This window comes from Rhamphochromis longiceps, linkage group LG11 (assembly GCF_057381845.1).
Source record: "Rhamphochromis longiceps isolate RC_006_pf linkage group LG11, R_longiceps_female_GT1.1, whole genome shotgun sequence".
In the NCBI taxonomy this organism is placed as follows: Eukaryota; Metazoa; Chordata; class Actinopteri; order Cichliformes; family Cichlidae; genus Rhamphochromis; species Rhamphochromis longiceps.
In genome coordinates this window covers 38,664,663-38,734,264 of record NC_140567.1, presented here as the reverse complement: position 1 = coordinate 38,734,264, position 69,602 = coordinate 38,664,663, and the positions used below count along the sequence as shown (strand labels likewise).

The following is a 69,602-nucleotide window of genomic DNA, read 5'->3' as shown; positions in this document are numbered from 1 at the left end:
AGGATTAAAGACGCAAGAAGTTTCCCTCCAGTCAGGCCAGGTTGCTCAGATCTGGTTGAATGAGAGTGCAGGGTTTAAAAACGTGACGGCTGAAAAGCCAGTGGCCGTCCTCTTTGGCCACCCCTGCGCCGTCCAGCGCTACTGCAGCTGCGGGCTGCTGTACACCATTCTGCCGCCAGCCCCAGGCAGGACGCTGAAGTACTTAGTTCCTCCATTTCTGGCCCAGGATGCCGCGGGAGAGACGATGGTACTTTTGGCACAGAACGATTCCACCAGCGTCACGCCCTACGCCTCAAGCTCACCGACGTATGATGTAGCCGGCACAGCCATCCTCTACCGGCCGGGATTACTTCTCCCTCTGATCCCAACAGCAAACTTTGCCTGCTGCTTTGTGGTCACAGCATTATCCACGATCTCCAAGAACTACGCCGTGATCGTGGTCAGCAGTAACGTCACCGACGGGGTTCGTGTTGGAAATAACCACATATCAAGTGCAGACTGGACGAAACTGGAGGGGACTAATTACAGCTCGATACAAGTTCCTCTGAGTTTGGGTGAAACTGTCATCTGGCACACTTCCTCCAAAATGGCCGTCTACTTTAGCGGGAACAATGGAAGCACTTTGTTTGGGAACCAGGCACCTGTCGTCAGTTCAAGCCCAGGTGAGGAACTGCTGCTGATTTCCACAGTTAGTGATAATATCCACTGTGTGCAGGACACGTCATATGTACCCGTGCATCTAAAAAAACAAAGATCATGAAAAAAGTTTGGTTTGTAATTTAATGCAGACTTTTTATTGTGATGCTTACGTCATTAAAATCAGACGAGATCAGTCGCAGGACTCTCAGTACAGAAACGTCCAGCCTCTGAAGCGTGCTCACCTGAGCGCTCAGCTTGTCCTGCTGAGGTCTCACTGAAGCACAGCTGCTTACAGGCCTTCAGCTTGGATTGGTGTGTCAGATGTTTGGCCTCTCCCACTGATTTGCTGTGGGGTGTCAGGTCAGGTGAGCTGTGGGCGGGTGCTAAGTCCTTAAAGTTCGTCAGCAGATGGCACACGGCCCCGAATCATCACCGACCGCAGACTCAAGCATCTAAGTGTCTGCTCGTCAAGAGTCCGGGAGCCTGATGCTGCCTTTCATTTCCAAGAGAACTTGGACAGAGCAACAGTCCCGTTCTTTCCCTCTTTAGTCCAGATAAGATGTCTCTGATGCTGTCGTGGGTTCAGGAGTGCTTTGATAGTAGGAGCGTGAGGTGGCTCCTGATGCTTGGACACCAGCCTCGGTGCACTCCACAGGAAGATCTCCCACGTTTTGTAGAGCTGCAGGCGTCATTCCCGTTTACCTTCCATTAATATGCTGCACTGTCAGTACAGCCAGCCTGACTCCACCCTCCCCGTGGAGCCTGTCGGCGATCTTCGTCTGGACAGGAGTGTTCCTCACGGTTGTGAGGCCTGAACTAGAAGGATAAATGGTGAAAATGGCCTGCATTTGTAAAGCGCTTTACTAGTCCCTAAGGACCCCAAAGCACTTTACACAATCATCCACACAGTCACACACTGGTGATGGCAGCTACATTGTAGCCACAGCCGCCCTGGGGCGCACTGACAGAGGCGAGGCTGCCGGACACTGGCGCCACCGGGCCCTCTGACCACCACCAGTAGGCAACGGGTGAAGTGTCTTGCTCAAGGACACAACGACCAAGACTGTCCGAGCCGGGCTCGAACCGGCAACCTTCCAAACTGCCAACTCTTGAGCCACGATCGCCGCTGCAGCTCACACATGTGAGCCATGATCAGCAAAATAAAGCAGAAATAAATAAAGAATCCAGAAATGTTTACCTTTGAAGCTAAACTTTGATTTATATAAGTGGGAAAAATGGGACTCAAGAATGGAAACACAAACGTCAGACGCACAGAGCAGTGATGGAGCTGCGATAACAACAACAACTGAAATACAAACTAGAACAGATTTAAAGAAAGAACCCGATGAGAGCAAACAGGAGCCCAGGGAAAAAGCAAGCGTCGACTCTTTAGCTGCTTCCTTCCAATAAATGTGAACGACTGCACCCTAAACTTTACGCCTCGGACGTTTGCTTTAATGTTTAGTCTTGTGAAACCTCTGATTTCAGCCTTTTCTTCTTCTTCTTCCCGAACAGATTTCAGGGGCTGCGCCGTGACCCCCGAGGTTCTGGACTTGGAAGAACAACCCAGCGACTGGCGTGAATCTTTTAAAACCTGCGCTGATCGCAAACTAGAGCTGCTCTGCCTGTCAAGCGCCGACCTCCAGAAACAGATCTATGGCAAACTTTACCAGAACAGGTCTTTAACTAACAACACTGTACAAGAGGTGTGGATCGGCATGCGGCGCAGCTCGCTGAACGGGGAGTGGTTCTGGGTGAACGGGGACAGCGTCAACAGCACCACCTGGGGTGACGGCGAGCCCGGTGGGGTGGAGGAAGGCCAGTGCACCATCATGAGTCTGGGAAACGGCACGGGCTTTGAGTGGAGCGACGACGACTGCTGCATGGATGCTCATTATATCTGCTACAAGGAGCCGGAGCTCTTCCCCATATAGGACAGGAGCTCTGCAGCTCTGCACTGTCGTTAGTTTCACTACACATCCTGTTCACGTATAAGCATGCTGTAGCTGCCAGTCACATTTTATGGCTCTGTAGAAGAAAAACATGTACTCTAGTTTAGTCTGAGGGTCTCACGCTCTGCTTGGTGAGACACCTGAACAGCAACCAGCAGCATCTTAGTCCTGAAAACCGAAGCAAATGTGTAACTAAGCATTTAAGAAAGTTTCACTTTGCAGAGGATGTTCCTGCTGATCTGACTGGGAAATGTTACGATCGTTGGGAACCAGTATGCAGCATCACTGGTTTCCTGTTTGATTGTAATCTGAGGAGAGTGAGCTGTTATTTGTCACTATTTAAAGTGTTTGAGCTTCGTGTGTTTGTAATAATCGGCTCTGCAGAAGCTTCAGCAGAGTGATGCTAACTCGTATTTACTGTTTGCTCTTAGATTACGGTTTCTGGGATAAACGATCAGCTGCTGATAGAATACTTTTCTATAATAACTGAAGATGTAAATTCAAGTGTGATTTTATTCTTTAAGGAGTCTTAAACCGAGCTGAATGTAAGTTTACAGGTAACCTCGTCATCCTGATGCTTTATATTATTTACCGGTTTGAAGTCAGCAGAGTTTGCATGTTGAACTGTTGAATCTGCAGTCTGATTGGTCAGAATCATCTATGCACCAGTTTTATTGTAAAAATGATTATTCCAGTCAATCATGGACTCAGTGACACATCAATAAATCTGTTTTGCTGTGACAAACTGGACGCTGGTGTCTTTTATTTGTTCCCAGTACAGAAACGTCCAAAACGATTCACATCTTTACACCTTTAAACTCTAAATGTTCTTTATTGTCAGGCTAACAATTTAAAGACTTCAGTAACTTTACTGTTAAATGGATTTAATGTCCAACAACAACATTAATGAGCAAATTTCAACAAATATTAAGTTTGCAGATGATGTGCATCTTTATTCATCAGTTGTTTCAGACTTTATTTCCTCAAGTTTCCTGTAAAAACCTGAAATCATTTGGTAATTAAAGGCAAGGCAAGTTTATTTGTATAGCACAATTCAACAACAAGGTGATTCAAAGTGCTTTACAGAGACATTAGAAACAAGAACAAATAAAAAGCATGATTTAAAATTGATTAAAACAAGCAAATTAACTAACTAATTAACAAACAAACAAACAAACAAACAACAGTATATAAAATCAAAACAGATAAAATCAGTAGTTAAAATGTAAGTTTTGAAATTTAAGCTTAAAGTGTGGATTTGGTGCTTTATTCAAATGCAGCTGAGAACAGGTGAGTCTTCAACCTGGATTTAAATAAACTGAGTGTTTCAGCTGATCTGAGGCTTTCTGGGAGTTTGTTCCAGATATAAGGAGCATAAAAGCTGAATGCAGCTTCTCCGTGTCTGGTTCTGACTCTGGGAACTGATAAAAGACCGGATCCAGATGACCTGAGGGATCTGGAAGGTTCATACTGGGTCAGGAGGTCATTGATGTATTTTGGTCCTAAACCATTCAGAGCTTTATAGGCCAGCATCAGAACTTTAAAGTCTATCCTCTGACGGACAGGCAGCCAGTGTAAGGACCTCAGAGCTGGACTGATGTGGTCCACTTTTTTGGTCTTAGTGAGGACTCGAGCAGCAGAGTTCTGAATGAGCTGTAGTTGTCTGACTGATTTTTTAGGTAGACCTGTAAAGATGCTGTTACAGTAATCAAGCCTACTAAAGATGAATGCATGGACTAGTTTTTCCAGGTCCTGTTGAGACATCAGATCTTTGATCCTTGATATATTCTTGAGGTGATAGTAAGCTGACTTTGTTATTGTCTTAATGTGTTTTTCTAAGTTTAGGTCTGCATCCATCACTACACCCAAATTTCTCGCCTGGTTTGTGGTTTTTAGATGTATAGATTGAAGTTCTCTGGTGACCTGTAATCGTTTTTCTTTGGCGCCAAAGACTATTACCTCAGTTTTGTTTTTGTTTAGCTGGAGAAAATTGTGGCACAACCAGTCATTGATTTCCTCAATGCATTTACCAAGAGCCTGTACAGGGCCTCGGTCTCCTGGTGACATTGTGATATATATTTGTGTGTCATCTGCATAGCTGTGGTAGTTTATTTTGTTCTTTATAATCTGTGCCAGTGGGAGCATGTAGATGTTAAACAGAGGGGGTCCCAAGATGGAACCTTGGGGAACTCCACATGTGATACTTGTCTGCTCAGATGTGAAGTTACCTATTGATACAAAGTATTTCCTGTTTTCTACGTATGTTTTGAACCAGTTTAGTACAGTTCCTGAAAGACCTGTCCAGTTCTCCAGTCGTTTGAGTAATATGTTGTGGTCAACTGTATCAAATGCTGCACTGAGATCCAGTAAAACTAGGACTGACATTTTTCCACTGTCTGTATTCAGACATATGTCATTAAACACTTTGGTCAGAGCGGTTTCAGTGCTGTGGTTCTGTCTAAAACCTGACTGGAAGGCATCGTAGCAATTATTCTGTTTTAAGAAGTAACTGAGCTGTTGAGAAACTGCTTTTTCAATGATCTTACTTAAAAACGGGAGATTTGAGATCGGCCTGTAGTTGTTCATTTGTGTCTTGTCAAGATTGTCCTTTTTCAGTATAGGTTTGATTACAGCAGTTTTTAGTGGTTCTGGAAACACACCTGATAATAAAGAAAAGTTGACGATCTGTAACAGGTCTGACTCTAAAGTCTTTGAGACCTTTTTGAAAAAACTTGTTGGCAGGACATCTAAACAGCAGGAGGAGGAGTTCAGTTGACCTAAGATGTCCTCCAGGTCTTTGCTGTTAATAGGTTGAAACTGTTTCATGGTGTTTAAACAGTTTTTTGGTGGACACAGTACATAAGATAAGATAAGATAAGATAAGATAAGATAAGATAAGATAAGATAACTCTTTATTGTCATTGCACAGTCATACATAGTACAGTAGTACAATGAAATTGGAAAAACTGTCCTACGTCGGCACTACATATAACACAACACGACACGATATGACACATCACAACGTAACAAACAACACAACACAGTATATTAACTTAGTATAAAAAAGAAGAATAAGTGTATTTGTATTGCACACTGTTATTATTGCACATTAATTATTATTGCACCTTGTTATAAATATAAATATTATTGTTATTGTTTTAAACATTGTTACCTCCCCCTAAAAAGTCCAGGGAGGTATCCAGTCAGGTCAGCTATTTGCATTGATCAGGGCTGTTGCCCTGTTGTAAAAGCTGTCCTTGAGTCTATTTGTTCGGGACCTCAGCAGCCTGAACCTCCTGCCAGACGGCAGCAGCTTAAACACCCGGTGTCCTGGGTGTGTGCAGTCCCGTAGGATGCTGCGTGCCCTCTTGAGACAGCGAGTGCTGTACAGGTCCTTCAGGGAGGGAAGAGGATGTCCAATGATTTTTTGGGCCATGTTGATGACCCTCTGGAGTGCCTTTCTGTGTGCTGTGGTGCAGCTGGAGAACCACACACCGATGCAATATGTCAGCACACTTTCAATGGAGCAGCGGTAGAAGACGGTCAGCAGCTCCTTCTTCAGGTCCATTTTTCTGAGGATTCTCAGAAAGTGGAGACGCTGTTGGGCCTTCTTTAAGACCGCAGAGGTGTTAGAGCTCCATTGGAGGTCTGTGTCTATGTGCACACCCAGAAACTTGAAACTGGAGACCCTTTCCACGCACTCCCCGTTGATGCTGACAGGCTGCAGCTCGGACTTCCTCCTTCTGAAGTCAACTACCAGTTCTTTTGTTTTGGTGGTATTGAGGTCCAGGTTGTTGTCTGCACACCAATCTGACAGCCTCTGAACTTCAGCTCTGTATGCAGTCTCATCTCCCCCTGAGATGAGCCCCACCACATATCCTGGATCTGCTGTTGATGTACCAATTGCTTGTCTAATTTTTTGGATTTTTTCAGTGAAGAATTTGGCAAAGTCATTGCAGGCCATGGTCGAATGAAGTTCAGCTGCCACTGACACAGGAGGGTTTGTTAGCCTGTCAACTGTAGAAAATAAGACCCGAGCATTATGGCTGTTTTTAGTGATGATGTCAGAGAAGTAGGACCTCCTTGCACTCCTCAGCTGTAAATTATAATTGTGAAGTTTCTCTTTATAAATGTCATAATGAACCTGGAGGTTTGTTTTTCTCCATCTGCGCTCAGCTTTCCTACACTCTCTTTTTTCATTTTTCACCAGTGTGGAGTTTCTCCATGGAGACTTTTTCCTTCCAGAGATAACCTTCACCTTAATGGGAGCAATAGTGTCCATTACATTTAACATGTTAGCATTGAAGCTATTGACGAGCTCATTGACTGACCCTCTGGGCAGGTCAGGTGTTAATGGGAAGACCTGGTTAAAAATTGCACTACTGTGTTCAGTTATACACCGTTTTGTGATCACTGTTGTTGATATATTTGTGTGGGCTGAGATTTTACTTTCAAAGAAAACACAGTAATGATCAGACAGGCCCACATCAGACACAGTAACCTTTGAAATGCTCAGGCCTTTGGAGATCAGTAGGTCGAGAGTGTGTCCTCTATTATGTGTGGCCTCTGTTACATGCTGAGTCAGCCCAAAGTTGCCCAGAGTGTTACTCAGGTCTTTAGTCCCTTTGTCCTGAGGGTTGTCCACATGGATGTTAAAATCCCCAACAATAATTACACAGTCAAAATCAACACAGATCACAGACAGCAGTTCACTGAGGTCATTAAAAAAGTCTGTGCAGTATTTGGGAGGCCTGTAAACATTAAGAAACACAACTTTGGATGGGGCCTTCAGCTGTAAAGCCACATATTCAAAAGACTGAAAACTTCCAGGAGATAGCTGCTTACATTGAAATGATTCATTAAATAAGACAGCAACCCCTCCTCCTCTCCTGCTCGCCCTGACCTCACTGATAAAACTGTAGTTAGGAGGGGTCGTCTCGATGAGAACAGCTCCACTGTTACTTTGGTCCAACCAAGTTTCAGTTAAAAACATAAAATCAAGGCTGTGCTCAGTGAGTAAATCATTAATTAAAAATGTTTTCCCAGCTAAAGATCTAATGTTTAATAAAGCCAACTTAAGTGTTTTAGAGGTATTACTTGTCCCCTCGTGTTTGGGAGCAGTCTGTGGCACACAAGGTATGTTTACTATGTTTAAAGATCTTTTAGAGTGCAGCTCTCTGTGTTTTGACCAGGCCACATGTCTCCTGTCACCTAAAAGTACAGAAATTTTAAAACCTTCTAGTAAACAGGGTCCCAGCCTCTCCTGGGAAAAGTCACCACTGCCATAATCCTCACAGCCCGGACCCTCCACACATCACACATCAGACTGCGGAGACAGGGCATGAAGAGGAACTAAGGGGGGCGGGGCTGGGCAATGTGACTTCGATTGCTCTGTTGAGGGTGGGGCTCGATGGCGAACCTTTGGCCGCTCTGGTGGGGGGTTTATGGGGGACAAAAACGGATTGGGACGGGGGGTAGATCTGAGCCCAGCATTGACCCGCTCCATCATCTCCTCAGTGAATTTCAGGTGTGGGGAGGAGGGAGAAAGGGAGGGGGAGGAGGGTGATGGCCTGTCAGGGGTTTGGGGGACTGGGGAAGATCCTGGTCCTGGTCGTTGGTGTTGTTGAGAGAGTTGGAGGCAAATAGGGACCCCTCTTCTTGCCTTAGATGTCTCTCCTTTCTGAGGCTCTTCCTCAGATGCCATGGATGTCTCTCCTTTCTGAGGCTCTTCCTCAGATGCCATGGATGTCTCTCCTTTCTGAGGCTCTTCCCGGGTGGGGGCAGATGGAGCTCCTCCTCAAGGTTTCTGCTGGGCTTTGTCTGTTCTTGGAGTACTGTTTGTTCCTCTTTATGAGATAACTCCTCGTTTATCTCAGCCTTGGCACCAAGCACGGATGGATGACGTATGGAATAAAACAAGTTGGAGGTGAACAGTTTCACCCCTGACTTGTTAAAATTAAATCCATTTGCTTTAAACAGATGCCTGCGTTCCCAAAAAATATTAAAGTTGTCGATAAAGTGCACTGAGTGGTCAGCACATGCTGATATAAGCCATTTATTCAGTGTAAACAACCTGCTGAATCTCTCGTCTCCTCCTCTGACCGGCGGTACAGGTCCACTGATGAATACAGCTGCATTCAGAGAGTTTACAGTATTTAATAATCCAGTAAAGTCCCGTTTCAGAACCTCCGACTGTTGTTTGGACACATCGTTTGACCCTGTATGCAGAACAATGTTTGTCACAGTTGGATATTCATCTGCAATTTGAAGAATTCTCTCCTTCAGGTTGTTGACCATATCGTTAGGAAAGCAGAGGACTTTAGTGTTCTTACCGCACATCCTTTGTACATCCTTTACGGCAGAGTCACCCACAATCAGAGTTTCAGGCCTAGCCTTTAGCTTTCCTGTGGCCTTTTACTTTTCAACAGATTTTCAGACCTTATTTCGCTGCTTTTAGATGGATGGTTGTCCGATATAGATCCAGGGTCCTTTGATAGTGGAGCAAATCTGTTCTGCAGTTTCACATTCAGTTGTTTTGAAGGTTTGTTGTTAACCTTCCTATTCACGGTTGTCCAGTCCTGTTTCCTCCCGTATACAGGGGTAGAAGAGCTTCTCTGTCTCGTAGGAAGTGAAGGCCAGTCGGTTTCAGAGATTTCAGCTCGCTGTGCCCTGCCTGTGATACGTCCTCCCCCTTCCAGGAGACATGATTTATGTCTTGGTTTTGCACCAAGACAGTCTAAGGGGGGATTATCACTTGAGGATTTATAATAATGCACAGAGTCTACTTTCTTGGTCATGTTATCTGTGCTCCTTAGCTGTGTACTAGCTTGCTCATCGCCATTGTTTTGAATCAAAGGCAAGGTTGTTTCATTTCCACACAGTCCATTTACCTCCACGTTTACTTCTAAGCGATGAATTTTTGTCTCCAGTACTGCAATCTTCTGCAGGAGGCTGTGGTAGTCATCTGTGGAGAGGGAAGGCATCTTGTTGCTAGTTAGCCTAGCGGTTAGCACCTTTCCAGGCTATTGAGGCTGCTCGGTGCCCAGACGCTGTAATCAGGCTTCAGCTGTGTCTAGGCCACAGACACACGGAGCGCTGAGGACAAGGTAACCATAAAATGTTGCTGTTTCTGTTAAGAACACTCTAGTCCTAATGATCTACAAGTGTCCAGAAGTTATCGCAGGTAAGCTCACACGGAAAAAAGGGAAAAAATCAGCATAAAAATCAATAAAAATCAATATAAGAAGCAAAGCATTCAAGAGCAAAGAGATGAAGCGTCCACGTCCAAAGCAAAAACAAAGCAAACAATTCTCATTCTACTTAATTCTAGTGGGTTTTATTGCTTAAATAAAGAAACTTTCAGTAAATGCACATCAAATGTGGCTAATGATGAGCAAATAAATCTCTCAGCCGCCACTTTTTTAGGCACACCCATTTTTGCTCCATGGCACAGATCTGTAAGGCGCTTATGATCCGTGATGATGTGAAGCTGAGGACTCCTCAGCGTCATGTTCACCCAATCAGCTCGAAGCAGGAATCATACACAGATCTTTTTACGTTTATGACCTCAGCAGCGAGGCATGCATTTGTCTCATCAGCATGAAGACATGTTTATGTTTACTGTTTGATCAGCTTCTAGATCATACTGTTCTAACTCAATGATTACATATATTTTTACCATGATTATATGACTGGCATCAGTCATTTCCTCCAGCAGCTGAGCCCCTGCAGAGCTCCGCCCTGCACCATCCACACCCCCATCCCCACCAGCAGGAGGACTTTTGCCCCCAGAGACACTGACAGGAGGAGCAGGAGAGGAGGTGAAGCCCCGGCCAGAGAGAGAGGCGGCTGGGGGGGCAGGACATACAGGGTGGCCTGCTCTTTACCCAGTGGGTTGGAGGCGCTGCAGGTGTACTGTTGGCCTGGCTCCACGTCTCTCAGCTGGCTGACGGTGTGGTAGTGGCCGGTGGAGCCCTGAGCCAGCGGCCTGAGCAGAGAGCCCTCCAGCAGGTCGTCCGGGCCGAGCCACTGGACGTCCGGCAGCGGGGAGCCCTGGACCCGACACAGCGCTCTGTACCCGGACTCCTCAGTGCCCTCCACCGACAGGCCCAGGATCTTTGGAGGAGCTGGAGGAGGAGGAAGAGGAGTCAGATGCTGTGGAAGCCTTCATGCATCTTAATCCTACTAGATTAAAGGTTCTAGCTGCGAGCTAACTGTTGTAATAGAAAATCCACCCTTAAAATCAGCTGACTGTGTTTCACAAAGCTTCAGTACACCAAGCTGAAGAACAAGTGCTGGACTGTTTCTGGGTCAGCTGTGGGCAGAGTGATTTGGGCGGTACCTTCCACTCTCAGTCTGGTCCCCATCTTGTCCTCGAAGCTGATGTGTTCTCGTCCTTGAACCTCCACTCGGCAGTAGTAGCGTCCATTATCCTGCAGGATGGTGTTACTGATGCGCAGCGACAGGTCGTGCTCCCGCGGGTTTCCCTCCAGCCGATAGCGCTGGTCCTGCTTCGGCCCCGGCTCACAGGTGGGGGCTCCGGACCGGCTGGTGCAGCGGTACAGGACGGTGGCTCCCTGCCCGTGGCCCAGACGCCACACGACCTGCAGGGAGGAATGCTGGGAGTGCTGCGGATGGCCGAAGGTGCACGGCAGCACCACCGGGTAGCCCTCGATGCCTCGTACCTCCGGCTGAACCTTCACAAACCAGCCGTCTTCTGCAGAGCTGAGGGCTGATGGGAAAAAACAGTAGTTCAAGTAAAAATCTGTTATAAGTAGCAGAATGTTGCTGTTGTTGCTGGACAACCACAGAAGAAGCTTAAACTTCATTGTTTGCTGATGTCACCTGAGAGGCTAAGTGCAGCTGTTATGCAGCCACCTACCACTAGCTGGTGCTGTAGCTGCAGCAGGGTATCAGTGCTCAGTGAGCTGTTGGAGTCCCTGAACTCTGTAATGCTGTTAGCAAAATGACCAACAGCACAATGATTCATGGCGACTGGCTATGAGTGTGCAGAGTCGTGACCACGCCCACTCACCGTCTGGAAACAAGGATACAAAAGCTCCCTGCAGCTTTTCCTTAAACCTGAACCACTGAATCATTGTGCTTTACCTCCTTTGTCACAATAATCTAACATCATTATTTTACTTAAGACCTGAAAACAAAAACCGTCAGATGACTCACAGACCTGTAATCAGACCTCTTAGAACCGGAGCAGTCGCCCCCTGGTGGTCATTACAAATACAAGTTTGGGTTTGTGAAGCACTGATGTGATTCAGAGACACAACAGACGCACAAATGGCAAATAAAGCACACTTATTATACATTTGGCTCATTTTTAAGCTTCTCATCACTTTTCTAAAGTTCTGCCGTTTCTCTGAAAGAATCTGTGAGGATGCTTCTGTCTGTATTAAAGCACAGAAATGACATCACATCCTGGCACATTAAGACAACGTGCGTAAATCAGCTCACCTCGTGTGACGGACAGCAGCAGGGTCAGAGTGCTGCAGAGCAGCCGGGCGTCCATGATCCGACCAGATAAGACAAAGAAACAGGACGGCTGTGTGAGTGTGCGTGTGTGTGTCTGTGTGTGTGAGTGCGTGTGTGTGTGTGTGTGTGTGTGTGTGTGTGTGTGTGTGTGTGTGTGTGTGTGAGTCAGTCCCTCCCAGGACGTCGCTCATGATTTTCCGTTTCTCTATTTATACCCCGTCAAGCTTCCATGTGATCTGAACTTTGCTGTGTTTGCACGACTGAAACCGTGAAGAGGAACTCAGGTCTGAGCTGCAGAAATAAAATCAGCTCAACACGTTTGGATGAAAGTATTCACACCGTGTACTCGTGAACAAGTACAATAGTGTAGAAATACTCCAAGAAATACACGAGTAACATACTGAACGTGCGCATGTCATCCCTGCACTCTGCAGTCTCACAATGTTGTATTATTTTATGTTTCTTTCCTTTCTTAGTGAAATTTTAGATTATTTTAACTACTGTTTTATTTTTAATATTTTATGTACTGAACTGGATCCTGTGTTCTGTCCTCAGGATTCTACATCCTGATTGTAAGTAAAGATAAAACGGTTAATAGTAAAATATTACAGTTTGTATTTTAGATCAAATCGATAAAGAGAACGTGCTGAAAAGCTGACGAGTGGACGGGTGAGGTCAACAGTCAGCAGGTTAGAAGCATTGTTTGTTTGAAATTAAAGTCCTCAAATGTTGACTGATTACATTTCTGCCACCTGGGGGCAGTGTGCTCCCCCTGCATGCGGGGCCTCCCTGCTGCTGTGGAGTCGGGGAGGTCTGCCTTCCCCCACCGCAGGGAAAAGGGTAACACCACCTGGGTCTGGGTGCAGTTCCCCCCTCCAGGGGCAAGGGTACCTAGACCCGGTTTGTAGAGTACGCTTGGGGAGTGTGATCGTGTGTACAGCGTCTCTTTATGTCTGTCATGGTCCTGGGTCGGTGACCCAGCGCTTTTAGTTTGTTATCATTTTCTAGATGATGATTGTTTAAGTTCTGTGTTATTTTCGATCTGCCTCTAAGTCTGCGTCTGTACCTGTCTGTCTATGGTGTCTCCCCATCTGTTTGTGAATCTGTCTGTTTAGTTCAATGTCTTGTCTGGTTCCATGTGTCTGAGTTTCCTGTTTTATTGTGAAGGTCCGTGTCGTATGTGAGTGTGATCAGTTTACGTTTCCCCTGTCCCGTCAGCCCAGATTCCTCCCAGCTGTGTTGCCCTCCTGTCTCTCATCCCCTGATTACTGGTGTGTGCATTTAAGCCCTGTGTGTTCTCCTGCCTGTTGCCGGTTCGTCTGTATTACTCAGTGTCAGTCTGTGTATCCACCGTGTCTTCTCCCTGCTGTTCATCGTCATCCTCCTCTGCTCGTTTTCATTCAGGTTTGTGCTCTGTAGTTTAGTTGTTTCCCAGTTTAGTTTAGTTCGAGCCCCGTTTGCTGTTTGTCCACATTCTTTTGTGTTCAATAAATCACCTTCACTCCTCTACGACTGCCTGCGCTTGGATCCTCATTTATTCCACACGGCTCGCCTCGGCAGCCGTGACAGTACGAACCGGCCACTATGGACCCAGCAGCAGTCAACCCGCCCGAGGAGCTCTGGGAGGACATTATTTACTCGGTGGACAGATTAATTAACTTATGGCTCGAGCATGAGGGGAGAGAATTCCGCCAAGGCATAGCTGTTTGGCTACAGCGCTTAGTTTCTGGTCTCCCCTGGTTGCTCAGCTCACTTCACCCGCTCACACAGAATTTCGTTCTGAACGAGCTTCATCTTCTCCCCCCTGCTACCACCCACTCTGCAACTCATGCTTCACTCCCCGACCCGACGGAGAGTGTCCTGCCCGGCCCGTCGGTCCAGCCTTCAAATGGGAAACGGCACTCACGCCGTCGACGCCCCTCGCCACAGTCGGACCCCAGGATATCAGAGCGGCCGACTGTGGTGAGTAAAAAGGATAACGGCTCCAATCTGAACTGTAAGACTTTTTCTTCTGGGGTTGTTCGAGGTGTGTCAGTGGGAGCTAATTCACAAAGCTTACCTACCTACCTGATAACCGATCTCTCCCAGGTTGGCATTTTTAAGACTTCAGTGAAAGCAAAGGGCTGTTGTTCTTCTGAACCTGTTAAACCCATGTCAGCTAACCCAGGGTCTGCTAAAACTGTGGCATATATCCCAGAGACAATTAACACCAGCTCTGATAATACCAGGACTGTTTATTCTTTTGAACTGCAACCGGATGCTCAGTTAGCCGCCCGGCCTCAAGCTCAGTTAGCCGCCCGGCCTCAAGCTCAGTTAGCCGCCCGGCCTCAAGCTCAGTTAGCCGCCCGGCCTCAAGCTCAGTTAGCCGCCCGGCCTCAAGCTCAGTCTCCAATTCCACCACCGCCGTCATCCCAACCATTGTTTCAGTCACCCTCAGTTCAGCCTCCTGTTCAGCAGCCACTAGCCCTGCACCCTGTGTCACTTGCTCCTCCGGTACAACAAGCCCAGTCAAATCAATCTAAAAGGAACTGGGTTTCATCCGTTTGTTCTAAGCAGAGCGTCAAACCTAATGATAATGTCAACATTCCTCAAAGGCTGGCCAGTTCTGAGACTGAGATGCACTCCAGGGCCTCCCCAGAGGCTGGGTTTCAGCCCCCATCAGACTCTGGACCCCTGGAGTTTAAGAAGCCAGCTGAGGACTGCACCCGGCTGTCGCTGCCTGAGCAGGGTCAATGCTCTGCGCAGCTGCAGGCCGCTATGTGTTTGCCAGAGGCCCGTGCGCCTGCTGGTTCTGTTCTGTCCCTGCCAGAGGCCCGTGCGCCTGCTGGTTCTGTTCTGTCCCTGCCAGAGGCCCGTGCGCCTGCTGGTTCTGTTGCGTGTGTGCCAGGGGCTCCAGTGCCCACTGGTTCTGTGACTGTTTTTGCTGGGGGGCCCGAGGAGCCCGTCCAGCCATCAGCTGCAGTCTCATCACCGCCTGCAGTCTCATCACCGCCTGCAGTCTCATCACCGCCGCCTGGTCCGGCTCCAGCATCCTCGTCTTCATCCGCCTCGCCTGGTCCGGCCTCAGCATCCTCGTCTTCATCCGCCTCGCCTGGTCCGGCCTCAGCATCCTCGTCTTCATCCGCCTCGCCTGGTCCGGCCTCAGCTTCCGCCTCGCCTGGTCCGGCCTCAGCTTCCGCCTCGCCTGGGGCTGCAGGGGCCACGCAGCCTTCAGGTCCCCTACTACCACCTCCACATCGTCGGTCATCTGCCAGGCCGCTTGTTGGGCATCTCCGCCACCGTGGACGCCCTCCTGGACGCCGCCACTGCCTTCCGCACGGCCGGCCTCCGGACTTGTTTCCACGCCGCCGTTGCCGCCCGCACGGTCGGTCCCCGGACTTGTTTCCACGCCGCCGTTGCCGTCCGCACGGTCGGCCCCCGGACTTGTTTCCACGCCGCCGTTGCCGTCCGCACGGTCGGCCCCCAGAACTTGTTTCCACGCCACTGCCTACTGCGCGGCCGGCATCCGGACCTGCCCCGTTGCCATTCGCATGGTCGGCCTCCTGAACTTGACCATCTGGGCCTTTTTGGACTCTGTCCCTCCGTCCTGGGCCCCCTCCGCCCGCCCTGGTCGGGTTGTTTTCTGTTTTGTTTTGGTCCGTTTTTTCGTTTCTGCTGGGCTGTCTGGTGCCAGCCCTTGAGGGGGGGGTACTGTCATGGTCCTGGGTCGGTGACCCAGCACTTTTAGTTTGTTATCATTTTCTAGATGATGATTGTTTAAGTTCTGTGTTATTTTCGATCTGCCTCTAAGTCTGCGTCTGTATCTGTCTGTCTATGGTGTCTCCCCATCTGTTTGTGAATCTGTCTGTTTAGTTCAATGTCTTGTCTGGTTCCATGTATCTGAGTTTCCTGTCTTATTGTGAAGGTCTGTGTCGTATGTGAGTGTGATCAGTTTACGTTTCCCCTGTCCCGTCAGCCCAGATTCCTCCCAGCTGTGTTGCCCTCCTGTCTCTCATCCCCTGATTACTGGTGTGTGCATTTAAGCCCTGTGTGTTCTCCTGCCTGTTGCCGGTTCGTCTGTATTACTCAGTGTCAGTCTGTGTATCCACCGTGTCTTCTCCCTGCTGTTCATCGTCATCCTCCTCTGCTCGTTTTCATTCAGGTTTGTGCTCTGTAGTTTAGTTGTTTCCCAGTTTAGTTTAGTTCGAGCCCCGTTTGCTGTTTGTCCACATTCTTTTGTGTTCAATAAATCACCTTCACTCCTCTACGACTGCCTGCGCTTGGATCCTCATTTATTCCACACGGCTCGCCTCGGCAGCCGTGACAATGTCTGTCTCCACGTTGGTTGAGTGTGGAGTAAGTGCATATGAGAGCATGAGGGTGGGAATGGATGTTTGTGTCTGTGTGTGCCTGTATGTCTGTGTCTATATGTCAGGTTGGGTGTCAGGCGCCACCTCTCTGGGGACATCTCAGGCCCTCCAAGGTTTGGAGGCCTATCTCCCCCCACCACCACTTCCCCTGCCAGTGGCGGACTCCCTCAGACATCGGTGCGTTGGAGGTTCTTTGTGTCCGGGGGTGGGCGTCCAGGTACACACCGGCTCACTCCTTGGCGGCCGCTTATCGGGGCCTGGAGCCTGGGGCTCGCTCGGGCCACTTCGGAGGTGGGGTGCCTCCGGCCTCTCGGCCTGGGGCTCGGTCACTCAGGCACGGCTGGCTGCCGGCGGAGCTCACGGGCGCGTCACTGCAACCCCCCCCGGCTTCTGCTCCGCGGCTGCTGAGTGAGCCCTCATCTGGGACTCTCCTCAGCTCTTTCTGGGACAGTGGCGCAGCTGCCCCTCTGTTGGTCTTCCTTGGTCTCTTGTGTTCTGGGGGCCTCTGGATGTCTGGAGTTTTGATCTCCTCCATACCTGCTTCACGCCCTGGAGGACGGGGCTGTGGCCCCCCCACACCCTCTAGCAGATCATTACATGAAGGAACCTTTTAAAAAACAAAAAACAAGCGCGTCCATGCTCACAGGTGTACACACGGGTGATCACACCCACAAACTACACCCTTTTTGGCTCCTACCTCAAAGCACACTGTGTTCTGTTGATCTTATGTGCTGCACAATAATGTTTAACATTTAGTATTTACTGTCATATTCCCATATATCATTGTGATGTTGTTTATTCTATTACTCTTGTTCTCTTCTGCTTGTTTTCTTTTTTCTTTCTCAGCAGGTGATCCAGGTGATTGATATATGCATTTTTTTTTTGTCTGCTTATTCTGTTGATTTTTGTTTTTTGCCCTTCTCCCCCGTCCCTCTTCCCCGCTGTTTTTCTTTCCCTCTTTCTTTCTCCTTTTTCTTTTCCCCAGTCAAGTCTGTCCCGTATCTAGCAAGTGAAAATAATAAATAAACAATAAAAGGTGAATCAAATAGACCATTACGGCTGGGATGGTCCATTTGGTAAAGTAAATCCGTTGGGCATCTTTCTTTGCCTTTAGACAATTCTGATGCAAAAGAGCCAAACGGGACAGGCAGAAAAAACAAAAAGTATATTTAACCACAAATTTCCGATAAGAAAATTTAAAGTTAAGTTTTGCTCTGTGTTTATTCTGCTTTTGTGATGCAAAGCTACGCTACTGCAGTCCCAGAGCTTGAAATGAGCAAAAGTCCAGAGTTTGAATATAAAATGAAAATGATTTCCAGACTTGGACGTAGCTAAATCCCATGAAGCTGCTGTTCGTGCGTATATGTGTACTAACAGAATGTCTCTCTGCATGCACGTAAATGTTCCTGTGCACATCAGCACGCATCATAAAACAAACACAACAAACAAAAAAACCTGATAAATGGAAGCATGTGACTCAGACTGTGATGCTGTTTTCTTTATATGAACTGAAACTGTTCATGTGCCTCATGCAAGCTTTCACTTCATGATTCCATAATGTTGCTCCACAGTTGGAAACACGTCTTCATTTTAAAACAGTCCCATTAATGTCCCAGTCTGACCCTCACATTTCCACGTTGACCTGGAAATAATGAAAATGTGGAGGATTCAGAAACATTCAAAGGTATTTTAAACTGCAGCCACAGATCGGGATCACTCGAGTCCAAACACAGTGAGTGCTCCATCAGCACATCAACATGTGGAGCTAAATTCAATCTGTAAAGACACATAAAATATAAGTAAAAATAAAAGGTGTAAAACTGGTTGGGAAGTGGTCTCTGTTTCTCTGCTTCGTCTACGTGACAGGAAACACTTAGTTTAGAGATGACGGTTTTCTCAGAACTTCCTGTTTTACTCTCTGTGTGCAGTCAGTCTGAGGATGAGGCCCGCTACATGCATCACAGCCCTCGTATCTTATCAGTGTTATTCAGAGATGGGCGCGTTACTGTAATCTGATTACTTTTTTCAGGTAACGAGTAAAGTAAGGGATTACTATTGCAAAAACAGTAATTAGATTACCGTTACTTTCCCGTAGGAACGCTGCGTTACTGCGTTACTAAAACCGTGATTTTCCTGCGAGTGTCTCATGACAGTGACGTAAGCGAGTGTGACGTTAGTGACAACAGCTGTGTGCAGATCAACAATGGATCACATATCGAGTGCAGAGAGAGTATGAGCGTGCAGCGTTTAAAGCGTGGAAGTACTGACCTTACTTTGAGTTTGATTCCATAAAAAGTGACAAAAACATTAGTGTCCGCTGTGCGTGGGAAGAAAACTTCTTTTTACAGCGAAAAAAACCCCTAAACTTCCAACAAGCACCGAGTAGCTACGACGTAATGGGAAACTCACAGAGAAACTCGCGGATTCTTCCACTGACCGCGGCACACCTGCACCAGGGTAAACCTCCGCCTACCCCACTCCTGCTTTACAGGTGAAAATAGAGCAACAGGACCGCTGAGTCTGTGACTTTATTTATTTTCTGCTGTGTTTTACTTGCATCTATTTGAAAGACTGAGTGTAAACACAAAAAATATTTTATTTTATGAGCTGGAATGTGCAGAAAATAGGTTTAAATGTTAAACTAATTTCTTCCAGTCAGAGAATGTTGCAGATAATTAAATGTTTGCTTCATGTGTAAAGTTAAAAGATTAAAACTAATAAAACAAGTTTTAAAAAGAGACTTTTCCATTTGATTACATTTTGTATGATGGATTATGCAGAAAAAGTAGAATTGGGCTGAAAGATCTATCACTTTATCACCTACTCAGGTTGTAAATCATGTTTTTAAAAAGTAACTAAGTAACTAAGTAATTAATTACTTTTGAAAATAAGTAATCAGTAAAGTAACGGGATTACTTTTTTGGGGAAGTAATCGGTAATTAGTTACTGATTACTTTTTTCAAGTAACTTGACCAACACTGGTGTTATTCAGTTTAAACCAAATGTTTGCAGATGTGGGGCAGCATGGTGTGGGGCCACAGTGGGCCCATGCCTGGGCCACAGTGGGCCCAGGCCTGGGCCACAGTGGGGTAACAAATAATACCATAAAACAGACTCTCGCTCACAGCTGCAAAAGTCAAACTCTGCACAGGCAACTGTGCTACACATAAGTACCAGCTATGTTACAGCGGCTGAATGAAGAGAGCTGTCCAAGAGCAGCTTCATGAGGTCTGCACCAGCCTGATGCTCAGCTACGTTTCTTAATGACTGTTTTAAAGGCCTGTGCTGCAGGTTTGGGAGGCGCACACAAGCTTCAGTTCATGGTCGGCTTATCAGCGTTTTTGAAATGATGCCATGCTTTTATTTTCCAGTTGAATTAAAAGCGCCTCATATACAGTATGGCGACGTCCTTCTCTCAGCCTTATATCACATATGAGACGTAAAACATGTGCTGCTTTCACCTTCTTACTGTCTCCTGTGTGGTGTTTCCTTGTTATTACATCGTAGCAGACATGCAGGTGTGGGTGACCTGTAGGGCTGTGTGGGCGGGGCCACATGTGTCTGAAGCGGGTCTCCTCACAGAAACGCCATTGAAGGGCTGTGAAGTAAACAAAGTCTGAGTATTTAGAAACCTTAAATATGTTTGATATTGTTCATTATTTAAATGTCAGAAATCAAACTGAAGCAGGTTTGAGTCAGAGACCCGAGCATCAGCTCTGCCATGATCCTGGAGCGTTTTGTGTTTATTCTAATTTTGCTGTTAGTTCTCAGGGTTTGGCTCTTGTGTTTAGTGCTCAAGTGTTTTATCAGCCCTTCCTGTGTCTCCCTCTGTGCTCTGTTCATGTCCCCGAGTCATGTAGTAAAACAGTCTGTGTGTTTCCTGTTTTACTTTGTAGGTTGTGTTGTCTCGTTCCTGTGGGCCATGTCCTGATTACCGGTGTGTGTATTTATGGTGTGTGTCTGCCTGTGCTCCTCGTCGCGTCGTCTGTGTTTCTCTGCATTAGTTGGTATCTCTCCGTGTTTCTCTGTTCCATCTCGTGTTTCAGGTTTATTCGTTTTTCCTAGTTTAGGTTCGTGTCTTCGTGCAGTCCTCGACACCCTCATTTCTCTGTATATTTCACACGTTGTAAATAAAACGCTCACCTGCATCTAGCAGTTTCCTGCATCTTGGGTCCTCATTTAACTCCACCACACGACTGCTGCCCCAGCTGTGACAAGCACACTGTGAAAAGCAGCTTCGTCACAGAGACAGGCTTTGATGAAGACCACCAGACTCCAGCAAACGTCCTGATTGACAAACATGAAAACACAAAGAAAACAGGCAGTAAAATGTGTGAAACCCTGAGGTGGCCCTGGGCTCGCTCACATATTTATTCTTCTCTTTAATTAACAGGAAATGATCAATTTAGAAATGACACATTTGACACTTCCTGAATTTGTTGTTTGACGGCTTCATTTCTTTGTCAGTCTGAGGATGTGGCCGCAGCGTTTCTCCCTCATTCTGAGTGCGATCGTCTCAGGTAAGAACTTTGAATCTGGGTTGAAGCAGGATGGCACCAGAGAGGATCATAAGATTCACAGTAGAGATATCCTGACTTTAGATCTGGATTTTCCTTTAAGTCATTCATTCAGACACACAGGACATAAGAATTTAATGAGGAACGGCTTTGTATTTCCGTCACTGAAAGTCACGGCGGTCGGTGGTGAACACCACAGCACAGAGGTTAGAGCTTTTTCAAACCAGGCCACAGATGGATAAACGTGTCCTCGTTGGACCAGGAGCGTCTCTGAAGGCCGAGGGGCTCCTGGTCCAGACGCAGCAGGCTGGAGGATGTTCTGCAGGTCTTATAGAACCTGCTGCTGGTGTCTCAGAGCATCTTCAGAGGTCTGCTAGAGTCCCAGTGTCGCTGGTTGGAGCTGTGCAGTGAGTTCAAACATGAAAATAACCATCCAGATGTGTTCTGTCAGGTTCTGTCTCAGCTGGATGGAAGCTGACCGTCTCTCCAGGGGTCAGAGTCTCCAGAGGGGAAGATGCTGTCCTCGGCTGCTTCTTCACCCCCACACGGGATTATTCAGGAATGATCAAGGTCACATGGAAGTTCGCAGCATCAAACACTCCTCCGTTCTTGGACTGTCCAGTAAAAAATGATTCCATGCATGGAGCCAATCCCTGTGCATTTTCCGATTTAAAACATTCCCTGAAAGGAGACCCTCGATGGGGGAATGGGTCGCTCCTCATCAGGGATGTACAGGTGACTGATAACGGCACGTACTTCTGCAGAGTGAAGCTCGACGGGTGGAAGAACTTTAAGGAAGCAAAGACAAAGCTTTATGTTGGAGGTAAGGTCGAGTTCAGCTTTTACTGAAAGTTATCAAAGTTGTATGAGTCACTTTCTTCTGTGGTGCAAAGACTGTAATGAAAGATAGCCACACAGCGACCTTCTGACTCTGCCGAGGTTTGAGTCACACTGGACTGTAAATTATTCTTGTGCATGCGTGAAACGCAAGAAGATTCGACCTGCCTCATTTCTGTCTGCCGCTTATTTACTTTCCCGCTCTCTGAAACGTGGCGGCAAAATGTCGAGGAAAAGCAGCGAGTGTGTTAAATGGACTAACAATGAGGTGGAGTTGTTGCTGCGAGTAACACAAAAGTACAAAGTTGCAAAAGCGAGTGAGAATTAAAGAATTCGAAGAAAAGCTCTCTGGAGTGCGTGCAGGCTGATATTAATCTTTAACAGGGCTGTCAAACAAAACAACTGCTGTATAACGCCCTCCACTATCTTTGTTTAATTCAATTCAATTTTATTTATATAACGCCAAATCACAACAAAAGTCGCCTCAAGGCGCTTCATAGATACAGAGAAAAACCCAACAATCATATGAGCCCCTATGAGCAGCACTTTGGCGACAGTGGGAAGGAAAAACTCCCTTTTAACAGGAAGAAACCTCCGGCAGAACCAGGCTCAGGGAGGGGCGGGGCCATCTGCTGTGATTGGTTGGGGTGAGAGAAGGAAGACGGGATAAAGACATGCTGTGGAAGAGAGACAGAGGTTAATAACAGATATGATTCAATGCAGAGAGGTCTGTTAACACATAGTGAGTGAGAAAGGTGACTGGAAAGGAAAAACTCAATGCATCATGGGAATCCCCGGCAGCCTACGTCTATTGCAGCATAACTAAGGGAGGATTCAGGGTCACCTGGTCCAGCCCTAACTATATGCTTTAGCAAAAAGGAAAGTTTGAAGCCTAATCTTGAAAGTAGAGATAGTGTCTGTCTCCTGAATCCAAACTGGAAGCTGGTTCCACAGAAGAGGGGCCTGAAAACTGAAGGCTCTGCCTCCCATTCTACTTTTAAATACTCTAGGAACAACAAGTAGGCCTGCAGAGCGAGAGCGAAGTGCTCTAATAGGGTGATATGGTACTACAAGGTCATTAAGATAAGATGGGGCCTGATTATTTAAGACCTTGTATGTGAGGAGCAGGATTTTGAATTCTGGATTTAACAGGAAGCCAAAACAGGAGAAATCTGCTCTCTCTTTCTAGTCCCTGTCAGGACTCTTGCTGCAGCATTTTGGATTAGCTGAAGGCTTTTCAGGGAGTTTTTAGGACTTCCTGATAATAATGAATTACAGTCGTCCAGCCTGGAAGTAATAAATGCATGAACTAGTTTAGATACCATATTTCTAAGCTTTTCAGGGCCGAGTACAATAACCTCAGTTTGATCTGAATTAAGAAGCAGAAAGTTAGCGGCCATCCAGGTCTTTATGTCTTTAAGACATTCCTGCAGTTTAACTCATTGGTGTGTGTTATCTGGCTTCATGGACAGATAGAGCTGGGTGTCATCTGCATAGCAGTGAAAATGTATGCTATGTCTTCTAATGATGCTGCCTAAGGGAAGCATGTATAATGTAAACAGAATTGGTCCTAGCACTGAACCCTGTGGAACTCCATAATTAACCTCAGTGTGTGAAGAGGACTCTCCATTTACATGCACAAACTGGAGTCTATTAGATAGATATGATACAAACCACTGCAGTGCAGTACCTGTAATACCTACAGCATGTTCTAATAATTGGCCACATGACTGCATCACATGGCTAACATGAGTCATCATTTTCAAAAGTCTCCGTTTTTGCTGTCCACACTACGACGCGAAAGCACCGTTTTCAAAATGCTTCGTATTCCTTCGGGGAAAACGCGTCTCAGTGTGGACGGGAGGGCAAATGGAGAGAAAACGATGTTTCCAAACTAAAACGCATTCGTGTGGTCGTAGCCGCAGGCTCATGGCTGGAAGCCAATGAACAAACAGGGTGAATGGAGCAGAGAGCGTTTCATGCCAGGCTGGTTTAAGGTGTCACATGATGGAAAACCATTTTTAATCAGATCACTTTTCTGCTTCTTGTTCCCAGCTGAGCCTCACATCCTGAACCTCTCTGTGGTGGAGATGCCCTGTGGCTCAGACAGCGTCCCCCGGAGGCTGCAGTGTCAAGCTGAAGGTAACCCGCCGCCTAACGGTGTGTTCACACCGAACGCGATGGACGCGAATAGAGCGTCAGGTTTACATGTAAAGTCAATGGAAAGGCGCGATGACGCGCGTTTGCGGGTCCCGCGAAAATTCGGAAGCAGATTTGCGTCGCGAAAACGCCAAAACGCGTGAAACGCGCGTCAGTGTAGCGCGTCTGGCGCGTTTGACGCGCGAATAAAACCACGCGCGTGAGTTTTTGTGTTGCATTTTGTGCATACGCGCGTTTCGCGTCTACCGCTCGAGTTGGAAAAATCTGAACTCCAGCGTCAAATCGCGCCGCGACAACCAATCAGGAGCCTGGTGACGTGGCTGTTACCTAGGTCAAAGGGGCAGATCCAGCCAAAGCCTTTCATACTTCAATGGAGGGGAAGGCTAATCAATGCGGTAGCAAACAACTCGGAGCTGTACAACACCAGCTGCTTTCAGTACCGAGACAGGAATAAAAAGGACCGAGCTTGGAGGAAGATATGTGAAGAGATCGGGCAACCTGGTAAGTTCATTCATTTCTCTTTTGAAAGTTTTCACTGACCCGGGGAAGCCGCACAAAAGCTAGCAAGCCACCGCTATTTTCCCACTGACGTACAAATACCGTTCTGCTTTTATGCATGTTGTCATTTAGGAATATATTTTATTGTTTATTAATAAACAGCACACAGTGGTCCCGCTGTTCATCCGTCACTGCTTTGCTTTTTCGCTGATTTTTTATTGCACAGTACAGCATTGCATTCTGCAGCCTGATTGACAAATCTCCTGCGCTTGCCAAATTTATCACGTTTGGTTTTGATAACCATCGCGTCCAATAGAAAAAACAGCACAAAAACACCCATAACTATGAGCCTCATTCGGAAATAGACACCTGCACCGTGAGGGAAAAAGGCGCACGAAAGTGGCGGGCAGATGAAGACAAACCGCGGCATAATAATACTTTTACGTTTTGCAATCTACAAAGGTTTGCACTTTGAGAATCAATTGTGAGAACTGTGACCAGGGGCTAGTTATTCTGAGAACCCCTGCAATAAATGAGGGACCACTGTCTACTCTACGATTATTATATCCAACCTGTTAACATTTAATACTGTATTGATAGAACCAACTGATTCTGCAGCAGAGCATCCCCAGTCCCTGAGCTCCTGCTGCTGCACCCACAGATATGTACAGCAAGCACTGATACCTTTTTAGTCGGTGGGATTCCCTTGTGATCACCTTTACTAAATATCTACAACCAATCTGATTATATCCTGTTATTGTTTTTTTTCAATGTTGAAATTAAAATCTAGTAGCAGCCTTCTAATTTCTTTGTGTTTTGTGCTGTTTTACAGGCCCACAGGGGAGGACGGCTCCGAGGCAGATGAGGGACGGGTCCCAGGACGGTCCATCGGCGGTGGAGCTGGCCATCCTGGAGTCCCTGAAGAGGCCACACCAGTCTCCAATGGAGCATTTCCTCCTCAGCCTTGTTCCTGCTCTGGAGAGCAGCTGGTCCTTTTTATTCCTGTCTCTCTGTAAATTCTTATATTTTATATATTTATGTTTAATGTTTTTCTGTGTGAGAATTTTAATATTATTTCAAATAAATGTTTATAATGACTAATGTCTCAGTTCTACTACACAGCAAATGTTGGCACACAACTTGACACATGTAGAATTTATTTCATATTATACTAATGACAAAATATACTGATACAGTGGGATGCAGAAGTTTGGGCAACCTTGTTAATAGACATTATTTTCCTGTATAAATCGTTGGTTGTTACAATAAAAAATGTCAGTTAAATATCATACAGGAGACACACAGTGATATTTGAGAAGTGAAAAGAAGTTTACTGGATTTACAGAAAGTGTGCAATAATTGTTTAAACAAAATCAAGCAGGTGCATCAATTTGGGCACCACAAAAAAGAAATGAAATGAATATTTAGTGTATATCAATGTGTGTGTCTCCTATATGATATATGGGGTGCCTTTGTCTGGACGTGCTTCCCATCCAGAGCTGCACAGCACAGAGGGAAGTTCCAGCGCTCCTGGAATCCCTCTGTGATGGACCGCCAGTCTCCAGGTGAAGGCACAGCCATGAAGTCGTCCACTAGACAGTCCCAGATGGACGTCGCTGCCTGGGGGGTGATCTGGCTCACCGTGGACACACCGACTCTGAAACTGAACGCGATGGTCCTGAAGGAGTCCCCGGTGACAAGGAACCTGGACAAAATTGTTCAAAATCAGTATTATGTGTACTGCAGTTACAAAATACATCATTCAAATTCCAAAATACTTTTGTGATGTCAGATATAAATCACAAAACTTAAATCTTACATAAAACATTTTGTAATTATAAGGATAATTACAAAATGTATATTAGATAATATCTAAAACAGTTGTGTTTTGTTTTAACTTTAACATATCATAATTTGATTGGTAGCAACTTTCACAACTACAGTGAGCCAATCACTCATAATTCCTAAACATGTCAATCAGGTAGGAATGAAGTAAAACATTAATAGAAATAAAGAGTTGGATGTTGACATGTAGCCCTTTCCTTGCTTAAATCATTAATATTTTTGAAAAATTAATCTGTGATAAGACAGCTTATCAAGATAGAACCATGTAACTAGAGATGAACCAAACTGTTCACAGTTTTATCTAACTCTGTTTTAATAAAGGCTGGTGACCCCTGCTATAGAGTCTGACAGCTGCAGGGATTATATACAAATATTCAACTATCCCAGAATTAAACCAGGTCTAAATAAAAAGGAGTGAGTATCACTACAAAGGTTAACTCAGTGGTCCTAATGCTACAGTTTGATATCAGCAAACACCGAGCGCATACATTGATGTGACACCACAGCCATGCTATCATGCAAACACTGATAACAGCATAAATCGAATTAAATCGGGACTTGATGAGAGCTTCTGAGTATCACTAGAAATATTATAAAGAGTCGTCTCTGTACCACAGTTTGCTTTCAGTAAACACCGACAGCATTCACTGTTAGCATAGCACATCCATGTTAGCAGTGTATAACTGGATGGATTAGCATATTAGCACAGATATCAATAAAGGACTACCTATTAAATAGTTTTACTAACCTCAGGCAGACGGACAGGCGCTCTGCAGGTGGGATTGAGCGTCTGTAGTTGGTGTCTAGGCGGGCGATGCTGGGACCGACGAGGGAAAGCAGGTCCTCAAACTGGCCGACGGTGATAGCGCTGGAATCGGCCGTCATCCAGGCGCAGCTCCTGGAGCAAGTGGTGAAACTCACCAAACTGCTCATGCCTCTGGAGGACCTGATGGACCCAGGTACGGCGAGGACGTCTTTTACGCTGCTGCTCTGCTCTCCACAGTACATAGAGAAGGGAGACTCTCTCTTCAAGCGCTAGCTCGACAGCTGCCATCTTGCAAAGATACCGGTCTGGCACAACTCCCTCCCACATTCCTCCCACATTTCCGGTTCACGCGCGTCAAAATATCATATTTTGACGCGCGATGGATTTTTCTTGGACACGCGTTGAGACGCGAATGTACACGCGTCAAATTAGGGGCGTTTGGGGCGTTTTATTCGCGTCCATCGCGTTCGGTGTGAACACACCGTAAGATTGTGTGGCTGTTGGCCTCCAGACGCATGTTAGAGAACAAGGGTGAGTCCTCACAGTCCAGCCCGTACCATGTGACCAGCTGTGTGCCGTACCTGGAGGAGGAGGAGCTCACCTGCAGGGCGGAGAGTGCACTAAACCACACGGAGAGGACGTATCCAACCAGAGAGCCTCAGGATCAGAGTGAAGAGAGTGAAGAGAGTGAAGAGAGTGAAGAGAGCGACTCTCTGAAGATCCCTCTGATTGTGTGTGCTGTCATCGCTCTCCTGATCCTGATCGCAGGAATCGTCTTTTACTGCCTGAGTGAGCTCCTGTTTCACTTTAGCACAGCTGCTGTGGTTCACATACTCCGGCTCATATTTCGGTTCTTTCCTCCTTTGTCACGTTTGTTCTGTCTGAAGGGCGCGATCATCCACAGCAGGTCTCACAGTCTGCAGCTCATGAAGAAGAATTTCAGGCATTTTATTCAGTGGCTGCGACGCCCGACTCCACTTCCTGTGAGTGTTTTTCATCCATCCTCTTCCACTTATCCTCGTCTTGATCGAGGGGCCGGAGCAGTCTGTCGCAGGTCTAACACAGGCTACATATTTACTAATTAAATTGTTTGACTCTTGATTTAATTTGATTCAATGTTTTTCATATATTTTTTTATTAGTATTCAATATTATTTTATTATTTATTTATTTTTATTTTTCAAAAACGTTTTGAGTCAGGTTTTGCTCACTTGCATTTTTATTTTGGAAATGTTTGATAGTTGTAGCTGGACGTCTGGAGCTCCTTTTAACTGCTCTGCACTGACTGACTGAAGTTCATTCATTGATTGGAACGAAACACAACTCATAAGCAGTGTTTGTATTATTAGAGAAGCAGCACAAATATTAAAATAAGTAAATGTTATTAAGTTATGACCATAACACCGCAGGCTGAAACCTTACATCACTTAGAAACATCATCAGCCAGTTTTTATGTCACGGCTGAGGCTGGGTGTTGTGGCGTGGACCCAAAATAAAGATCCTCTGGCGGCTTGGTGGGCGCCGGATGGATCTTGGAGGATGCCTGGCATGCTGGACAAGTCCCGACAACGCGTTGACCTCAGAATGAGCAGTATCTGGCAAAGCGTTGACCTCTGGCTGGGACGTGGCAAGGCCAGATGGCAGAATGGAAACCATAACCTGTTGAGCAGGTAGTGGCGTGGCAGCTGCAGGCGTTGAGCTGAGGGCAGCGTGGGTAGCTACAGAACGTTGAAGAGGTGGTGGGGCTGTAGATGACGACGTGAAGCCGCGGTTGAGCCAGCGGCATGGCGGGATGCTGGACGGCTCTCCAGAGCCCCAGCTCAGTTACTTCCAGGGGTCCGAGTTTACTGAAGCCTCCAGCTCAGCCTCTCCGAGGCCCCGGGCAGAGATTTTATCTCCGGAGGAGCCGGTTCATCCACACAAAAAACATCTTTAACATGATCATCCCTGAAAGCATGATTTATCAGTCCGTGGTTAGTTTCTGTCTCTTGGGTGGCTCGTTCTGTCCCACCATTAGCATTACCAACTGTACACAAGTCTATAACTTAACTCACATAAGGAGTCAACAGAAATGGTCATGGCTGGCTCAACAACACGAGTTGTTATGCAGTTGTTAAGCCGTCTTGTCAGAAATTCCAGTCGTATGAATTGCAACAAGAGTTCTGGACTAACATCGCCATTCTGAGGTCTACTAACCCGGGACAGAGAGTACAAGCCTTTCACAGGTAGATTTGAGACTGTACTTTCAGATGCAGATCCTGGAGATGTAGCGACGCACTGAGTAGATTCTGAGCCTTCAACATTGGGAAACAGTCTGGAATCAGGATGTTCTGTCATGGCTGAGCAGCCGGGGTGTTGTGGCGTGGACCTAAAAGCAGACACGGGAGAGAAAACGAAGTATAACAGAAAAGCGAGCTGTTTATTAAGGCTGATATCAAACAGAAAACAAGGCAAGGCGAGCTGGGAAAAAACTAAATGAAACTCTAAACTGGGATAAACTAAGTCCTCACAGTCCAGCCCGTACCATGTGACCAGCTGTGTGCCGAACCTGGAGGAGGAGGAGCTCACCTGCAGGGCGGAGGGTGCACTAAACCACACGGAGAGGACGTATCCAACCAGAGAGCCTCAGGATCAGAGCGAAGAGAGTGAAGAGAGTGAAGAGAGCTCCCACATGAATGAGAACAGGTGCATGCGAAAACTGAAAATGAACATGAACCGAAGCACGAAAGTAATCCTGAGACGTAAAGTACATGATACCAGACAAACAGACAACCTGACACTGAGCAGAGTAAGAAAGAGGACTTAAATACACAGAAGGGTAATGATGGAAGTGGAAACACCTGAGAAGCACAGCTGACAAACATGACGCCACAGGGGAAGTAAAACTAAACACACTGAACATGAGCGGCAGAGCCTCAAAATAAAAAAAACTAAACAGGAAACATGGACATGGCAACACGAGCTCGACAACGTGGACACAGACATGAAACTCACGACAGACTGTGGAGACACGGAACAAGGAGGGACACACGGGAACAGATAAAGGAGACGAGCGCACAGGAATCACTAGATGTTAAACAAAGAGGACAAGACAGACGAACACAGAACAAAGGAAAAGACTCATAAACACAGAGATGAAACATAAGCTAACATTATCTCTGTATATAATAAACAATCAAAACACCAAAATAACTCAAAAAATGCTGGGACACAGACGCAGCCCCTGACAATGTATTAGAAAAATTATTCAGAAGTTTATAAAATCACAATCTCAAGGCCCAAATATTTAAAAAATGAACCACCTGATGTCAAAACGCAGTAAAAGTCCAGTCAAATCGTGACTATATAAAATATCACAAACTTCAAACGAGTCACCGATTATTAAAGGTTTCATAGTTTTTTATCAGAACGCTCAAACAGAAATGCAAACTGGACGATGGATCGTCCGCGGAGGATGACTGAGGCCCAGTGTGAGATACAGAAGGATTATTTTGGACTATGAATTATGCAAAGCTGCTCTAGCACCTGTTTGTATTATTGGTACAATATTTTACCTTACAATATAAAACTCATTGAGCCATCCGTTGTTGTGACTTGGCGCTATATAAATAAACCTTCTGTCTTCTGTTCTGCTCTCTGTGTTTGTATCTGAAGTGGAAAATCATCGTCAGCGGGTCTCAGCCTGTCCAGCTGAACGAGAGCAGCAGATGGTTTACTCAGTGGTCACCGTGTACGAACCCGCCTCCTGTGAGTTCTGCCCGAGAAACAAAGCTGCCTTTTAATAATGTGGTTAATTACTTTATCAACGGTCTTCATTTTTGCACCTTTTCTTTTTTATGTTTATTATTCATTCTTTATTACATGATTATATTTGTTGTTTTGTCACATTAGTCTGAGGGAGCGTTTTACTAATATATTTACTTCAGTGAAAATATCAGTGACATACTAACGATGTTTCACTGACGTCGGGGCAGCATGAGTACGAGCATTTTTTTTTTTGCCGATGCCCGTGATGCCCCCCCCACCACGATGCCACCCCGGGCAACCGCCCGTGTCGCCCGTATCTAAAACCGCTACTGGCTCAGTGTGTTGAGCGGGCGACTACATACCATACAGCTGACAGCAGCCAGCCCAGGTCCCACTCTGGCCCACGCTTTCCTGTCCTTTATTCTCCGTGTCTATCAAATAAAGCTGAAAGAGGCCAAAACAACTATTTAAATGGATAATCTAGTCTGCATATGATCAGAAATTTAAAGGACTCAACGTCTGTCTTAGTATGAGCGACTGAGCCCATAAACTCATCACAGTTGGTGAGGCAAAGGGTCATTTTCCTGTAGTCTGCTTTAGGAATTTAAGTCTTTTCCCAAATACATGTATCGCCCCCTGGTGGCAATTAGAAAGAATCCATGTTTCAGACACTTTTCATACTCGGGAGCTACGTCCATCTTTTATGCTGTCAGAGAGATCGACTGAAGGGCTTCACCAAAGCCCAGTATGGGATAAAGGAGGATTATTTTCCACTGTGAATCATGCAAAGCTGCCCTGGCAGTAATTAGCAGGTATCAGTGGCTATCCACACAGTTAATGCATGCAGCCTGACATCAAGTTAGCTACCCTAAGCTAACACTCCACCTTCTCGCCCAAACATGGTCACTTCTGTTTCCAAAAACCAGCACGGTTAAAGCCGAAAGACTGATGCTGACGATTAAAACCAGTCAGAAACCAGTGGGTGATGTCACAGTGGAAACATCCATCTTTTATATACAGTCTGTGGTTTTCCTCCAGAAAAGGTTAAAAACAAACACAGTTTGCTCAGTGTTTGCTCATTTTCTACTTTAGCTCAAACTTTCTGTAATTGCTGCTGTTTGTCTTCAACAACTCATAACTTTTATATTTACCTGATTTTTTTTCTGTTCTCGTCTCTGCACCTGAAGTGGAAAATCATCACCGGCAGGTCTCAGCAGGAAGAGAAGAGGAGCTTCAGGAGGTTTATTCAGAGGCCATTTCTATATCCTGTGAGTCCTGTGAGAACAGGAAGTTATTATCTCTGCTGACCTTATTTGTCATTGACAGAAGCAGCTTCATTCACACAAGCTGCTCCCAGACTTATTGTGACTCCTGCAGAGTTCAGCTTTTACTTTGAAACAATACTTCAAAGTACTGTTTCGAATTTTCACTTAGTGCAGCTATTTTCAGATAAATCAGCTTCCTGCATGCAAACTACACGACAACAGCAACCTGCCAGTGACCGAAGCAATCACAAGGAGGTTTTTGGTGAAAAAGCATAAATCTGTTTGCAACCGATTCTCACCCAGTGACAGCCGGCAATCTCCAGCAACCAGATGCCAACTGGTCTCTAGACGTGTCAGATGGTTTAACCGTGTGGTTCAGATGAAACACAACCCGTGGTCATTCTGGTGTGTGGACGCTGTGTCAAACAGACCTGAGATCAGACTTTAACGGCTGAACTGTTCTTTGTTTCAGGCGACTTGTACTCTCCAATGAACATCCACGACTGAGCGAGGTATTAAAAACATCTCTGATTAACTTATAAACATATACTATGAATAAACAAAGAGCATCAAGTGTGATTCAGATGTGTGTTTATTTTCAGGAACAGCAGAAAAAGTCAGACTTGCCAAACAACCTGAATTTTGAAAGTCACACCTCGACGTTCGTCCAGACTTGGAAACATCACGAAGCTGTTCTGTTGCTCAGCAACGTGGAGCTTTTAATTCAGACATTGTCTCCAGCCTCCGTCATTGTCGCTCACGCTTCACCTGGTCCAGCTCCACCGCTCAAACTACCCAACACTCGCACGCCGCTCCTGTTCTTGCTCCCCATCGCCTGCTTTCAGCTAACCTACTGTTACTCGCCTCGCAGCTGATGCCTCGCAGGTGAACCCTGTTAGATGTGGCAGATTCGTGTCTCCTCCCGGGATCGAGCGGGGGTCTTTCATTGTTAGACAAATGTGTAAAAACGTGAAACACTGAACATCAGGTTTCATGTTTTTTCGTTAATAAAGTTTTGTTCAAATAAGAATCACAAGAAGTTTGTTTTATTATTTTCCATCAGAGCTTTTAATGTTTGATGCTGAGTTTGTGCTCAGCTCTTCGTTTCCTTTGTTTTTATTGTTCTTATTCTCACACACATCTTTATTATTCACACTATTTTCAATATCAACAGATCATCCTCGCGAGGTCACATGATCACAGCCTGCACTTCCGCTAATGTCCGCTAACAGCACAGGTGTGCCTGTGTGATGCTCACATGGCTGCAGGCTGATAACCATGTTAGAGCTGCTGATAACAAAGAGAAGATTAAAGTTGATATTACAGATCTGAGTCGTTCATTTTGTGTATTTTACTGTTTTTTCCTGCTTTAAATGTCCTTTAAAGCTCTGAACCAGGAGGCGTTTGTCTGCGTCCAACAAATGTCCAGCAGGGGGCGCCAGAGATCGATTTAAACACCGGGCTCAGAGCGCTCAGTGGAAACGGTCGGAGGTCTCTCTCACTTTGTTTTCCGTCATGCGTCTGAGCGTCAGTGTTAATAACAATAATGTGTTTGATCAGAGCTGCAGCAGCACTGAAACAGCACAAAGCCAAAGGCCCAGAGCAGGAAGTCCCACTGTGACTCCAACTCATCCCACAGAGGACCGACGACCCACACCACACAGACTTATGTGGCCAGCTTTGTGAACCCTTTTGGGTTTCACAGCATTTATTTTCAATTCATGTCACATTTGTGACTGTGGTTCATGTCAAAGCACATATCATTATCGTTACTATACAGTTTAGTTGGTATCACAGGTCATTTAGCTGGTTTTGTTTCAGGTTTGATCTTTTTACACATTTTACTGGTTTTATGTGAGCTTTTCATAATATTTTAACGAAGTCAAATGAAAACTCAGAGATGATTTATTTACAGCAGCGCAGGAATGAAACTGCAGGAAGTTCGTGTCACCTTATTTGTATGCGGAGGAAGGTTTGCTCTGCAGTTATGAGTCACGAGCACGTGCACACTCCCACAACACATAAGTACAGTACAACGCTGAGAGCAAGAACACTGAGGTTTGGTTTCAGGCAGCTAAGGTGAGGACAGGGGAGAGGGGGCAGGTCCTTTCCTCCAAACAGAGGTCAGAGGTCAGAGAGAGATCCAGTAAGGAAGCAGAGCGGGAGAAGCACACTGAGCGTTTGGTCAGGAGATAAAAAGTAGAGCCGTTACCACCAGAGATGGGCAGTAACGCGTTACTTGTAACGCGTTACTGTAATCGGATTACTTTTTTCAAGTAACGAGTAATGTAAGGGATTACTATTGCAAAAACGGTAATTAGATTACCTTTACTTTCCCGTAGGAACGCTGCGTTACTGCGTTACTAAAACCGTGAACTTTTTGCGAGAATGTCTCATGACAATGACGCAAGCGAGTGCGACGGCTATGGTAGCTCGTGTGTCAACAATAGAAAACATGGAGCGAGGGATAGAGTACGATCGTGCAGCATTTAATACTTGGAAATACCGACATTATTTTGAATTTGACTCTTTAAAAAGCGACAAAAACATAAGCGTACGTTGTACACTCTGCATCGGAAGAAAACTTCTTTCTACGTCGAAAAATTCCACTTCCAACCTGAGCAAGCACCTAGCACGCTGCCACAAGAATGTTAAATTGACAGAAAACCCCCAGGATCCCCTCACTGACGTGACCGCTGTGGCTACCACATCTACTTCCACCGGGCAAACCTCAGATGGACCCACTCCTGCTAAACAGGTTAAACTAGACGTAAGAGCGACAGGACTTAGTGCCGCTGAACTGAAGAAGCTTGTCGCTGCCTATATCGTCGAGGACATGTTGCCGATTTCCACTGTTGACTCTGAATCATTCCGACGCATCGTAGAAAAAATACCAACTAAAAGTGGTGTCAAGCTGCCCCAGAGAAAGTCATTTGTAGGACACCTTGAGAGAGAATATGACAAAATGAACTCTAACTTGAAGGCTACACTCGAAGAGGCAGTTTGTTTCCACCACTGCTGACATCTGGACGGTAAATAATAAAAGTTTTATGGGTGTAACAGTTCACTGGATTAATTCCACATTACAACACAACAAGGCCTCTCTAGCATGCAAGAGAATTAGAGGCAGCCATACCTATGATGTAATTGGAGCAGAGATTGAAGAAATCCATTCATCATATGGACTACAAGGCAAAGTTATTGCCACTGTAACGGATAATGCATCCAATTTTGCCAAAGCATTCAGAGTATGTCAGCCCTGTCATTTGGAGTCTGAATCTGAAAATGAAGAAGGTGATGACGAGGAACCGACCTTTACTGATGTCATAGAAGCTCTTTCAGCTGCATCTGGTGATGCACAGTTCAGCCTCCCTCCACACTACAGATGTGCATTGCACACAATTAACTTGATTTCAACAAGCGATGTTGACAAACATCTAAATTCCTGTGCAGACACCAAGGCTGTATATAGGAGTAGCATTGCAAAATGTTCTGCTCTTTGGACTAAAGCAAGTCGATCAACATTAGCCTCTGAACAGGTGGAGGAAGTCAGTCGGAGGAAACTAATGGTACCGACATCCACAAGGTGGAATTCCCTGTATGAGGCCATTTCTAGAATCATCACAATTCCCTTGAATGAACTTAATCCCCTGTGTGTAAAACTGGGAATCAAGTGCCTTAATGAAAGGGAGTACCAGTTCTTGAAAGAGTACTGTACTGTGATGAAGCCCCTGACAGTGGCTCTGGACATCTTACAAGGGGATGAGTGCACCTACGGGGCTTTACTGCCAACACTCACAAGCCTGAGGTCAAAGACCCTTGCCCTGAAAGATGACCTCTCTAGAATGACAGCCAGCCTTCCAGATGTCATTGTAAAGGTAAGATTATTATTAATTGCTTTGGGTGGATTTGTTAAATTTATTATACCATTCACAGTGGGTGGATGTTATACTTTGTTTTAAGCAGTGGGTACAATTATTAAAATGATAGAATAAAAGACCAAGTATTCACCCCTTGTTAAATATCAGGGACATTGATCATCATTAATCATGAATATTAATCATAATATCAACAAAAGCCTCAGCCAAAATTAAATCTCATACAGTATTGATAATAGAAAATATAGATGGTTTAGAGCTGTAAAGCCCACAAAATATTGACAATAGGTAATTATACAGTAAAATAATTTTATTCTTAGTTGCATCATATTGTATGTTACAGGCCATCAAGACTCGTTTTGATGCTGTTCTGGACAGCCAAGAAGGACTTCTCGCAGCGGCCACTTGTCCCAAGTTTAAACTTCGTTGGCTGAGAGATGAGCGTAGGAGAGAGTATGTGAAGGAGCTCCTGATAACAGAGTGTCGTAAAGCTGCTCCTGCAACTGACAACACTAATGTGTCCCAAATCCCAGCCAGCCCAGCCGAAATGGACTTTTTTGAATTTCAGAATCAGCCCACAGAAAGCTTCTCAGCAGAAAAAGAAATAACTGACTTTTTAAGGTCAGGCTATGAGCTTGAGATTCTGAATCAGTTCCCAAATCTCAAAAAGATGTACATGAAATACAACAGTCCAACTCCATCCAGTGCACCAGTGGAACGGCTGTTCAGTTTAGGTGGATTGGTGCTTTCCCCAAAAAGGAACAGAATGTCTGATAGAAGGTTTGAGAAGCTTCTGCTGATGCGATATAACCACTGTTTCAGTCCAAAAGAAAACAATAAAACATAGGTCTTTTTCAGGGTTGCCACAAACTGAGACTGGATTAACAGCCTGAATGTAGCATGCAATAGCATTTTCTGTTTTTGTAATCTCAATATTATGCCTCTCTGCACTTTACCAACTGTTAAAAGATGTTTTTGTTAATTTTATTTATTTTATTTATTTATTTTTTGCTTTATTTATATGAAAAGATGTGTGTATACACAAAAATAATTTATGTTATATGCTGGAGTATGCAGAAATACAGTTTAAGCCTTTATTTTCTTAAAATATGGTGTAATGTGCAGAAATATGTTCAAATGTTAAACAAATTTATTAAAGTCAAAGACTGTTGAATTTAATTTAATTTTTGTTTGATGCACTGTTTATAAATTTAAGATTAAAAGTAATAAACAATTTTTTAAAAAGACACTTTTCCATTTGATTCACTTTTATATGATGGATTATGCAGAAAAAATAGCATTGGCCCAAAAGGTCTATTGCTTTATCAAGCATTCAGGTAGTGTATCATGTTTTTTAAAAGTAACTAAGTAACTAAGTAATTAATTACTTTTGAAAACAAGTAATCAGTAAAGTAACGGGATTACTTTTTTGAGAAGTAATCAGTAATCAGTAACTAATTACTTTTTTCAAGTAACTTGACCAACACTGGTTACCACTTGACATAACTACAATCCAACAATCCAGTGACGCAGGAGAGAGGAGTTCGGTACTGCAGGGGTGACACGGATGCTGTGCTTTTATTTTGGTAGTTTGGTTTGTTTCAGCAGGTTAAACTAGCTTCAAGATAATACTTATTTGGACATCTTTGTGCGGACAGAAAATTGGCGTGCCACTATACTGGAGGGGACAAAGTCCCCACGAGTCTGAAGCATGTTTGAGATTCAAAGTGTGGTTTTAGCTGCAGGGTCACAGTTCGGTTTATTTTCATGGTTAGGCATTATGTCAATCAAACGTCCTCAGTAAGACATGAAAACGAGTGTGTGTGTGTTTCAGTTCATGTTGGTATGTGTTTAACCACCTTGTGGCCACAGGATGTGGTTGAAAGTGTGAAGCAACAGTTGTTACGTCGCTATGGGAACATGAAAGGTGTTAAAAAACACTTTCGGAGTTGAAGAAAAGACGTTTTTGTCGTTTTTGCAGCTTGTTTGTCTCTTTGAATTTTCCAGCTCGTGCAGTGGCGCATGGCGGTGCAGACCGTGAACCACCGAAGGCCCAGGATGAAGGACGTGTTGTTGGCAGAGCCGGGTCGGGGCACACGGGCTGTTCTGGGCCTCGCTTTCCGTGCAGGCTGCTTTCAGCAACACCAGCTTACAAAAACCCACCGCTCACCTGCCCGCTGCCAGCAGGACAGCACACGTCAGTGTTAAAACCCACAAACACAGCACAAAACGTATGTGTTACTTAAGGTGAAGCTCCGACAGTCTCATCGCTTCTTTCTGTAATCGTTCAAATGGAGATTCATGAAAAGGCCGCACGCAGCTTCCATTCAAACAGGATCAGGTGTGACGCGCCCTAAATGGAAAATCAGCTGCATTTGGATGAAGATGGATTCTGCCTGTGCTGGTTTTGTGGAGCCACGTGTGGTCAGATAGTTACATGAAAAAGACTCCAACGCACAAACGCCGTCATGAAAGTGGCTCCAGTCTAACGAGCCAAACTGTTGTAAAACAAGCGCAGCCTCTACTGCCTCCAGGCTGGCTGCAGCTCAGGTGGTGGAGCAGGTCATCTACTAACCAGAAGGTTGATGGTTTGATCCCAGTCTGCTCCAGTCTGGTTGCCAAGAAGAAAAGCGCTATATAAGAATCAGTCCATTAACATTTAGTGTCGAACTCCAGGCCTCGATCGCCGGCATCCCACAGGTCAGCACACCTGAATCACATGATGAGTTCATTACTGGGCCTCTGAAGAACTTTAAGACATGCTGAGGAGGAAATTTAGCCTTTAAATCAGCTGTGATTTATTCAAGGACGCATCTAACACCTGCAGGACGCCGGCCCTCGAGACCGGGAGTTGGACACCCCTGAGCTACAGAGCATGAACAGTTCTGCCCTCCGGCTGTGTGACGCTGCGGCATGACCGTACGTCGATCACTTGGACGTCTTAAAGCACAGGTGTCCAACTCCAGGCCTCGAGGGCCGGCGTCCTGCAGGTTTTAGACGTGTCCTCGATCCAACACAGCTGATTTAAAGGCTAAATGACCTCCTCAACATGTCCTGAAGCTCTCCAGATGCTGCTAATGAACTAACCATTTGATTCAGGTGTGTTGACCCAGGGTGGGATGTAAAACCTGCAGGACGCCGGCCCTCGAGGCCTGGAGTTGGACACCACTGTCTTAACGTCTCTGAGGACGCTGCTGGAGGCAGACGCAGCTCCATCACAGGGACTGCAGCTTGTGAAACTTCATGCTCGGTGCTGCAGTTGCTGCTCAGGCGTACCTCGGTCGAAGCAGCGCCTCCGTGAACATTACTGTGCTTCAGCCCTGCGCTCATGTTCACATGAGACAGGAAGTCGAAGCTGTCTGTGGTTATTGTGTCATTGTCTGTTCTATATCAGTCAGTGAGTCACTTAATGCTTACTTTGACCAGCGCGGCAAGAAGGATGACGTATTTTAGAGGTAAAAGTATCACGAAGACTCTTGAGACAGCGACGGGGGTTTATCCTTTTCTCAGCAACCCCCCACATAACCCCCACCGTGGGAGTAATCTCAGACAGCGCCTGAAGTCTTCACCTGTGAAAGGGCATTCTCATTTTCTGTTGCAGTGACGTGCGCTGAATTTACAGAAAGGGAAGCAGAGGAGCTGACGGCCCACCCACAGACACAGAGAAGCTTCCACTGCTCACCTACAGACCGCTGGACCAGACGGAAACACGCTGGCTCGCATCAGCAGCGCTTTTATATCGTAGCTTTGAAGCATCCACAGAATCGCCCCGTACCACGTATGATGTCACACACCTTATTAGGATTTACAAAAAGCAAACCTCATATGAGGCTCGGGAGAGGAAGTGAGCGTCAGCGGCCACGCCAACATCACGTCGGCAGCAAACACACATCCTCTAATCCTGCCGTGTTCAACATGTCCTCTGTGTGGGACTTTTCCCATCAGTATAATTCAATAGTCCTCACATAAAACTTTATATTACTGTCAGATTAGACTCAAGAAAGAGCTGCTGCGGACATGAAAGTGACAGAAACAACTGCAGCCTCGCAGCAGGCCGGACCACAGCAGCATCTTCAGTCTGCAGCTCAGCTGTGCTGATGTGCGTCTCCTTCTCCTTCAGGTTTACTGCTTCTGAGGCCGCTGTCTGAATTATGAATGATGCTCTGAGAGCATTTTAGTCGAAGACTCCTCCAGCTCCCGCCTTCTGAAACAGAGACGTCACCGTTTGATCACAAACAGAGTCCTTGAAACAAAACCAGCCTGAGACTAAACAGAAAGATAAAAACGGACTCGTTAGAGCCGGCGATAGAAAAGCATTCTCACGTCTGTCTGCGATGTTCTGCCGTCACACAGTAACGTTGTCGCATCAGCGGCTCGTGATGCTGCAGCTTGTCAAGTGTTCTCGTGGAGCCGGGTGGTGCTTCCCTGTGGTGGTCTGAGCATCTCTGTGACTCGCCTGGCTTCTCCGGGTGGCGTCCAGCTTGCACTGAGAGTTCACAGCTACATGTGCAGTGTTGGGATTGAGAGTTAGTACTTCCAGTCTGAGCTGGATCCGAGTTCAAGTGTCTCGGGGCCTCCTCTATGATGAGTTGGTGACGCCTCTGTAGTGACGTGGACGCCGTACCGGCCTGTGGTGGTAAAAACAAAGCTGTCGACTCAGAGGTCGATCCACGCCCCCACCCTCACCTTTGACTGGGAGCTCTGGATGGTGACTGGAACAGGCACCACCTCTCAGCTCTGTGGTGCACAGAAGTTTAGCATTTATCACCTGCACAGGAACACGATCTGTACTCGTGAACGCGGCACAGAAACATGATGTGCTTAATGATTGATTTTGTACTTCTAAAGCACAACAGCTCAACTGTAGCTCCTCCCATTTCTGGTCATGTACAGAGCTGATGTAGTGAACCTGAGCTGCATCCATCGCAGAAGCGCAGAAACCTCGTGTCCTTCTGTGTGTCCACGAAGATCGAGTTGAAATCAGAAAAATTCGTATTCGCAGCTCAGCCTGAGAGAGTGTGATTAATGAACTTCAGCTCGTTTTCTGTTACCTCAGGATGCAGGCGAGCATCACCGCCCTGTGTGTGTTCAGACGACTGACGTAGTTTACTCCTCTATATTTATCTCACTGTTGTCTCGTGAGCTGGTCTGCACGTCTGCACACTCTTTAAAACGAAGGTTTTAATCTCATGTTTCCTGCTTAAACGTGAAATATTCAAACAGAAAACAGAGAAAATGGTGCTGAGCTCTGAATGGAGGAGTGTGTGTGTGTGCGTGTGCGTGCATGTGTGCGTGAGTGTGTGTGCGTGCGCGTGCATGTGAGTGTGAGTGTGTGTGTGCGTGTGTTCAGTTTAAAGGGAAACGTCCTGACAGCAGCTCTGTTGTCCTGCTGCTCGGGAACATTCGTGCCTCTCTGGAAGCTGCTGCTGCAGTGCTTCCTGACAGAGACCACACCTCCACTCAGCCCACAGGTCAACGCTGACACCTCAGCCACCCAAAAACCTGCACACACAGGATGTCTGCTTCAAAATAAAGGCCAAACAAACACAAGCAGACTCACAGCATGTTTCAGTCAGAAAACAACATAAAGTCCAGCGTTATCAGGCACCACTCATGATTGTGTGTGTCTGCTGCAGCCGTCTCAGACTGATTAAAGTTATCTTATAAATGACTCTCACATGTAAAGGGAAATAACAGAAACCACAATATTACAATGACATAAATAAAGATGGGATTCAGTGATATTACTGACTCTCTAGCATCTGTTTAATTTCCTGTTAGGTATCCTAACAACAAACTATGGTCTTATCAGAGATCTCCCCACATTATTTTCTGAATCATGATGGATCATGAAGTATCTGATGGAAAATTAAAAGAAGCAAATTCACCAACAAAACGAGAGCCGTGTTTGAGTTAGAATAAACACCTCAAACATCAAACTTGACGTTCAGCTTTAATATAATTTTAATTGATCATTTTAACTTATTTTTATAAATCAAATTTCATTTATTATAAAACAAGCAACAATAAATAAATGAGATAAAATCACCACAACCTGCAGTTCCTGTGATGTCCAGCAGGGGCAGCAGAGAGTCAGTCCCCATAGACTCCCATGTTAAACTTTACAGCAAAGATATAAACTGCTTGGTCTCTACAGATTCCCCCTTCATAACAACTGTAACCGAGTAATTGATTTTTTTATCTGTGAGTTTTGAGACTTAAATTTATGGGCGTGGCCAGTCATTGACTAACAGCTGGATGGTCACAGGGTGTGGCTGGAGTCCCTGAACTGGACCTCTGCACGGTGTTTGTGCCGCTGGAGCATTTTGGAGAATTTTTAATGACATCATGTGGCCAATAACATGTCTGCTGTGAGGTCCTATACTAACAGAGTGTTCAAGAAGGCGGAGCTCCAGTTTTTAGTGACTGAAATTCAAGGATTTCACTGAGGGTACACCAAAGCTTTGGTGATTGTTGAGTCATATACGGGTGATGTATGTTGAGCTTGACACATGAAAGAAACGCAAAAGCAGAACACGACATTTTATTCACAGAGGATGATGAAATGACCAGAATTTACACGAAAATCGAACGAACTGTGATTTAAAATAAATGTTAATGACCCAATCTCAATGATGTGCGCGCAAAGTTTCTGTCAGAGTGGCTCACCTGTGAAGGAGGAGAGTGATAAGATGTTATTGAACACTGATTAGCAGACATATGTGTGTGTGGATGTACACTAATAAGAAAACAAGGCTCTAAAATGTCCAAAACCAGGGGGTGACGTCAAAGTGGTGGTGTCCATCTTTATATACAGTCTATGGAACTCATAAAAATTGATATTTCAGACACACTCAGAAAAATACACTCAAAAAACAAATGAAATTAAAACATGCTACTGTTATTATACTGAAAATATATGAATACACACTGAAGTGTTTTGAGAGGACGGGGTTTTGTCGGTGCTTTTATTATGAAATATATCCCGGAAGCAGTCGCGTTTATCTGCTGCGCGTTGACGTCAGCGATAAAAACGGGCTGTGCCGTGTCGCGCGGTCGACGGTGACTTTCCGCTGCGGTTAAACTCGTTTAAACGTTTCATTTACCGTGCTGTTTACCGGCATCATGTCTCACACCGTCATCACCACGACAACAACCACCAGGACATCCGGGGAGAGCGGCCTGAACCTGGGCTACACCCAGACCATCCCGGGACTGCTCAAGATCGGACAGCTGGTAAGAGTCGGTCCGGTGGACAAACCCCGGGGCTTTACCCGGTTCTACCCGGGTTTGTGTGCGCCTGGTTTTCTAAAGATTTAGACACGAGAAACTTTAACTGTGAAATATTTAAACGACTGTTGTTGTTATTGATCGGCCTGTGATGCTCGGAGTGATCGGCTCCTGATGGAGAAATATTGATTTTCGTAAAAACTTCCATCCAGACAGGGACGGGCGAACAGAAAACGGGGCCCGGGGCTCAGAGACAGCTACAGACCCCCAGGCTTTTACAGGGGACCTCTCCAGCTGTTTTACGTGTCCTCGTGTTATTATAATAGCACCGTTAGACCCACTCAGAAGGCACTTTATTAGGTACACTTTACTGGCACCAAACATTTGGATCCAGTTTTTCCTTCAGAGATGTTTTAATTCTTCATGGCTCAGAATCAACAAGCTGCTGGAAACATTTCTCAGGGGCTTTGGTCATGTGATCACAGTGAGATGATTTTGTGACATGGAGCGTCATCCTGCTGGAAGCAGCCAATCAGAAGATGGTACACTCTGGTCAAAAAGGGATGCCACACTCAGGCAGGCTGTGGCGTTTCGGTGAAGCTCTTACCGCTGAAACAGGCCAGAGTGGATCCACACTTTCATGCTGCTTCCTCAAACTCTGACTCCATCATTGACGGTTGCAGCAGAAACTGAGACTCATCAGACCAGGCAGCGTTTCTCTGATCACCTGGTGTGGTCGTCTGCTGCCGTAGCCCATCTGCTCGATGTTCCACACGTTCATTGATGCTCTGCATGCGATGGTCGTAACGAGTGTTCATCATGATGATCTGACACCCTCGTGTCGGTGTTGTTCCCACATCATCATCATAAATGTTGTTCCAGGTTTAACATTGCAAGTGACCAATCACATTGTTGTGATGTCACACTTTTGCGACTTCGTAAAAAAAAGCGCTGTAAAAAAAAAGTCTGCGTAACGGCCTCTGTCCTCCGATGCAGCGATTTGAATCTTTGCATTTCAGGATGCTGTTCTGTAACAAACGGTAAGATTTATGCATGTTGTCCTTGCAACATTGGAATTTCGTAAATGAATGAATCGCTCGGCTTGCAAAAGTATGACGTCACAACAATGTGATTGGTCAATGTTGAACCTGGAACATTTATGATGATGATGTGGGAACAACACCGACACGAGGATGCCAGATCATGCTGTATTCGAGGTCCTGGTGCCTTCCTGTCAGCTCAGAAATTGGTTTCTGACACACTCAGACCAACAACCATGTTCAGAGTCACTCAGGTCGCCTTTCTCCATCATTCTGAACTTCAGCAGGTCGTCTCAGTGAGTCACTGCTATGTGATTGGCTGATATTTGTGTTGGCGTGCAGCTGAACAAGTGTACCTAATAAAGTGTCCGGTGAGTCTGACCGTCTGTGTAAAACCTTTAAAGGGCGATCGTGGCTCAAGAGTTGGGCGTTCGTCGTGTAATCGGAAGGTTGCCGGTTCGAGCCCCGGCTCCGACAGTCTCGGTCGTTGTGTCCTTGGGCAAGACACTTCAGCCGTTGCCTACTGGTGGTGGTCGGAGGGCCCGGTGGCGCCAGTGTCCGGCAGCCTCGCCTCTGTCAGTGCGCCCCAGGGTGGCTGTGGCTACAATGTAGCTGCCATCACCAGTGTGTGAATGTGTGTGAATGTGTGTGTGACTGGATATGTAAAGCGCTTTGGGGTCCTTAGGAACTAGTAAAGCGCTGTATAAATACAGGCCATTTACCATTTAACGCCGTCTCAGAACAGACCTGCAGGAGTGAAGCTCGCCTCCTTCATTATTTCTGAACACGGTGGTTTGTATGCAGTTTCCTATGTGTACTCCAACACGTGTACTCCAACACGTGTACTGTCAACAGTCTGAAACGTGTTCCTCTGAGACCACGACGCTGGAGGGTTTGGTAATATTCTAATATTCTTTGAACTAAAACAAAAACACAAATCGGCTGCTGAACGATTACTCAGACCCAACAGCTGTTTGACCCAGAACAACCATGTTTACAGCTTTCTGCCACATTTGGCCTGGTTGGTTCAGGCTGTGCCGTCACATCAGGAGCAACTCCTGCTTATGTGAGCTAAATATCAGAGTTTCTGTGGCAACAGAGCAGGGCTCTGGAGTGCCACCAGTTTTTTAATGGTGCAACTAGAAAGAAAAAAAAGGTCTCTGCAACTCTGAACGTCTCCGTGTGGTCAGACACACATCATGCCCCTATCGTGGTCTAAACCAATCAGAGACAGTCAGGGGCGGGACCTCTCTGATATGGATATCGAGTCATTAAGTCCTGAATGGACTTTTAAATATAAACGTATTTTGGCAGAAACACCAGAATCTCAGGTTAAAGCTCACAAACTATTTCAACAACCACCAAAGTGTCCCCCCCCCCCCCCCCCCCCCCCCCCCCCCCCGCTGCCTTTCAGCAGCAGGCAGGTCGTCAGAGGAGCCGATGTGACGAATACGTTTAACGTTGCCTACAGCATTACCAAAGAGAGCCACGCACTTTAAGGACAAGCATAAGATTGTTAGTTAATCATTTGCAAATGAATATTGTCTGTGACATCAGTTTCCCCTTTAAAAGTGCACATGTAAAACTGCAGCGTTAGGCGATGTGGTTGAAAGCTTTGGGTGCGCCTAACTTTTGTGCTGATGCGCCTAAGAAAAACATTTAGTGGCAAAAAGTTAGTGTAGAGCCACAGAGCCAATCAGAGCCACAGCCTGCACACATCCCCACACAGCGTTTACCTGAGCTGAAGCTGCCAGAACCAAATGTACCATTTATTTATTTATTTATTTATTTATTGTCTGAAAATAAAAACTCATTTTACATTTGATGCCAGCAAGAAGTTTTAAAAAGCTGGGACGGGGAGTGAAAACATGATGAGTGTGACATCTGCAAACAGTCCAGCAGTGACATTTTCACAGTGTGTGGAGCTCATGACAAACCGGCCGATCCTGAGGTGGAAGTCGCTGCACGCGCTCAGGAGCTCTTCTGAAAACCGTCGGCCGTGAACGCGGCGCATCGCTTTCTTCTCTTTTGCTTGTTTAAACAAGCAGATGCAAAAACATGTGATGCACGTCCTCAAACCGCTGCTCGCCTCTAATGCAAAGGAAGCACATATTAAAATGAATTTCCCTTTTGCCAGATCTCCCTGCTCATCGCCTTCCTGTGTGTGTTCTGCACTCGCGGCTGGCCCAGCTGGCCGGCCTTCCAGTACTTCGAGGTGGTGACGCTGTGGTTCCTCGTAGCCTTCCTCATCTTCTTCCTCATGCACCTGTGCAGGCTGCAGACGAGGATGCCCTGCATCAACTGGCCGCTGACGGTAAGAGGAGCGACGCTTCCATCCGTCTGTGTCGGTCTCACTTCTGCATTTCAGCCAAACTTCTGCATCGAAGACTTGAGCGTTTGATTCTCAGCGTAGCGTAACAGGAAGCTGCTGTTATGCAACGCAGAGAAGCCAGAAGAACCCAAATGTTCCTCTGGCTTCTCTGTGGAGTTCAAGGAAGGAAGAGAGCTTCTGATGTGCGGATGCTTGCAGTGCACCAGCAGTCCCTCGTTTACCTTCCTGACCAGTCGGCCGTGAGCAGAGGTGATTTTCAGAGCAAATCTCAGACTTTTGATCAAAATGAAACAAATCAGCTGCTGCAAATTGTTCCTTAACCTTTTGAGAGCTTTGTGACCTTGAAAAGGTTCATGAGCACCAAACGTGCTGGGAGATCTCAGCCTGAGACGAAACATCACCCTGCAGCTGTTAGTCGCTCGGCTCAGATTTATGCTTCCACACATGGCGAGACTTCCTCTTCCTGTTCTGTTGAATCCAGAGAAATGTTAAACATTGTGAGATGATTGCTGATCTTCATGTGGACGCTGCACATATATGCAGTCTGCTCAGCTGTAAGCAGTACTAATAAAGCTCCACAGCAGAGCACCTGCCTCCATGTCACCCGACCCCCAGCATCCTCTGCACATCTGTACGCACATCTGTTCAGCAGCGGTCAGGCCCTTGCTCTTATTTTGAAAGTCCAGCAGCTGCGGTGCAGGTCTGGTTCCTGTGCTGAACTCTCAGCGAGCTCATCCGGCTGCAGGATGAGAGACGTGCTGGAAATTAAAAGCACTTCCTGTCCAGCGGTATTTATTAATGAATCTATGAAAACTCGTGCGAGTGAAACGGGACTTGAAGCTCCGGCAGAGTGAATGTTTGCATCCTGGTTTCAGAAGCAGACCCGACTTTGAAGCCTTCACTAAAGCGGAGCTCTGAGGAAGGCTCGGAGCTCCTCTGTGGTGGACACGAGGTGCTGACAGATGCTGAGAAATGTTTATTGTTCCTCTGCTGTTTCAGGAGTTCTTCCATTACTCTGTGGGATGCATCCTCATCCTCATCGCCTCCATCATCGCCTCGGCGAATAGCGGTGGAGTTTCAGCGCTGGTGGCCGGATCGGTACGTAAGCGCACAACTGCGAGACTCGCGTTGTGTCACTTTGCAGCAGACCAGCTGTGTGTGGCTCCTGCAGACCGAGTCCTCCCTCTGATCACGCAGGACGTCACATTAAGTTCTTTCCTGAGAACAGAAATCTGGTCCTGCCTGAACTTCTCTGAGCTGAGTGCGATCCGTCAGTAGACTTGAGCAGCTTTACTTTGAAAGGTGTTTGTAACGCATTGTGTGTTCGTTCACAGGTGTTTGGATTCATAGCGACGTTCCTGATGGCCGTGAACTTGTGGACGTCTTACAGCGTGGCTTGTGGGCCTCAGTCTGGTAGGTGCTGTCCTTCACCTGCTTCTGGTCTGAGCCTGTTACCTGCTCACGTGGTTTTGGGTTAAACGTCTCCAGCGCTGGGCGAGGGTGTCGTCTTTTTAACGCGCTGCAGAATCAAACCTTCATGGCCTCATCTGCTTTTTATGAGCACGTTTCAAGTGAAGCATGTTGTTAAATTGCAGTGCATTCAGGGACTAGTAAGCGTTTTGTGCTCAAAGTCGATGTTAGAGGCAGGAAATCGGACGAGCGTGAGGATTTGTGACAGTTTGGCTCAGAGCAGCTGCGACACTGCAGCTCCTGCGGGGCTCCAAGGAAGGAGCAGGGGTCACGGGGTCACGGGCCACCTCAGTCAGAGCATCAGTGCGAGGTGCTGCACAAACGGTCCAATCTGCAGAGGCTCCACCCACAGCACAGCCTCGATGGGTGCAGCCAAAGGGGGGCCGACACAACATTAGGCACACGGTCATTATGTTACACCTGACTGGTGCATATTTGTCCACAGTTGGACTGAAGGGGGCTGCGTACCACATTTAAAACATTGTTATCGTATAAATAATGCAAGCGTGCACCTCCCTGCTCGAGCTGAGTTCCCTGTGATAAGAGGAGGGTTTCCCTGAGGAATGCTAACGATGCTAACGATGCTAATCAGTTAAAAGTGCTTTTTTTTTTCCAAACAGTGAGCCAACTGTTTTCTTCGAGCCACATCCAAAGATGTGAGGCCGATCCACATGACAGCAATTACTTCCACTGCCCTGAGACTCTAACACTCTCTCCCCGCATGTTTCTCCCATCATGCTTTTCTGCAGCCATGTAAAAAGCGTCCCGTCATGATGGAGTCAGATGGCTGTGTTGGCAGTTTGCTGTGTCCTGGTTCTTCTCTGCCAAGCGACCACCTGGATAAATCGATGTGATCATAACTCTTACTGCAGAGGAGCGCCGACGCAGCACCGGCTGGGCTGGACAGCAGTCAGTGTCATTCTTTTACTTCCTCGTTAAATCGGACCGCTGTGGTCACGTTTCCATGGTAACGGTGCTCTGGGTCACATTTGAACCATCGGTAATCCTCATTCATGAACGACAGCACAGTCACCTGGAATTGTCACCTTTATTATATTTCCCATCATTCCTGTTGTTTTCTTTCTTTGTCCTTAAGAATGAGGCGTGGGCTCTAAAGCGATGGCGCCCTCACACTGCTGTGTGCCATAAATGAGCGTGTCCTCACGGTTTACAGCGCCCATCCTTCTGCTCCTTTGAAACTTCCTCGAGCTCTGCAGAAGCAGTTTGGACCACAGATGCATTAAAATTACAGCAGTTCTACTTTAAAATATTAGTGTTGAAATATTTTTATCACTCAAACACGAGTTGCATGCTAATGTTGTTGTTAGCATGCTAAAAATTTACTCAGGGGCTGTAAAACAGCAGCATGCTAACAAATGAAACAGGTAAAACGTCGGCATGCCAACAAAGCAAAAGAACAAAACATCGTCATTTTTGGCGAGTAAAGACACGTGGCAGAAATCGTTATTTCTTTGATTGTCAGGAAGCCCGTGGGCGGAGTCTAACCTGCTGGAGGTTCAGTTTGTTTTAGCCAGCTGGGTCATTTTTAAAGATTCAAGGAAGCTGAAGACGCTGCATGTAAACAGTGCAAACCACACGCATGTAAACAGGTTGCAAGTTTTAATGATTGAAAAAATCTCACATTGATTATGTGGGTCAGTAATGATGTCATTGTTCATTTATATTACAAAACAAGCTGCAGATAAATATAAGAACCAGTTTGACTCATGGACACGCCCACTTACATTAAAGACAAATGTCTCCAGCTGTTCTGCTTGAGATGCTCGAAAACCCGACAAATACATCAGAAAACACGCGGTTCAGTTTGTGTCGCGTTAAATCAGACCACAGCTGGGAGCCGTGTGTCCCGTAGACACATGTACAGGAGATAAACCTGAATGTTTTTGTGTGTCGAGAGGTGTTCTGTGGGAAGCTCCAGTGTTTGATGTCTGCTTGTGGGATTTACTGACAATAAGAGAAATAAAGGCCAAAGCACAGCGTCTGTGTTATGGAGGAAGAACATGTAATATGTCACTGACGTGGATTCAATCTGTAACTGAACAGTTTAGAGACGTTTCAGCAGGAACTGCAGATTATTGTAATTACTCTTTTTGTTCAGCTGTCCTCGGTGCTTAAAAGAACCAAACTTTTAGCCATTTGAATTTAAAATTCAGTCTGAATTTTGTATTTAAAAAGCACATCTGTGATTATTTTAGAGGATGCCAAAAGAGAGCGATGTATAAATTATATCAGGATTAAAAATGAACTGTGTGGAAATCTGTGCAGATTAATAAATGTAATGACATGGATTCATTCAGATTATCCAAATATTCACGTGATTAATGATCAATGATACTTCGTTCAGACGCGCTGAGATGGATTCAAATGAACCAAAGAGATTAAAAGTGTGTATCTATGGACAGACGAAGACATATTGTAGTAAATATTAAACATCATCCATTTAAAAGTGTTTGGATTTATAATTATATGTTGGAAGCTACATTTTTGGAGAATGTGTGTTTTCCAAAAGAAGTCATTGCAACGCCACATCAGTGAACGCACAGACGAGCTAACAATGAAAAGATGCTGTAAATATTCAATGTGCTGCACTGAGCGCAGCGTGTTAGCCGTTTTACAATCGTCCGACTGTTTAAGCACAATCTCTGCGTACCTCTCCCAGCCCGTTCGTTCTGATCATAGTTATTTAATCTGTGCTTTCACTCAGTGACAGAAAACTTTTATTAATCTGCACACGGTGACGTCCACTCCCGCTAACTGCTAGCTCCGACCGCATGCAGCATCTCTGGGCTGTCAGCTCTGCAAACATCTCTGATTGACTCAACGCTCAGTTGAACTTACGTGGAAAATGAAGTCACACCTCTGAACCTAAAAACTTTAACGTGAACAATCGTTACGAATCGAGACAGAGACGCCAAATGTGGCAGGTAGCCAACGTTAGCCGAGACGTTAGCTTACAGCTAAGTGATTATTAAAACAAATTGAAGAGACAGAATTAAGAGTTTGTTGAAAATGGTTAAACCATGCTTATGTTTTCTGTTGACTGTGCATTACTGATACATAGTTAACATTTTATTAAATGGAATTTAATGAAGAGGTTAATATAGCAGCACTAGCTAACAAGCGTGACCTAGCATGACTATTGTTGATGCCACGCCCATTTTTTCTCGGCTGCACTGCCGATCTGATTGGACAGGAGGGGAGTTCATGCTAACATGTCAGTGTTCACATGACAGCTGCTGCTTGTCTTATTGGTCTTTAATAACAAAGTGCCATTTATTGTTTGATTGTTTTTAGCGATTAATCCCAGTTTACAGGTGTGCAGATAAACTGCTGTGAACGTCTTGGAGGAAAAACACATTTCCAGTTTTTCTGCTGCGTGTTCTTCATAGAACCCAAACTGGTTTCGCTTTAATTCTTAGAATAAAAAGGCTCAAAGTTAGACCCTTTTCTGCCACCTGTCGTTAACAAACGAGTAAAACCATTCGGTGTGTAACGATAATCCTGAGATTACTGCCTTACTGTGCGATGCTTCTGACTGTGCACTGAATGTGTCTGAAATTTCCTCTGAAGTAGCTCAGAGCACCAAATGAAGGCCTGACCTCTAATTGGATTCAAACTGAATGTTAAACTGTGGAAGGTTTACACAGTACTTTGTAGTACATTTAAATACCCGTTAGTGTCTGATCCTGGAGCCTCTACACACTGTGTGACATCGTAACGGGTTCCTGCTCGACTGGTCTGTGGGAACCGTCAGGATGTTCTAGTTGGTGTAGGAACTTGATGAAAGCATGTGAGCTTTTTGTACGAATGCTTTCAGCTTCAGACAACTTCATAAACTAACTTTAAAAAGCATAATTAGGTTGTGGTGGCTTAGCGGTGCAGCGGTTGGAGCTTCATGTTCTCCCTGTCTGGGTTTCCTCTCACAGTCCAAAGACGTAGGTGGGGTGACCTGTCCAGGGTACAAGCCCCGCCCACAGGGTTTCAGTAGTAAAACGTGCCACTGACTGAGACACTGAATAAGAGCGGTCACTCAGCTCTTCGTTATCTGAAGCTGGTCATGAAGTCATGTGACCCTGCAGGTAGAGACTGCGAGTTCCTCATACAGTCACGGTCCTGTTTGATAGGCTGCAGGGACTGACTTCACAACAGTGACATCACATCCTGCCTGCTCCCAGTGAGTCCGGTACGTCAGGGCCTGAACCCCTGAGGGTCGCACAGTGTGGAGGGGTTCCCGTCCCATTAACGTCACGTGTCTCATAAGCTTTATTTCACGCTGTGATGCTGTTCGTAATGGTGCACCATGCTCACTTGCTGTGCTCGCTGCCTCTTTGGTTTCCTGTCTGCACCAGCTTCATTTGTAAGAGTTTGGTTTCTTATGCACTGATAAGCTTACTGCAGCAGGCCGTTACATCATCGTGTTAAATCACAACACGTGAAAAGATTTACATTTGAGTTTTGTATGTATTTACTATTTCTATGGTTGAACTTTTACTATGCTGTTTTTCCAGTTTGGGATAAAATTCAAACTTTTCTTGTTTCTGTTTCCTTGGACTTATTTTTTTTACCCTAAAGCTGGGCTTTAATTTTCCGTCTGGATGTTTTGCGTGAATCCAAAACGAAGGTGTTTGTCAGTCAGAGTGGGACAGCGATGTGGTTTTCCTGAAGGCTATTTGAAGGCGTTGCTGTGAGCGTTTACAGTTATTTCCATGTCTCGAGTACTCTGATGGATCCGGGCTCCACCATAGACAAACCACACTGTTTACATTATTTATTTTGGCTCCAGCTTGATGATGATATTCTCACTGATGCAAAGTGACCTGATGTATGGCTGCGTGTCCACTGGGGGACAGAAACATTCATTAGACTGGCTATGAATCTGGACCGCTGATAATACATTACTGCTCATTACATTTTTCACTGTCGGAGGGAAACGACTCGGTCTCCAGGTGAGATTTGTTTGTACAAATGTTCCAGTTTAGTGGAAAGCAGCCAAAGCTCGTATGCAATTGGGCAAGACTTGGAAGTCTTCTAGTTGTACAAGTCTTGACCCTGTTTTCTACACATGCCACAGATTCATTTACAGCAGCACCAGGCTCAGGGAGGGGCGGGGCCAATCACTGTGATTGGTTGGTGAGAGAAGGAAGACAGGATGAAGACATGCTGTGGAGGAGAGACAGAGATTAATAACAGATATGATTCAATGCAGAGAGTCTGTGAACACATAGTGAGTGAGAAACGTGACTTTCTTTAATCTCGAGTCTGTTTGTTTCATTTGAGACCAACAAAGCTTCACACATGGAAACATTTTACTCAACAGCAACTTTTAGTCTCAGGTCTATTCTTTCATTTTTAATGCCACTGATTGTGTTTCTACTACAGACTAAAGTCCTGCATACATTTGGTCGATTATTCAGCTCATATTAAATCTTTTTGTTTGAGCTGAATCCCGTCACTGCTGTTTCCTGTGATGACACACGGGGCGGCGCCAGGAAAAGCTGTAACAGCAGGTCGTGGAGCAGCCGTCCTAACAGCTGTTTCAAAGGTTTTCTTTCTCCAACGTTAAATTCTGATTGGACGTTTGCTTCTTAAAGTTCCCGAATCTGTGAATCGAATGTTTGAGATCGAGACTAGGATAAATGTATACACATGAGAGCGAGGAGCCCAGTGGACACGGTCACCTGGTAGTTCATTTAGTGTTTTCTCCAAAGTGCCTTAATGTTCTGTGGGTGTGGATTGGTCACTTGACTTCTGTGAGGAGCCACGATCAGGCTGGACTTGTGATTTTATTATATTACAATAAAAGATGTGTACAGTGTTTGAGTGACATCACAAACACGAGTTGTTTTTCTACATTTTTAAAATGTGTTCAAACTACAAGTTGTGATTTATTGCATGTTGTGAATTAAAGGCTCATTGCACCAGTTCTGTCTCTGCTAGTTTCATAGAACACGAGGAACAAACACATGAAAAATGGAAACAAAGTATTATTAAAGTTAACAAAATGATGCATTTATCTGTTTAGTAACGTCTTTGTGTAAAACAGTCATCAGTGTGTGTAGAGGTTTAGCATTTTGCTGTGGGTGGAAAAATCTGTGTGTAAAATAAATGCTTTCAGTTTTCGCTAATCTGATGTTTGAGGCACATTTTGAAAACACATGAAAGCGTTAGCGGCATGTAGAGAACCGTGTGGATTATTAGCAAACATTAGAAAGATAAAGAGTCCTAAAAGTTGTCCCTGTGGAAAACCCACAGCACTGTATCCATCCATCCATTCGCTTCCGTTTATCCTTTTCAGGGTCGCGGGGGGCGCTGGAGCCTATCCCAGCTGTCATAGGGCGAGAGGCGGGGTCCACCCTGGACAGGTCGCCAGTCTGTCGCAGGGCCAACACACAGGGACAGACAACCATTCGTGCTCACTTTCATTCACACATTCACACCTAGTGACAATTTGGATTATCCAATCAACCTGTCCCCACAAGCTGGATGTCTTTGGACACTTTATCCAATCCAACTTTATTTATAAAGTACTTTAACACAGCCAGCACAGGACCAAAGTGCTGTACAGCAGATATGTTAAGAAAAAAAATAAAATTTCAAACAGCCCTGTATTAAAAAACAACATAGAACCAACTAAAAACAGTTTGGGAGCTGCTACAGCAAAAGCACGATCTCCTCTAAGTTTACGCCCTGTCCGGGGTACATGCAGGAGCAGCTGATCAGCTGGCCTGAGAGAGCAGGTGGGTGTATGAGGCTGTAGCAGCTCAGAGAGATGAGATGGGGCGAGGCCGTGGAGAGCTTTAAAAGCAAATAAAAGAATTCTAAAATGAATCCTAAAAGTATTGGCAGCCAGTGAAGTGAAGCTGAAACGGGAAATGTGCTCAAACTGTCGAGTGCCAGTTAAAAGACGAGCTGCGGCATTTTGCCTCCTCTGTAGACGAGTAATATATGATGCGCTGACCCCAGTATAGAGTGCATTACAGTAATGCAGCCGAGTGCTAACAAAGGCGTGGATAGCTGTGAAAAACCTGCTTTAGCCAGCTGCCTCAATCTGACTGCCAAACGTCAGATCACAGTCACTTTGACCCCCAGGTTTGTGACAGCTGGTTTAACATGCTGGGCAAAGGAATCTAAATATTGGGGGTCTCAGTGGGGCTACCAAAAACCATCACCTCGGTCTTTTTGTCATTGAATTTTAAAAAGTTAAGAGACATGCAAGCCTTAATTTCAAGACACTGAAGTAGTGGCTGTGTGGAGTATGTGTTCAGTCATCAGCATAAAAGGGGAATACAATGCAACTGAGTTAACTCAGTACAGAACCAAGAGGGGGCCGAGAACTGAGCCCTGTGGGACACCACACCACAGAGGACAGCACGGCACAAAAAGTTCACCCTGCCAAGCAGGACCTGAACCACTCCAGGGCCCCTCGTGCCCACCCAGTGCTCCAAACCAGAGAGTAATATGGCGTGATGCACTGTATCAAGCCAGCTGTCAAATCTAAAAGCACCAGAACAACACAGTCCCGAGCGTCAGGAGCTAAAAATATGTCCTTAAAACTTTGAACAGGGCTGATTCAGTGAAAGGGTTTAAAATCTGACTGGAAAACATCTAAAACATTTTGCTTTCCCAGGAAGGCCATTCATTGGCTGTGAGCTCTTTTCAAGACATTTGGAAAGAAAAGGTAGTTTGGAGATAGACCTGTAATTTACAAGAGTCATAGGATCAAGAGCAGGTTTTTTAATCAGGGGTTTGACTACAGCATGTTTAACATCTTTAGGGACAACACCTGACATCAAACTGTGGTTTGCTCAAAAAGCAAAGGTCCAACTGCAGTTAACACGTGTTTTAAGAGTCGAGGAGGGGCAGCATCGTTTGGAGACCCTGCAGGCTTAAAATGACCAACAGTCTCCTTTAAAGCGGACAGAGTCACCGGCTCAAAGACAGCAGAGCAGGAAGCAGAGACTGAGAGGTCATGAGCAGAAAGATCTGAGCCCTGGTGGAGGAGACCTTCTCAATAAAACAGCGTACAAACCGTTCACAGGCTGCAGACGAGGCCTCGATACAGTCGGAGCAGAGTTAATGGTCCTAAATAAAACACGTGTTGTGACAGTTTGACGGAATAATGTCAGATACGTGTTTTTTACAGTTGTGTTTAAAGCAGATGTGTAGACTGATGCTCAGTTTGATGGTACAAACGTATCAGGAGTGACATCATTGATATTTACTAGATACAGAACACAGTGAGCCTACACTGTTCACTGCATCACTCCATGCTTGCACTGAGCACCACCTGCTATCATGTATATATCTACTGAGCACTTTTCAGTTTTGCTTTCTTTCAGCGTTGTCTGACAGTATGTTTTGCACTAAGCAGCAATTTGCTAATGTTGTAAAGCTGCTCAACATTTGGAAATAAAACCCATTCTGATTCTGCACAAAGAAAGCTCAGTGGTGGAATCAAATATGACATTTCAGTCAAAATTCAAGGTATTTATTTCTATTTCATATCATTTATGAGCCCTGTGTGAAAGCTTTAGTTACATTTAAGGGCAATATCCCAAAAATAAAGTCAGAGATTTGATCCGTGTGTGTTTCAGATGAAATGAAGACAAACTGATGCAGTAAATCTTCTCTTATTGATGACAAAACTGTGCAGCATAATTTACTTCAGATGTTGCAGATGTGAGAGCATAAGCAGGCTGATGTTTGGAGGCTCTAACAGCAGAGAGATGATACAGAAACATCTTTAGAAAATACTGACACACTTTACAAATTTCCCACGTGTGGGACTAATAAAGGTTATCTTATCTTATCTTATGAAGGGACAACTTTGTGTCTAAATGAGCTGCACACTTTCCCCACTGAAACCAGCACAATCCCACTGATGAAAACAACATTTGAACTACATATATTCTGGATAAATCAAAGCATTATCAAAGTTGTCTGTGGTTCCCTTATTTTTCCTTGGTTCCCTCTCAGATCCTGCAGGACGAACAGCAGTGAGTGGTTCCTGTATGCAGCTGTTACAGGTTGTGTTGGAGATGCTTCTGCAGATACAGGAAGCAAATATAAAAGTGTTTTCAGTGTTTTTAGCAGTCCCTCAACTACAGAGAGCTGTCTGCTCTCCTCTGCATCTCTCAGCTGCTGCTGGCTCCTCTTCCTCCTCCTCACACTGTCCTGGATCTGTCCTGGTGTCTCATCAGGGGTGGAGAGCCTCCGTCTCCTCTCACCTTCTCAGGCTCTTCTGACTCTGGACACTTGCAGAAGGAAATCAACCACAGCAGTCAGCAACAAAAGCAGCAGAAGTTTATCAAATCTGTGTGAACTTGCAGGATGAAAACACCGTTTCCTCTTATCGTCACAAAGACACACTTTATGTGTTTGAATCAGAGAGAAACAGGATCCTGCAGAGTGTTGGTCTTTATAACAAAGGTGACAGACTCGGGTTGTTTGATATAAGCCTGACAACAACAGCAGGAAACAGCAGGAGGACTTCTCCATCTACTGTCTGTCTCATTGTTAGCGCTTTAAACAGGATGAGAGCTCTTTAAGGACAAACTGCAGCACAGCATGCTTGAGTCTGCGTCCTCACCGCAGTTCGCGGGCCACATATTTGCTCAACCGTCTGCTCGGTGTTTCCTGAACCGTTTAAGTACGTTTGGCTTCACGGCGACAAACAGACGGAGCTTCGGCAGAAACCTGAACGAACTAACGGAGAAAGAGCGCGTTAAACGCGACCTCACTAACGTCACGTAACTTAGCCGAAGGGTCGCTAAATGCGACTTTAAGACTTTTCATTATGCTAACATTTGTTCCGCGGTATATTTGCAGTGGGACAAAAGCGCCGCGCTCACTTTGAAGACGGTATTTCTGCGCTTCACTTCGGCCGTCCGCCATTTTTCTTCAACCGCTGACTCGCAGTGAATCCTGGGATATGGTGAGGGCGCGGCTTCTATCCGTGCGCTCGTGCGTTCTGTGTGGCGTCACTGGCAGATCAAAGGAATCAGCTTCTGCTTTGATCGTCACAGCCACGTCACAGGCAGGGAAAGCTTTAAATAGGAGCGCTCACACAGAAACATCACTGCTCACCTGTTTGCAAATGTTCAACAGTCGGCGTTCTCCCAACAAGGAAATTATCCAGCTGTTCTCTCAAACCCAGAAAATCTAATGTGCGATACAACCATGTCAACACGCAGCGAAAACGAAAATACAGTCGTGGTCACACCAGACCAGATTATGCCACCTTTCAACAGGTGCTTCCAAAGGCTCTCTGGAGCTGAGTGGAGCATGATAGAAAGTGGCACATGCGACTCAGGCGTCCGAGCGGTGCTCGCTGATATGATTTGTGAAATCATTCAGACCGCCTCTAGCAGAATCCTCAAAAATGCCCTTCCTGTTATTCAGGATCGCATGATGAAGGAAGATCCGGAGCCTTTAGGTGCGGGGAAAATAAGCCCGTCCCTCGGAGACTCCATCTCAGCTGCCATCGCCGGCGCTCTTAACGTCCTGGAACAGCGACCTGAGAGCACTGACGAGCTGACACGGATGGTTGAGGAAGAGATCTCCGAAAAGGTCAGCTCAACGGTCAAACTCGTTAGAGAAAGCCCCGATCTCCCGCAAGACCCCGCCGTTTATGTCAGCGGCAAATGTAGTGATATTAAAAAGCTGCACCGCATGGTTTGCCACGCTGCCTCGTGCCTTAAAAGGCACGCGCGTGAGCTGTCGAGCGGCTCTGATTCCGGTACAGAAAGTACGGATTCAAAGATGTCCGTGCAATCAGCAATCAAAGAGATTTCTGTGATTCTGTCATCAAGGAGCTCAGATGGAGAGATGACAGATGAAGATGAGGAAGAAACTCTAACAGAAAAGGACGAAACAAAACGAGCCGCAGGAAGCCAAAGTTTCCGGGCTGCAACCCCAGTAGAAGTGGTTGCAGCTGACATCGTAAATGAGATCATTGGCGACATGGATGTAAGCAGCGAAGAGCCCTGTGAGAGGAGTCCTGCCTTTAATGCAGGATTAATTACCAACAAGCTGAGAGACTTCTTCTCCAGATGTTTGCAATCCACCTCTCACTCCCGGCTCAAAGCACGCAAACAGCGCTTTTCCATGTTTGCCAGAAAACAATTTGAAACAACGAAAAAAGACCTGAGAAAAGTAATAAAGGCAAACAGAAAATTTCTTGTTTGTCTGAAAAACATTTGCAAGGACCCCAAAGGTGACACGGTGCCCTCTGATAACAGTACGGTTTCCAGCCGAAACACACTGCTCCGTTACATACGCTCCTCTCCCGTCGACTTCGACGCGATTAGATCAGACGTTAATCAGTTGTATGAGAAATTAACAAAGGAAGAAAAACTCTTCAGCATCCACAAAACAGTGGAAAACTTTAGAACTGGTGGAGCAACCAGAGATTTCACTGTGGAGTTAACGGCAAAAATGTTTGATCTACTTATGACGGATCGACTGTATCAAGTCCCCGAACCTGTAATGGGTAGATCCCTGTCTGACACCGTCATCTGCAGGACTCCACAACCAGCACATGGATCCAAGCCTCCCTTTTCTGCTGAAGTCCTCTATGTGCTCGTAGAAGACGCAGTAGAAAAGTTTGTACAAAAACTTTTACTCTGGGTGGAGAACGAAGACGAAGATCACCTGATTGAGGACAAAATTTCTGTGGCTGTGGAAGAAATCCAGAACATTATTAAAAGAACGAAGATCCCAACAAAGGAAACCAGCACAGATTCAGATGGAAGTGGAAGAGAATCTGTTCCGACACCTGTAACACCAAAGTCTGGGAGCAGTACCCCAGAAAAATGCTCTCTGGTACCTTTTCAGTCACCTGATCAGACACCAAAGTCTGGGAGCAGTACCCCAGAAAAATGCTCTCGGGTACCTGATCAGTCACCTGATCAGACACCTGATCAGTCACCAAAGTCTGGGAGCAGTACCCCAGAAAAATGCTCTCTGGTACCTTTTCAGTCACCTGATCAGGTGACTGATCAGGTGACTGATCAGTCACCTGATCAGACACCTGATCAGTCACCAAAGTCTGGGAGCAGTACCCCAGAAAAATGCTTTGTGGTACCTTTTCAGTCACCTGATCAGTCACCTGATCAGGTGACTGATCAGACACCAAAGTCTGGGAGCATTTCCCCACAAAAACGCTCTGCCAGTGTTTCAGGCTCACCCAAGGATTCCTCTGACATGTCAGAGATGAGGTCTGTATCAGCGTCATCTTCTGATGCTGAGAAAATTTCCAGTGACCTCGCCGTTCTCCTCATGATGAGAGTCATCAGAAAATCCAAACCTGAAACTCAGCACTTTTTTGCCAGGGCAGCATGTACTACAAAAGAACCTGACGCGATCCTCAAGCGTCTGAGAGATCTGATGCAGCCTGAACTCAGCAGCACAGAGTCCGTCACAAGTCTGATGAAGGACAAGAAAAAGTTCATCAAGAAAATGACCAAATGCCTCATCAAGGAGTTTGGCTCCCCAGACACTGTGTTAAAGGCTGCGATGGCAAAGGATGCGTCTTTTGATGAGGTTCTGACAAAGCATCTAAAAATGCGCCTCGGAGTCATCCCCGGTCCTCCCAAAAAGTCCAAAATTTCCAGGTTTTTTTCAGCGTTGGGAAAAACTCTGCGAAAACCCTTCAGGTGGTTCACTAAAGCCAGAGATGATTGAAATGACCATCCTGGCTTTTCCCTGCCGCCCTGCTTCTTTTAACATCTTGAAGCAGAATTTTAGCACCAAATCCAAATTCTAACAACTGTAGTTCACGCCATCTCGTCTCCTTTTTGATTTCCATCCCCCCCAACCGGTCGCAGCGGATGGCCGTCCCTTCTGAGCCCGGTTCCGTTGGAAGTTTCTTCCTGTTAAAAGGGAGTTTTTCTTCCCCACAGTCGCCTCGTGCTTGCTCAGAGGGGGATCGTTTGATTGTTGGGGTTCTCTGTAGTACTGTAGGGTTTTGACCTTACAGTACAAACAGGGAGGAGACTTTGTGATTTGGTGCTTGATTATGCAAAATATCTAATTTGGCATAAAATAAAAATTTAAAATAATTAAAAATACATTCCAACTTTGTTTGTGTTCTTCTTCTGTTGTCAAATATGTAGAAAGTGTTGCACGTGTGATTTTAGTCATTTAGCATCAACATGTAGCCAACATGTGTCTGTTTGTGATCCTGCTGCATCTGTTTTTGTCTGATTTGTGTCTTACTTTAGTCAATTTACATCTATTTTGTGGCCCAAATGTGTGGATCCTGTGTGACATTGCTCTGTTTTGTCTTAATGCTTCACTTTGGTTGTTGATGTTTGTGCTCATTTTGATTCTAGATGTAGACCTGCCATCTGAAAATTAGCACCTCGCCCACTTGGAGCATCTGTTCTTTAGTCCAGGGGTTACACATTTTTTCTTTCAAAAAGGGGAAATACCTCGGTTACTTTACTACTGACCACAGAAACGATGACATATACAGACAAAGATGTAAGCTCTATGTGCAGGCAAATACTGTTTGACACAAATTCAGCTTTTGTTTAAGTGATTTTGTTGATTTGTTTGTTGCATACCGTTATATACTGCCCCCTTGTGGTCAGGAGACCTAGAGGGGGTAGTGCCAGCCAGATGTTTGTAGCTGTGGGTGTTTGGACTTTTAAAGCACTTTGAAGAAAGTTAATGTTCACTTTTAGAGAACGACTGGATGGCTCTAGTAACAGAGTCATTTTAGCGCTCACAGATCCGACAGTGAGTGGTTCCTGTTACTCATGCAGTCTGAGGAAGCAGCGGTTGAAGTGTTTGTGTATTTATTGATTTCTTTTAAGTCACTGTGTATTTGATGTACATTATGGTTTATAAGTCCTGTCAGCCCTGTGCTGAGAGGGCTGTGCTCATCCATCCGTCCTGTTCTAATAAAGCCAAATTTCAGGAACACCTTCTTTAGATCTGTTCAGTTTTATTTAGAGATGGACCGATCCGACATGACGTATGGGAATCGGTCCGATACTGACCTAAATTACTGGATCGGGCATCGGAGAGAAATAAAAAAATGTAATCCGATCCATTAAATATAATGAAAGTACCTCACAAAACTTGCGACATGGCGTAACTCGGAGCACGTCGGAGCAGTATGTGTCACGTGATAGAGCGGCTGTAGCGTGCGAGACCTGACGGCGGTCTGGTTGAGCATTTGGAGTTAGGGCGATTTTAGCCCATTTTTGGGGGTGCTGAAGCATTAATGATATATTTTTATGTGGTTCAGCCACAGCTCTGCTAAAACCTCAGCCAGTAACAGGTCGGCCAACGTTTGGACCGTCCAGTTGTCTGTATGACTGCTGCAGTACGTGCATCACATGTGTTCACTATCAGAAAGAGCCAAACAGCCCTGGTGGAGCGAGCAGCTGTAAAGAGAAGCAGATGCTCTGTTTCTAAAAACGTTTTAAGCTTGTTTCAAAGATTCTGTACAGCAGCTTTAAATGTTTTCCAAAAGCACACAGACACTTATCAGTGTTTCTCACACTTGTTACAGTGTGGACCACCTGATAAAAGGTCAAGCTCTCCTAAGTACCACCATGAAAGCATGAAAGTCATAATTCTTACAACACAAAATTAGTTTTACTAAATGAGTAAAATTAGCATCTGCAGTAAAGATGTTTTCATACATTTTATTCATTCTACCACAGCAAAGTTGCCTCTATTTTTATAGTTTTTATTAATATTTTGAAATAATTTATTTGTAAAAATGTATTCTGTTTTTTTATGTATCTGTATTATACTGTTTACTTCTTACTCACTATGAGCATCGTTCATTATTCTCCCAGTAACTAAGGTTAGCATATGTATGTTTTCTATTCCAATCCATTCTTCTTTAGCAGCATTTAAATAACCTTTATCAGATTTGATGGTTTTGTTACAGACTTTTCAAAAAAGTGTTTTTCTTTTCTTTCACAAATGTGGGATTAAATTGTGTTCAAATGTGCAAAACAGTGATGTCATGTTTTGTGACGAGGACCCAGGCACAGAGAGACTTGATGAATTTAAGAATCTTATGATTTAATAAAGAAATTTGCAGACTTGCACAGAGATGGTAAAATTATGATGACTGATAATGGAGACGAAGATAACAGACGATGAGGACAGGGAGGAGCAGGGGTTTAAATGCACCAAGGAGACATTCAGAGACAACTCTGGACAACTGGAGACATTTAAGGATGCAGGGACTGACAGAGACGGGGAAGACGTCTCATCGTGACGAGTAAAGTTGATCTTGCCTGGCTGGGCAGCTGTCTGGGTGCTCAGCACCCCCAAAGCTCTGATCCTAGAATCGCCCCTGATTTGGAGCCTCGCTACCAACCCGGCATTTCATCTCCGACAAAGTTATCGCAGAGAGAAGTAAAGCAAGTGTGTAAGTTCATCTCTGAATGTTTGTAAAGCATTCCCACGTTAAGCTTAACTGATATACGGAGCGACTGCCTCCCCCTCCCTCTCCTGTTGCTGCTTCAATCATGATCAATGATCAGCTGATCGTCTCTCTTGTTTGTTTTTGGCCCACTTTGCACCAGAAAGAGGAAACCAGCGGCTGAACAACAGCAGCACGTTTAAGCTTGATAAGCTGCTGTTAGAATTTATTTAATATTACTTTCTACACCAGGATCCTTTTCTACGCAGCTGACGTAACTGTGCAGGGGCGGGTCTAGCATGGTTTAGCCAGGGGGGCCGATAGGGCAGTAACAGGGAAAAGGGGGCACAAAGACATACTTTTCTTTCTTATTCTCATTTAAAATGTCGAGCTTTTAATAAATAATTATCTGAATCTGACACCCAAAGTAAAATGTATAGTATATATATATAATGTATAGTGGGGATCGGTGTTCTTACGCCCATTTGCTGGGAGTAAGGGCGCCCTCCGTTTGCAAGGTGCGCCTGCTGCTTGCGGCACAGGGAGGAGAGGGCGGGGCGACAGGGGATTCTCTGGTGGCTGGAGCAGCATCTAATAACCAACTCACAAAATAAAACAAAATAAAAACAAAACAACAAACATGAAAACACCAGACATCATGATGCAGACTTATAATTTGCACCGATGTTTTTTCAAAATTCTTTGAAGTGAGCGCGAGAGCCCTCGGTGCGCCTGCTCGCTGCTGAAGTCAAAGTAAACTTTATTGTCATCTCCGCTACAGACAGTCCAGCATATAGAGACGAGATGACGAGGCTCCAACTACAGTAGTGCAAGGAAACAAACAATAAACATAAGAACAGTAAGAAAATAAATATACACTTTAGGACTCGGGGTAAAGGATCAATGACAATTTATAATTTATAGTTTGATGATTTAAAGTCTCACACACAACCTGTCAAAAGGGGAGGGGCCAGCTGCTTCCAAGTAGAGCACATTTCATTCATAATGATGTAAATCCAAATCCATTATGTATTCATGATTTGAATCCTGGGTTGTGTGAAATCCCAGAAATGCGTCTTAGACAAAGTGAATCTGTGAACTAAGGTGTAGGTGTGTTAGATCATGTTGTGGTGATCCTCGGGTTGAGGGATGGGTGTTCATACTGGAGTGCAAAATTAAAACCAGTGGAAGATGGACAAGAAAAGTTCAAAGCCATCAGGTGCTCAGTTTAGAAAAAGAGAAAAGAAGAGGAGGAGAAACGAGCAAAAGATGCAGGTAAGCAGATGTGTGATTGGATGATGGCAGCTCATCCTGAAACAATCAGAATCAGAATACTTTATTAATCCCTGAGGAAATGATGTGCGTTACAGTTGCTCCAAGAAGAAATGGTAAAAATAGTAACAGTAACAAACTAAACTCCAAACAACACATTATGTTACAGATTTTAATATTAATTAGTGATTGTCAGTTGTTGATTTGTCCTGTTCTCATACAATGCATACTCTCTCTCTCTTCATGTGTGTGTGTGTTTGTGTTTCTCTGGTGAATTTCGACAACAGTTTTATGTTAATGTACAATCCTTAATATGTTTTATGTGTCTGTTTGTGTGTGTGTGTGTGTGTGTGGGGGGGGGGGGGGGGGGGGGGGGGGGTTCGCCCGGGGCGCCAAACAGGCTAGGACCGCCACTGGAGAGAACAAGCAGGTGTCACAATAAGATGCCGCACGAATCATTGGTGTCAGTGAAGAAAATGAGTTTGTGGCCACGAGACAGAGAACAGCACAGGGACAAAGCTGCAGGCCTGACAGCAGGACGTGCATCACTGCTCCTGTTTCCACCTGGAGACAGTGTTTGCCCTGCAGCCTTTGTCACATTCATTAGTGCCCTCACTGACACACAACACACTCCCAACACACTAAACATCACAAATCCCGCCCTCTCTCTCTCTTCCTAAACAACCACGTGTTGTCGGGTTTTTTTTTTCAATTGGTCGACATGGTACATTTTTCAACCAATAGGAAAGAGGCAGCATTTTTCTTTCTTTACTGTTTTTCATGCTGTCCTTAGAAAATGCTTCATTTTTTAACAATTTCTTGCAGCACAAACGTATCGATAGAATTCAGAGAAAAGCATCGCTTATATATTTTTTTATTCTAATAAAATAAAATGTGAAAACTGACGTATAGTTTGAAGGTCTTTCAACACAGCTTGTTGCTTTGTCAGCTTAAATGCTACTGACAGCAAGAAGTAACAGTATGCAATATATTCAGTTTGTGTCGCCTCAGCTTCATGTGACCACAGAGGAAGCAGCAGATTGGTCGCAGGAAGTAAACAAGGTGAGAACACCTGGTGAGAGCTCCTGACGTAAGCTCCTCCCCTGCATTTGTCAGTGCGCCTGCGCGTTCGTTGTTTTTAGTTTCCATGGAAACACGGAAGTCCGCCATCCAGAGTTGCTGCAGGTAAACAACACAACAAATCAAATCAAATCAAATCAAATCACTTTTATTGTCACATCACATGTGCAGGCACACTGGCACAGCACATGCGAGTGAAATTCTTGTGTGCGAGCCCCACAAGCAACAGAGATGTGCAAACACAACAACACAAACGAGCAACAAATCATCGCTCCAGTTTATTTACCTGGTTAAATGGTTCATTTAAAAACCCAAATATCGCGAGATGACGCGGCAGCTTTTCCGCTACTCGAGATCCTCAGAACTTCACTATCGGACACTTTTAGCTCTTTTTCTCCTTTTTTCGTCTCCGCCGTCGGTTTTACGGGAACAAACGAGCTGATTAAAGCAGCGGATACAAACGGCTGATAAGCTTCCGGTTGTCGTATCCTCCACCCGCGCATGCTCTAAGCTCGAGAAAACAGTTGTTTAAAAAGACATGATACTGGTACCCGAGTTCCATTAACGGACAAAGCGATTGAGTGTGTGCATTTATGGGTCCGGTCACATTTTCAAAATAAAACCAATTTCCTGAAATGTTTTCAAAATAAAATAACTCCTCTGATGAAAGCCTTAACAGTTTTCTGCTTCACTTCTCTCACTCTGGGATGGATTTGATTGTTTCTTAGACTTTTTTGGTTTCTTCTTCTTTTCAGAATGAAAGAAATACCACATCTGTGATTTTATTTTACTCTGTCTTTAGAAATTAATCTATGATCCCCTCTGTGAATCGCTACCTTATCATGGTGGAGGGTTTTGTGTATCCCAGGAATCCCAGGGGCTATGTTGTCAAATGACAAATTGGTCCTGGGTGAAGGACCAGACAAAGAGCTATTCAGAAACCCTCATGAGTGAAAAGCCTAGGAAACAGTTCAACGTGTCTGAGATAGGGTTGCCGGGGTCCCGCCCTGGAGCCAGGCAGGAAAGGACTTGGGCTCACAATCCTGTAGGCCCACCACCCTCAGAAGGTGGCTTAGGGGTTGCATGCAGTGTGCTGGGTGGCGACCAAGGGTGGAGATCCTGGTAGACCAATGCCCGGCTATCGAGACATGAAACGTCACCTGTCTGGTGTGGAAGGAGCGTGAGCTTATGCGTGAGGTTGAGAGGTTTCAACCAGATGCAGTGGGTTGGATCAGGTGGCCAAGGAGGATGTTGGATAGACCCAATGTGCCTAAATGTATACTGAGGGTACACTGGAAATGCCTAGCAGAGCCCACAGTCCGGGAGACTCCCATCCCTGGCAGAGAGTTGACAGCATTCCAAGGGAAACACTGAGTTTGAATGCACCATGTTCAGCCCCGCCATTGCTGAAGCTGCTGCACTGAGCTGGGGCTGCAAGGTGGTTGGTGCCTGTCATGGTGCTAACCACAGAAGATGGTGGACATCAGAGGTAAAAGGAACCATCGTGCTAAAGAAGGAGTCTTATCAGGCTTGGTTAGGCTGTGGGACTTTGGATGCAGCTGATAACCATCAGGCGACTCGGGAGGGGAAAGCGGTGCTCTACCTGCACTGTGTATATTGCGGCTGTAGCGTTACTGATTACGACTGAGGATATTGTCGGGCGGTGGAAGGAACATGACACGTATTTCGTCCTGGTCGTGGAACACTGGACCAGTGAATTACTGTGGAGGGCCAGTGTGAACACACAGACGTAATACATGGATATCATTTTCCCATTCGGGGAAGTCGAACTGCGCTTTTAGTGACTCTGAGCTCTCCGTCGCCTCTTCTTATTCCACAGGTGAGCTGACAGGATGCCTCGGTTCCAGGAGGTGGCAGCCGGCCAACCTTTGACCCCCGGAGGCGGTGGTCTGGTCGCTAAGCGATACAGCATCCTGCAGAATCTGGGCTGAGGAAGTTTTGGTTCGGTTTTTCTGGTTCAGGATGCCAAAGCTGCAGATGGAGAGAAGCTGTGAGTAGCTTTGAATCATCTTGTTGGCATCTGGATGTTTTTGCTGCTTTTTAATCCCAATTAGATTTGATTGTTGGATAAAAAAAATTACATTTATTTAACACGTTTCAATAAATACATACATATATATGCTTTAGTGTAGAAAATAGGTTACATAGAGAACATATTTAGAGTAATAAGTAAAATTAGTGATAAAGGCACATTAAGACAAACAAAATGAATTTAAAAATGAGTAAAAACATAAAAACTGTGAAAGTGTTTACGATCTATTTATAAACGTTTGCTTCCTCTTGAGTGGATTTGTAAATGTTTGATGGTAATATTTGGAACGTTTGGACTTTTGCTGATGGAGGCCTCGCACTCGAGCTCAGAGGACACAGAGCAGTGCTGAAGCTGCAGGACAGAAACAGTTCTGCAGACGGACACTAGATGGCGATATTGGCTTGTACATGCTTGCACTGTAGCTCCTTCAGCAGATGTGCTACAGTCTTTGAGCAGTAAAATCAATCAGGCTGATTAGTGATCAGAGATCACCCACCTGTTCAGCTCCTGCCACCGAGCAGCTTTAACTGAACTTCGTCTAAGCTCACTCAGACTCTTCAGACGCTGTGCTGTGGCTCGAGTGGCAGTGCAAGGTGGAGGATTTGGAGGTCTGTTTCCAGGCTCGTGGGACGTAGAGCATCCGCTCTGTGGGGAAGGAGGCTCAGAGGTCAGACTGGTCTGAGGCAGAAAAAGGAAGAGCATTTTTTTACTTCATCAATTTGCAACAAATATTTAAAACATGAAACTTTGATGCTGATAAACTGAAAATATTTCCATAAAACTGAATAACAGAAGAATTACAACAATAGGAAACACGAGTCATTTTTACATTATTACTCTGTCAAATTTCAGCTTTTACTGAAAATCACCTTTAGTTACTGACAGTGTTGGCTTCACGTAATGAAGCCGTTTGTGTGATTACAGACAGAGTCAAACAAAAGGTAGGTGTTTTATTTTTGGAGAATTATGAACTGGATCTTTGGACCTTGTTTGTGCTGTTTGAGCCTTTTGGAGCATTTTTAATTTGATTATATCGTACTGGCAGAACTCAGAGGCCCTGACTCTCTGAGGGTTCAGTGCCTACGCTGGATTCCTGGTTTGAGACTGGGAGAAGATGCAAACCCACCCTCGGTATTTGACAAGCTGATGTACGGCTAGTGCTGGTTCCAAACTGGGATAATTGCATCAGAAACAGCATCTGGGGGAAAATCTATGCCAAATCAAACACGTGGATCAATCTGCTGTGGCGACCGCGGGGAAATAAGGGCGCTGATGAAAGTTCTTCCATGAGGGACCATGAAACTGCTCAGGTGTATGCTCTGTATCACCAAAGCTTAGTTTTATGTACTGGCTATTAAAAAAGAGCAAAAAAGAATTGTGCACATCATGAGTTTTGCGCTGTCGTCCTCACCCTTGGGATTTTATCTCTTCTTCGCTGCTTTCAGCTCTTCTTCCTGCTCTCATGCTTTGTTTCCTCCTGTTTGTGCGAGGAACCTGTCTGTGGATGTTAGCAGAGACGGTGAGTCAGCTGACGGTACACTCATTCACGTCTGTGTGGAGCGAGCTCGGCGAACAGAGCCGCCTCCTTCCCGTCACACAGAGCTCAGTGGGATTGCACTGCGGCTCGTTGCTTTGAGGCTGCGAAATAGTTCCAGCAGAAGAAGATGTGAGAACATGAACTGGTCTCACTGGTTTCCTTCAGCTGCTTGTCGTCATCACAAAGATTTTCTTTGTGTGCGAGTTCAACAGCGGTGAGCTGTCAGTCGTAAATG

The 69,602-nt window shown here is 45.4% G+C and overlaps 7 protein-coding genes across 7 annotated transcripts in view; 5 read left to right on the top strand and 2 right to left on the bottom strand.

Moving 5' to 3' along the window:
• LOC146660011 (uncharacterized) overlaps nucleotides 1-3,205 on the top strand; it is a 5,763-nt gene extending 2,558 nt beyond the window's left edge. Inside the window, exons 2-3 of the mRNA XM_085421944.1 lie at nucleotides 1-662; nucleotides 2,155-3,205. The exon at nucleotides 1-662 is cut by the window's left edge and continues 493 nt beyond it. Of these exons, the coding sequence (XP_085278070.1) occupies nucleotides 1-662; nucleotides 2,155-2,573 (1,081 nt within the window). The 3' untranslated portion in view covers nucleotides 2,574-3,205. The remainder of the gene's footprint in view (nucleotides 663-2,154) is intronic.
• Nucleotides 3,206-9,010: 5,805 nt separating this feature from the next.
• Nucleotides 9,011-12,145, bottom strand: LOC146660010 (sialic acid-binding Ig-like lectin 15). Its single transcript, XM_085421943.1, has 3 exons — nucleotides 12,060-12,145; nucleotides 10,933-11,322; nucleotides 9,011-10,717 (listed from the first exon to the last, which is right to left on the bottom strand). The coding sequence occupies exons 1-3, from the start codon at nucleotides 12,112-12,114 to the stop codon at nucleotides 10,293-10,295; spliced, it is 870 nt and encodes a 289-aa protein (XP_085278069.1). The 5' UTR covers nucleotides 12,115-12,145; the 3' UTR covers nucleotides 9,011-10,292.
• Nucleotides 12,146-20,900: 8,755 nt separating this feature from the next.
• Nucleotides 20,901-32,988, top strand: LOC146660008 (uncharacterized). Its single transcript, XM_085424005.1, has 9 exons — nucleotides 20,901-20,946; nucleotides 21,395-21,766; nucleotides 23,836-23,942; nucleotides 27,538-27,838; nucleotides 27,937-28,032; nucleotides 30,703-30,795; nucleotides 31,983-32,063; nucleotides 32,533-32,572; nucleotides 32,663-32,988. The coding sequence occupies exons 1-8, from the start codon at nucleotides 20,901-20,903 to the stop codon at nucleotides 32,565-32,567; spliced, it is 1,131 nt and encodes a 376-aa protein (XP_085280131.1). The 3' UTR covers nucleotides 32,568-32,572; nucleotides 32,663-32,988.
• Nucleotides 25,579-27,464, bottom strand: LOC146660009 (uncharacterized). Its single transcript, XM_085424006.1, has 2 exons — nucleotides 27,032-27,464; nucleotides 25,579-26,143 (listed from the first exon to the last, which is right to left on the bottom strand). The coding sequence occupies exons 1-2, from the start codon at nucleotides 27,289-27,291 to the stop codon at nucleotides 25,873-25,875; spliced, it is 531 nt and encodes a 176-aa protein (XP_085280132.1). The 5' UTR covers nucleotides 27,292-27,464; the 3' UTR covers nucleotides 25,579-25,872.
• A 2,122-nt stretch (nucleotides 32,989-35,110) lies between the features above and the next one.
• On the top strand, nucleotides 35,111-37,132 carry LOC146660007 (uncharacterized). The gene is made up of 2 exons (XM_085424222.1): nucleotides 35,111-35,938; nucleotides 36,282-37,132. Exons 1-2 carry the CDS (start codon nucleotides 35,111-35,113, stop codon nucleotides 36,783-36,785), a joined length of 1,332 nt encoding a protein of 443 aa, XP_085280348.1. The 3' UTR covers nucleotides 36,786-37,132.
• A 5,826-nt stretch (nucleotides 37,133-42,958) lies between these two features.
• cmtm7 (CKLF-like MARVEL transmembrane domain containing 7) lies at nucleotides 42,959-51,500 on the top strand. Its single transcript, XM_085424004.1, has 5 exons — nucleotides 42,959-43,174; nucleotides 46,346-46,522; nucleotides 47,540-47,638; nucleotides 47,875-47,953; nucleotides 48,760-51,500. The coding sequence occupies exons 1-5, from the start codon at nucleotides 43,064-43,066 to the stop codon at nucleotides 48,765-48,767; spliced, it is 474 nt and encodes a 157-aa protein (XP_085280130.1). The 5' UTR covers nucleotides 42,959-43,063; the 3' UTR covers nucleotides 48,768-51,500.
• A 16,130-nt stretch (nucleotides 51,501-67,630) lies between these two features.
• nek11 (NIMA-related kinase 11) overlaps nucleotides 67,631-69,602 on the top strand; it is a 64,139-nt gene continuing 62,167 nt past the window's right edge. The window contains 1 exon segment of the mRNA XM_085424003.1: nucleotides 67,631-67,788. Coding sequence (XP_085280129.1) covers nucleotides 67,631-67,788 — 158 coding nt within the window.

Coding starts and splice junctions, on each gene's coding strand:
- LOC146660008 (XM_085424005.1), top strand. CDS start 20,901: ATGTGGCCGCAGCGTTTCTCCCTCATTCTGAGTGCGATCGTCTCAG. Junction 27,839..27,936: donor AATCGTCTTTTACTGCCTGA/GTGAGCTCCTGT, acceptor TTCTGTCTGAAG/GGCGCGATCATCCACAGCAG. Junction 32,064..32,532: donor AGAGGCCATTTCTATATCCT/GTGAGTCCTGTG, acceptor TCTTTGTTTCAG/GCGACTTGTACTCTCCAATG.
- LOC146660010 (XM_085421943.1), bottom strand. CDS start 12,114: ATGGACGCCCGGCTGCTCTGCAGCACTCTGACCCTGCTGCTGTCCGTC. Junction 11,323..12,059: donor GCTGCTGTCCGTCACACGAG/GTGAGCTGATTT, acceptor TTTTCCCATCAG/CCCTCAGCTCTGCAGAAGAC. Junction 10,718..10,932: donor GACCAGACTGAGAGTGGAAG/GTACCGCCCAAA, acceptor CTCCTCCTCCAG/CTCCTCCAAAGATCCTGGGC.
- LOC146660009 (XM_085424006.1), bottom strand. CDS start 27,291: ATGTACTGTGGAGAGCAGAGCAGCAGCGTAAAAGACGTCCTCGCCGTA. Junction 26,144..27,031: donor CGCCTGTCCGTCTGCCTGAG/GTTAGTAAAACT, acceptor AATTTTGTCCAG/GTTCCTTGTCACCGGGGACT.
- LOC146660007 (XM_085424222.1), top strand. CDS start 35,111: ATGGGTGTAACAGTTCACTGGATTAATTCCACATTACAACACAACAAG. Junction 35,939..36,281: donor TTCCAGATGTCATTGTAAAG/GTAAGATTATTA, acceptor TGTATGTTACAG/GCCATCAAGACTCGTTTTGA.
- cmtm7 (XM_085424004.1), top strand. CDS start 43,064: ATGTCTCACACCGTCATCACCACGACAACAACCACCAGGACATCCGGG. Junction 43,175..46,345: donor TGCTCAAGATCGGACAGCTG/GTAAGAGTCGGT, acceptor CCCTTTTGCCAG/ATCTCCCTGCTCATCGCCTT. Junction 47,639..47,874: donor CAGCGCTGGTGGCCGGATCG/GTACGTAAGCGC, acceptor GTTCGTTCACAG/GTGTTTGGATTCATAGCGAC.